The sequence below is a fragment of the Pogona vitticeps genome, chromosome 10 (assembly GCF_051106095.1).
Source record: "Pogona vitticeps strain Pit_001003342236 chromosome 10, PviZW2.1, whole genome shotgun sequence".
NCBI lineage: Eukaryota > Metazoa > Chordata > Lepidosauria > Squamata > Agamidae > Pogona > Pogona vitticeps.
In genome coordinates, this window is record NC_135792.1 from 4282410 (window position 1) to 4353806 (window position 71397).

Below are 71397 nucleotides of genomic sequence, written 5' to 3' on the forward strand. Positions count from 1 at the left end.
GTTGGGAGCGATTCCCTGACAGACGGACGGGGCTCTTTAAGGAGATGGGTCCCATCAAAAATGACCCTTTCCGGTGCACTGCCTTTTCTGCTGTCTAGCTGCACCCTGAATCCTAAATTGCCAAAGAGAGCAGGAGAGGGCAGGGTTGGCCAGATGCCTGGAGGATGATGTCATCATCATCATTATGTGCGGGCAAGTCAGTTCTGACCCTTTTCAAGTGACCCTTTTCAGAGATTTCCAGGGAGAGAGGACTCAGAAGTGGTTTAAAAATCCCCTTCTTCTGAAGGCATTATGGGATGGCACAGCTTGCCCATGGCCGCCCAGGCTGGCTTTTATGCCGGGAGACTCAGTGGGGAAATCAAACTCCCAGCGTCTGGTTTCGCAGTCAGAGACCTTAACCACTGAGCCATCCAGCCATCTTGGAGGATGATATACCCCACTATTATTTCTCAGCACAAAGGAAACAGCCCGTCCCTATTCTTTACCCCCCCACCCGGCAAACTAGTATTGGAGGTATACTGCAGCTGAACATGGATGTTCCATTTAACTATAGGGTGCATAACCCCATCCCTCACCAGCGGGTTTGGCCTCCTTTTAACCTACGGAGCATCAAAACATTGGGTCTTAACATAACTCAGGGTGAAACCGTGGCAATAAGAGCCAACAAGACTGGGTGTGAATCACTGAGCCTCCCCCCCCCTTATTACCCTGTATAATATCTGTGATATTTCCTCAGCCGGCACGGCCATCGGTCTCAAAGCCTGAGAAATATAGCCCATCATTTCCGGAGAACACCAGACTTGGGCATATTTCAGCTAAAAGATAGACCACGATGTTGCCATTGCAGACACCACTAGTAATCCATGCCGCGAACAAAGGCGTGGAAAGCCAGAAACCGCAGTAGTGTAACTACTGACACACTCACAAGTCAAGCCTTAAGCGCCTACTCACCTCGTAGTATCCTAGCAATTGTTTTCGTGGTGACCGAGTTAAGATCTCTGGAACGGGTCTGAGTTCTCGGCTTCTTTTTGCTCAAAATAACAGCAGCAATGGGTTTAGCTTTACTCAGACTGGCTGATTTGTCCAACTTCTCTCTTTTTTAAAAACTCCAACAGAGAAGGAAGCTCATGGCGCACTTCCTGGTTCAGTTTATTTGCATGAGAAGCTTTTTGTTGAAACCAGAATTTGGGCTTCCGTAATCCGGAGGGCTGGCCCTCAGACTCTCTACCAGAGAGGGGAAGTATTTATTTTTACATGCTATGGGGCACAGGAGAGTGGCATTCCCCCACCCCCAGCGTGGGGAAATATATATATATATTTAAAATTAGTTCCCAGAATCTCCATGCTAGCTGAAGGGGACTGGAACACTTTTCTTAGAAAAACAAACCAAATAAAGAAAATTATTTTAAAACTTAAGTCTGTTGGGCAAAACTGGGAAATATTACTCTGTGGAAAAGCGGTATTTCCAGGCTTTCTATAGCAGTATCATAAGAAAGCAAGACTGTCTGGAAAAAACAATAAGGCTGGGAAAGGTGGAAAGCAGCAGGAAAGGAGGAAGACCAAATAGGAAATGGACTGACTCACTAACTTTCTAAAGGAAGCCACAGGCTTGAATTTATAAGCGCTCAGCAGGGCAGATAAGGACAGGTGGTTTTGGAAAGCACTCTTTCCTAAGGTCACCCTAAGTCAGAGATACTTGATGGCGCATAACAACAGGGTAGCACTGAAAATGCCAACACGCAGGCTAATTATGCTTTTGTGAGGAAGAAAACATTATGTCTGGAAGTTGGCAAGACTTCATGACAATCTAAGGAAGCCATTTGGGGTCAAACAGGTTCTCTCTTGGGAAGCTTATCTCAAATTCGCCAATAAATTCGATAACCAAGAAGGGGTATTTCCAGACGGAAGTTCCCAAGGTACAAAGTTCTCTCCTTCTTGACTGTTCGAAGACAATGGAAATGAAGTTTCTCTCCACCCTCACAAAAAAACACAACCTCTTCCCTCTGCTCAGCAATTCGGAGGCTCAGCGCCAGATCGCCATTCCAATAAGCTCCACAGATCAAGGAACAGCTGGCTCTTCAATAAATACAATCTCCCAACTGCTTGCTGTCAACAGCCATAAAAAAAGAAGACGCACATCCCCATTGATGTCAACTGGTTAAAATACAGGGGATCTAAAAGGCGGCCAAATGATGACCAACTTATTGTTGACATTCCAGAAACTTCTGCTTTTATCTCCTGGCGTTTCTATAAAAAACACAAGCTCTGATGTATTGGGCGGGAGTATTTCTTAGCTACATGTCCCACCTTAGCACTGGCTGTTTGGTTTTGCCTGTATTTTGTGTGTGGGGGGACACGTTATTTTGAATGGAGAAGCCATCGGAGTACGAGGTCCTTGTTCATTTTTGAGTGTTCAGAACAATTGGTTTCGATATCCCCAGAAACTATTTGAAAGGCTCCTCCCTCCCTCCCTCCCTCCCTCCCTCCCTCCCTCCCTTCCTTCCTTCCTTCCTTCCTTCCTTCCTTCCTTCCTTCCAGATAGAGAGATAGAGAAACAGAGAGACAGACAGACAGACAGACAGACAGACTTTATTCCCAGCTTTATTGTCTTTTCCAGAGAATCTTGCCTTCTCAAGATGTGCCCAAAGTAGGACAATTTCAGCATTTTTGTCTCCAGAGATAGTTCAGGCATGATTTGCTGTAGGACTCACTTGTCCGGGGTATCTGCAAAGCTCTCCTCCAGCACTGTATGTATGTATGTATGTATGTATGTATGTATGTATGTATGTATGTATGTATGTATGTATGTATGTATGTATGTATGTATGTATGTATGTATGTATGTATTTATTTATTTATTTATTTATTTATTTATTTATTTATTTATTTATTTATTTATTTATTATACTCCGCCGATCTAGTCGTTGGCTACTCTGGGCGGCTTACAACAAGTAGAATAAAACAGTTAAAATTTAACAACAGTTTACAGCAATAAGCAATCATTCAAGATGGATGGAAAAAAGAAAAAATAGATCAAGTGGTGTTTGGAGGGAAAGCCTGCCTAAATAGCCAGGTTTTCGGTTGGCTTTTAAAAATACCCAGTGAAGGGACCATACGGATCTCTAAGGGGAGGTTATTCCAAGGATGAGGAGCCACTACTGAGAAGACCCAGTTTCTTGTTTTTTCCTTTCGGGCCTCCTTCAGTGTTAGGCTCCTCAGGCGCATCTCCTGACTAGATCAAGTGATACGGGCAGATCTAGGTGGGAGGAGGCGTTCTGCCAGTATTTCAAACAAATCATTTTCTTCTCCTGTCAAGCTTTCTTTCGTGTCCTGGAAATACAACAGTGTGGGTGAGTCACCATATACAGTGGTGCATCGCATAGCGACGATAATCCGTGCAGCAAAAATCGCTGCAAAGCTATTTCGTCGCTATGCGATATTAAAAAGCCCATAGGAATGCATTGAAACCCCTTCAATGCGTTCCTATGGGCTTCAGACTCACCTTTAAGCGAAAATCCTCCATACGGCGGCCATTTTCGCTGCCCAGTAAGCGAGGAATCCATCCCAGAAAACAGCGGGCAGCCATTTTTTTTACCCGTCGGCCATTTTGGAACCGCCAATCAGCTGTTAAAAAATCATCACTTTGCGATGATCGGTACGCGAAACAGGGTACCGATCATCGCAAAGCAATTTTTCCCCATAAGGGAACATTGCAAAGCGATCGCAAAAGCGATCGCAAAAAGTTAATCGCTATGCGATTTCATCGTTAAATGGGCCGCCCGTTAAGCGAGGCACCACTATATCAACATAGACACATACAACTCCAGAGTATATCCAATATACTTCATCCCCTTTCCCCACATTCTTTTAATCTTCTCTTTCTCCCGCTCTGAATTCACAGCTAAAATTTTAACTCAACTGTCAAGAATCAATCCTTGTAAATCAAGGAAACAAATACTCTGAACGAAGGACGTTTCCCCGACTTCTCTAGGGATGACCAACAGGCTGGTATCTCATTCACGACTTGGCCAATTGATCAGTTCTCTGAGATCTTCTTACGTGGACAGGATGTGCGGCTGCGGCTGACAGAGCCAGAAAGGGTGAACCACAAATACGAATGGATAAAGGGGATTTAGGGAACCTTCATTGAGCAGATCTCTTTTTTTTCTGGGTTTCCCCACCATTCATCCCGGATCTCTGAATTCTGGATTGTGCATGTCAGAAGCAGGTTCTTTCAACACTTGCTAGAGAGGGGTGACCATGGGGTTTCCAGCCCCACCGCTTGGCCTGAATCCATGTGGAAGGTTCCAATTTGGGAAAGCCAGCCCCAAGGAGCCCTTGAACAAATGCCAGAGTGAAGATACCTCCATAGGAACATCCCTTTGACTTGATTCTTCCTTGCCCTGTTGTCTTGTCTTCCTGGGAATCGCCACCCTCTTATTCTCCTCCAGACGGTTCAGGAGGGCTCTTTTCTTCTATGCCTGCTCCACCTTCTTTTTCACGAGGCTCTTTCTTCTCCATCTCTGGATTGGCTGGGTTTTTGGCTGTCCCATGGGCTTCATGAGCATCGCTTGGCAGAACGCTGTATCCCTTCTCTGTGTTACTTGGAAGCTTGATCAGCAGATCGCCAGGGCCTGCGTCATCTGCTAGGCACACCTCGGAGGCACTGTTGTGGAGGTCACCATCCTCCTTCACTGTATGGATCATGGCCGTGACCTCGAGGATGTCTTCATCCCTCACATCCGGAATTTGGTCCGATAGGATGTCGTGTACTATTACTGGCTGCCGACGCTGACGTTTCCACTTAGAAAAGGCCAACGTTTCTTCCACTGAGCTGCAGACAAACCAAATTTACCATCAGAGCAGGGCTAGAACAAGATATTTTGCTGCCCGAGGCACAAGGCAAGTTGGCCCCCTATCCCTTTCCCCGAGAGATGGATTCGTGAGTCAAAAATGTCCATTCTGCACAAAGTATATTTCCTGCTATTATGATACTTTCCCTCTTGACACGTAATTCCTTCAAAGCTCCATCAGACTGGCAAAGGAAGCCCCTGTTTACCTCCTCATCGCCAATCACAAAACAAGAGCAATCTGATTGGTAAGACGACGAGTGAGTCAAGCTCTGGCTCATTGAAACAGACGTCTTTTACCTCTCAATAAGCTCTGCTAATGATTTATGGGGACATGGGAGAAGGCCTTCTCTGTGGCTGCTCCCAGACTCTGGAACACAGATGTAAATCTACATTTCTGGATTTTTTCCCTTTTCTTTTATTTATTTATTTATTTATTTATTGGACTTATATACCGCCCCATAGCGCTACAAGCACTCTCCGGGCGGTTTAGAATTTTAATTATACAGGCCACACATTGCCCCCCCCAGCAAGCTGGGTACTCATTTTACCGACCTCGGAAGGATGGAAGGCTGAGTCAACCTTGAGCCGGCTACCTGGGATTTGAACCCCAGGTCGTGAGCACAGTTTTAGCTGCAGTACAGCGTTTTAACCACTGCGCCACGAGGCTCCTTTACCATGGTATGCCTAGTGTTCGCTATTATCCATGACATTCAGGATCTCCAGGGGGACTTGGAACCAATCCTCTGTAGATGTAGGGGTCCTACTGTACTCAGGTACATAGTAGGTGTGATAGACAGATACCATTTTGTTTAAACATTAACATAATTTCAAGGTATAAGGATGTGTTCTTTCCCCATGTTACCATTTCTGAAACGAGGCAAACGCTCAATGAGTTGAAGAGTTTGCTGTCTTTTCCATTGGGAAGTCATTCTGCTTGCCCAACTATCCTCCCTTAATCAGCTTCAGGTGCCTTCTAAAGCAAGCATGGGTTTGATTTTCTCCTCCTGCTTCTCTATGGATGCTCAAGGGTCCCCTCACCCTAACACAGTGGTCCCCAACCTTGGGCCTCCAGATGTTCGACTACAACTCCCAGAAGCCTTCACCACTATCTCTGCTGGCCAGGATTTCTGGGAGTTGAAGTCCAAGAACATCTGGAGGCCCAAGGTTGGGGACCACTGCCCTAACAGACCTTAAGTCTTAGATCAGAAACCCCGGGTACCTTCTCCTTCGCCTTAAGCAGCAAAAGCAACAGAAGAGGATCTCCTGAAAGACCCTCCAGCACCTTGAAGTCCTCTTCATCTGCTTTGAATATTCGCGCCCACAGTCTCGTGCGAACAGGCGATGAGCCCCAAACTCTTCCAAGCTGTCTTCACTCGTACCCATCGCTCACAAAACCAACAAAAACCTTCTGATGTCCAGATGACCCCCCCAAACCAGCCCTGCAGAATTCTCATGAGTCGATGCCAAGGCTCTCTGATGACCATGCTATCCCGGTCACTGTGTGTGGCCATTGTGACACCTCTCGGCCAATCCTTGACCCCCCCATCCCTCCAGATGATTTGCATACTAGCACTCCATTGGCTGAGATGCATCAAGCAGAGCTCTAGGGCAATGGTCCTCTACCTTGGGCCTCCAGATGTTCTTGGACTTCAACGCCCAGAAATCCTGGCCAGCAGAGGTGGTGGTGAAGGCTTCTGGGAGTTGTAGTCCATTAACATCTGGAGGCCCAAGGTTGAGGGGAGGAAGGGAAAGGATCAAGCCATGTTGTTGTTTGCAACCCATGACATTTGGGAAGAAAGTAGCAAGAACATGGCTAATTGGTGTTTGCATTTGGGAACATTTTCCCAATAGGCTTTTTTTAATGTCATTTCCTCATCAGTCCTGCAGTTGGTAGCACATGGCAATCATCATTAAGATTTACTGCGAGAGCCCTCAAGGTACATTTTGCACATTCAGAAATTTTATATGGATGACCCACATGGCCCATAGAGTCCCTTCCAGTTCTAGGATGATGATGATATGATGAGGGACAGCTGAGTGGTTTAGGTCTCTGACTGCAGAGCCAGAGGTTGGCAGTTTGATTCCCCACTGGGCCTCCTTGACAAGGACCGGACTCGGGTCCCTTCCAGCTCTGCAGCTCTAAGATGATGATGATGATGATGATGATGATGATGATGATGATGATGATGATGATGATGGACAGCTGAGTGGTTTAGGTCTCTGGCTGTGGAGACAGAGGTTGTGAGATCAATTCTCCACTGGGTCTCCTTGACAGGGGCTGGACTGGATGACCCACAGGGCCCCTTCCAGCTCCGCAATTCTGAGATGACTAATAATAATGACGATTTATTATTATAATTATTAAATAATCCCAATAATGTTTGACTATGCACGAGGGCTCTCTGCTTTCTGCTTTGATTGACTCGTATTTCCCCCTCGACCAATTAAACTTCTCCATTTCCCTTTTTCTCCGCCCATTCCCCTAAAGTCCAATATGCACCTTAATGGGCGGGGCCAAGGGCCATTCAGCGAATCAAACCAGCTCCTGGGCTCCCGTCCTGGAAGCGGAGAAGGCCCGCCTTCCTTTTCCCACCCAATGAGAAGGCAGAGGCCCTCCAGATTAGCCAATAGGGCGCCAGTGAGAAAAACACTCCCCGCAATGGGCTTGCACCTTCAACCCAGCTTGCTGCCGTGGTGGAAATTCCCTCCGTCCCGGCACCGCTAGGAGAGAAAGGCGGGCTTTACTGCCGGCGCGGACCCAATAGGGAGGCGAAAGGCGCCTCGGCGCGGCACGCGATTGGCTCTTCTGCCCTCAGGGGGAGGCGGGACGACGAGAGCGAGGGCACGGAGCGGCCGAGGTAGGTTGCGCCCTGCTGAGGGAGGGAAAAGAGGAGGCGGCCGCCGCCGGTGCTCTCTCGGGGTGACCGTTGGCGCCGCTCCGTCCCCCGTCGGGAGCCTGAGGGAAGGCCTCGGCCGGCAAGGGAAGGGAAGGGAAGGGTCGCCGCTGCTTCTGCCGCCGCCGTCGGGCTGGCTGAGCGGGGGAGCCGGTGAGTGTGAGGCGGCCGGAGCGCCGGGTGGCCCCCCTTTCCTCGCCTGAGGTACCTCCCGTGGGGGGTGGGTGGGAGACGCGGGCCCCCCTTCCCTCTCTCCCGAAGGCCGGGAGCCTCGTTCTCCGCCGCCTCTTCCGCTTCTTGGTAGTCAAACCCGGTTCCGTTATATCAGGACCCCCGGTATCCGCGCAGGCTGGGCTCCTTCCCCCCGCGGATGCCGAGAAACGCGGAAGCGGGGGACTCGGCCTCTGGTCTCCCCCCCCCCCCCCGTTCTGGTGGTCAAGGCACCCCCTCAAGCGGGGTTTCTGGGGTTTCCAGTTCTGTCCCAGAAGCTGATACGTGAATCCGCGGATAGGGGGGAACCCTACTGTATATTGCATTGTTTTCGTTTCCCCTCTTATTATAATCAGATCTGCCTTGCTGGTACAATGATAGGCCTAGTTTTGGTGGGGTGGCCAAAAAACCTGCCTTCTGCATGGTGATTTAAATCATGATTTAATTACTTTTTTTTAACAAACCCTAGATTGTTATTTTTATCTTATTTATCTGATATAGACTTTTTATTTTAATTTTGGGATTCACATGATCTTTTAAAGGAATGTATTAGGGGTATGCATGAAACAGGGCCTTTCCATAAGGGCTGCAGTTAAACTCAGACATCTCTAATTAATCCGTTTTCTATTTTATTTGCACAAGCTAGGATGTTAAGAGAACTTTAAGATGTGGCTTAAGAGCTTAACCTGCTTCTCAGTCTGGTAACCATAGTTTCCTTGTCTGAGTGAAATGCAAAACTGTGGTTGGTTGAAAAATGGAAAGAGATGTTTGATAGCTGTGTGGATCTTTTACAACTGGAGCAATAAAAGGACTTGTGGCAGCTTTAAGGCCAACAGGTTTTATTGGGCATGACATATTTGTTAAAACTTATGCCAAATAAAATGTGTTCCTCTTATAGCTACCACACTCCTCTTTGTTGTTGTGGATAGCTTTGAAGGTTCTTGAGGGTTTCATTTGTTGATAAGGATTATTGTGCATCCCTCTGCATGATAACGCTATATGTGTTTGTCGAAATGCATCGAGTTGTTAAGAAGAGTGTTCAGAGTTTGGGCTGAAAGACAGTGAAGGCAGATGAGAAAAAAAAATACATGAGATGGGAAAGGAGAACCACATATGTTCTTTGAGAACCATGGAGGAAATTGAGGATATAGATTCAGTAGAACAAATAGTACTCTGTGAAAGGTTAGTCCGCAACAACTCATTAAAGAGTGGTCGTAACTGACTAGATAAGCGGGATATAAATTCAATAAATAAATAAATAAAATAAACTTCAAAGTGAAAGGAGATGATATGTGGCTATTAATGCATATTGGACATGGTGGCGCTGCGGGCTAAACCACAGAAGCCTCTGCGCTGCAAGGTCGGAAGACTAGCAGTCGTAAGATCGAATCCACGTGACGGAAGGAGTTCCCATCACTTGTCCCAGCTGCTGCCAACCTAGCAGTTCGAAAGCATGTAAATGAGAGTAGATAAATAGGTACCATCTTGGTGGGAAGGTAAAGCGGCATTCCCTAGTCACGCTGGCCACGTGACCACGGAAACTGTCTTCAGACAAGTGCTGGCTCTACGGCTTGGAAACGGGGATGAGCACCACACCCTAGAGTTGGACACGACTGGACTAAAAATCTCAAGGGAATCTTTACATTTAACTATTAACGTATAGTTTATACTCCAGAAATGTCTGCAGAAGTAAGTTTTCATCAGTGTCATAACATTAAAATTATCTGATGAATTTTTAGGGAGACAAAACCTAATATAGTACTATTGTCTTTGCTGGGGGGGGGGGCTAATTTCTGTGCCTCCATCTTTTCTCTCTCTCCTAAGTTGCCCTATTGTTGTTGTTTTACTTCTCCGCTTATCATAGTTGATTTTTCCTGATGTACGTTGAAATTCCTGCCAAAATAAAAAAAGAAAGAAAATATGAGAACCCAATATATTAAATCAAGATTGGCCACTCATTTCTCAATAGCAAGAAATACAGCTCCCTGAAACAATAAGAGAACACTGCAGTTGCATTTTCCCTCATCAGCACATCCAGTAATTGTATTCATACAAAACAGTAGTTTGAATGCCAGTGTTTTACAAGGACAGGTTTTAAGAAAACATTTATGCATTATTCTGTTTCTGTTTGCTGAAAATCATAGTTAGAACATATAGGAGATAGTCAAACTCTTGTTTATCCACAGTATCTAGTACAGAATACCTTCCTCAGCAGCATGTAACATCAGGCCCAGGTTTATAATACAGTATTTATTTAACAAAACCTCCACTTCAGTCTTGACATTCACCTCTGTGTATCTCTATGGCTTAGGTTTTCAATCATGCTGGCTAGTTTTTTTCTCTACATACACTGAATAGGTCATAGAAAGTGGAGGGAAATTGAGAAGCAGCTTTTGGTCCATTTGCAGCCAAATAAACATGGGTACAAAATTGTATATGCTTGTGTCTTTTTACTTGAATTGGAAACAAACTCTATTGAAATAATAAATAGATATGTAGAACAGATTTCAAGCTATTGGCAAGCCTTGTCATCTCCAGTCCGAGAGGATCCTGTCTCAACTCAACTGGGCTGTCAAGGTTTTGTTGGCCTTTCCAGCCACCAGAAGTGCTATATTTGATTTATTTTCTGATGTGCTTTTTTGGGAAACATGTCCTCATGAAGACTAGCATTGGACTGAATCATAATATAGCCATGGCATTCATTTCTGTTGGGCTATTTCTAGAAATGTTTAACCTGCTTGCTGTTTTTGCCATACATTTGTGGTGTTCTTGTGTATCAGAAATTATACATGTACTGCTCTGAACATTCCTTATAGTGAGCTATAGTGGGCTCTGGGATAATAGTTTCCTAGTTCTCACTCTCTTTTCGGTAAGACATGACATATTCAGTATCAACTTCCAATTTTGCTTTATAGTAGCCGGTCAGAAATACCTGTTGTAAACAAAGTTGTAGTTGTGGAAATGAGGGAAAAAAAAGGATAAGTCAGTTTTATTGTGAAGGGAAAAAATTATGCAAGATTTTTTTGAAGCTAACTAAAAATGTTTTCATTCTTGCTAGCTCAGTCCTGTCATAAGTCTATAAAAATCATTGATGATGTTTGCTTTCAAAAGTGGCTGCTTTTCTTATGCTTTACTCCTATAATGGGGTCCTTCATCTCCCAGTGATGCCATCTTTTATTTTTATGCACCAGGTCATCTGTTCTGAATTTAGCTCACTAGGATATGGACGAAGAATTATTAACTCATTATCAGAGTTCTGGCTTTGTTGTGGAATCTTCTATTTGCAGTTATTCTTCTGGCTGCTTGGTTGCCCTGAAGATTCCTCGTTGAGTCCGTATAAAGTTTGAGCGACAATGAGTTCTTGGAGTCAAGAAAAAGGTAATTCTCCTTTTTGGGAAGAGCGTACATTTTATTTACTTCTCCAAGAATGCAGCATTATAGACAAACAGACTCAAAAGCTGTTGAAAGTACCAAAGGGGAGCATCGGTCAGTTTGTTCAAGACCGCTCTTCCGGAGGACACGCCAGGAGCAACCCTGCATCCAAAAGCAAAAAGATGCAAATCGGAATCAAGATTTTGGAGCAGCCTCACGCGGTCTTGTTTGTGGACGACAAAGATGTTGTTGAAATTGACGAGAAACGAGCAGAGTTGCTGTTGGCTATTACCAATTGTGAGGAAAGATACAGTATATTTAAAAGCAAGGGCAGGCTGAGTAAGGGCCTCCACATTGAAGTCGGGTCACCAGTGAAAGTTCAGCTGAGATCAGGAGAAGAAAAATATCCTGGCGTTGTCCGCTTCAGAGGACCTCTGATACAAGAGAGATCGCTGTCTGGGATTTATTTTGGAGTGGAGCTTCTGGTAAGTGTTGTTAGTTTCCATTTATTTACTATATTTGTATCCAGTTTCTCCTCTGAGGGTTACAAGGTTATCCATGTGGCTTCCATACCATTTTATCCTTGTAACTGATGTGTGTAATAGGTTGGGTTGAGGGTAGGAGTGACTGGAGATAAGGAAGGGTTCCTTTTTTTGAATTACAACTCCTGGAATGCCCCATATTTTGGAGGTTTGAAAAACAGCCCCCCCCCCCAACATGTCTGGGAGTGACTGGCTTAAAATTAACCAGTGAGCTTAATTGCTAACCAAAAATTTGTGCAGTATGAAAATTCCTCTTGTGACAGTACCTAACGCATGATGTATTTCTTCTGCCAACCTAGGAAGAAGGTCGTGGGCAGGGTTTTACTGATGGACAGTACCAAGGCAAACAGCTGTTCAGATGTGACGAGGACTGTGGAGTGTTTGTTGCACTAGACAAGCTAGAGCTGATGGAAGATGATGACAATGAACTGGAGAATGACTATGCAGCTCCCATTGACTCAATGCAGGTAGACCTTCCGCCTTTGGAGCTCAACTCCAGGGTTTCTGTGAAGATAGGGAAGAATATAGAGTATGGGACAGTTATATTCTGTGATGTCTTACCAGGAAACGAGAGTTTAGGATACGTTGTTGGAGTGGACATGGTAAGAAATTCACCTGATTCTTGTACCTTCTTGCATGTGTGTTTAAAATAGAAGTACATGCAATATTGGTGGGGTGGAATATTCGCAGCCTACCTGTGATTCTTTTTGCCATCTACAGTTTACCACCCAGCAGCTTTGTTTAGCATCAGGTAAATATATATTGGGGGGGGGGCGGTCAGAAGAAGCCATTTGCAGGATTGGTCCAGGTGAGGGAGAGTCTTCTCCGGGCACTCAGGCCATGATAAATTAAAACTTCAAGAGGTTTTATTTTGTGTTTGCCTGCAAATGATTAACACAGACACCCTTGGTCAGATAGGCGAGTCAGTGTGCTGGGCAGGTTTGTGGTCTTTGTAAACATCTATTAAAACTTGCTTGAAGCACCCAGGCAAAATATCTGTGTTAATGCCTTGTGATGCCCAGTCTACTTTGCTAAATAATGTTCTGGGGTTGGTATTACTGGCTTTTTTTCATGGCGGCTCCATAAAGGAGTCCTTACCAGTATTTGCCTGCTGTAACAATACAAGGCTATTTTTTAGATGAATTTGTATGCTAGCTGTAAGGTATAATTTTCAAAAGTGCTTCAGTATTATAGGATAGTTCCTTATCTTCCCAGTACTTGTGTTCTGAAATTAGAAGGGGCTTATGAGGCTTTGAAATTTTTTTAAAAAAATGAAGTGGAGTTGTTAACTCTTAGAATATTACTAAGCATTCAGCATGGCAAAAAGTCCCCCACTGTTTTGCACTTTGAAGTATAAATAGATGTATTTGTTTACTTTTGATATGTAGTAAGGAAGCAGGCATGTCTTCTGAGTATTGGAGGCTGCCTCTTAATATCAGAGCGGTAAAAGCGATCTCAGGCAAGCATGAAAGCCATTTATGTATCTGCTGTGAATGGCTTTAGTTGTGGACTTTCTGTGTTGCTGATAAACTTTGCTTGGCTTTTCCCCAAGACATGGGAGAGTACTTCTGTATTTATTTTGTTATTATTATTATTATTTTAAAAAAATTAATGTGGCAGTCATCCATGTCTGAATGTCTGTGGCACTCGTAGAGTGCATTCTGTTTCTCTGACAGAATGGTAATGTGACAAGCAGCATACATGAAATGCGGTTGCAAAGTAGCACGCCTTGGCATTTCTTGCGAGTGCTTGTACATTGTGTCTAGGATGCATGTGCTGCGGCCTTAACTGAACCTTGCAGATGTTTTTTTTTTTAAAGTCTTCCTGCTCTGCTCTTAGGCCAGCACCTAATAGTGTTTTAAAATGGTTTTTAGGATAATCCAATTGGAAATTGGGATGGAAGGTACAATGGACAGCAGCTCTGTAGTTTTGCAAGTGTGGAAAGCACACTCCTCTTGCATATCAATGATGTTATCCCAGGTATGTTTTTCATATTTTATGTGCGTGCATGTATGTGTGTGTATTTAAATCCCAATTTTTAGCATTCATATTTGTATCTTCTCCTTGTGGTACTATCGTTTACGGTTGGCTCTTTCATTTCAGTGTTCAACATATCTATTGGGACAAATTTTGACTAACCGAATGGTTTTTCGTTAACCCTCACCACCCCTGGTTTTCTGGACATGATGTTCAGAGACCTTGGGTTTCAGACCGCTTTGTATGCCTCTCTCTTCCTTCATGCCTCTCCCTGTGACCTGTCATAACAACACCATTTTGTCTTCTGGGATTGCTGTTCTTCTTGGATCTGCTCCGGTTTTTGAATACACCGGTTTAGGGCCTATAACCGCTATCAAACTGCACTTGGTTTCTTGGCTGAGAAACTGTGGTCCTGTAGCATGGCAGTGTCTTGGGTAGGGACTTTGACTTGCACTAGGTGAAAGAAAGCCTTTCTTTCCCTTTAGTAACATGTGACGGCTTAATTGCCACGCAGGCTGTGAACACTGAAGCCTCTGGTGAGAAGTGATACACAGTGCTTCAAAATATTTCCTACAGTATTTTCATAATAAGGAGGACTTTGTGCCTTGGATTGTTTTCGTACACTTTCTTCAAAAGGAATATGTTCTGGCGATGCCCACATATGCTCTGACAAAAGAGTTGGCATTCACGAGTGGTGTTCAGCTCTCCAGGCAATCTGTTCTTTTTTTCTCTCTTAGTACAGTGTCTTCCCCCCCCCCCTTCCTCCCTATTCAAAAGCTCTAACAGTACAAGTTGCCTATACACTGCAGGCGTGACTGGAGTACAGAAGCTTTCCTTGTGCCAGGGGATTCGTCTGATTGCACGGAGAGACAAAGTACCCTTCTTAAACAATGGGAAGTTGGGGCGAGTGACACTGCAATGAAGAGGGGCACAGAAAACTCTGGGTTTCTTTGTGGACCCTGACCTTAGTTTTGAGCAAAAAAGCGTTGTAGAATCCTAGAATCATGAAGTTGGAAGGGGCCTGTAAGGCCACTGAGTCCAACCCCGTGGTCCAGCAGGGGGTTGGTCAAAGCAGATCTGAGAGATAGTGGTCCAGTTTTTCTCTTGAATGACTCCAGTGTTGGAGCACTCACCACTTCCTAAGGTTATTGGTTCCATTGTCATACTGCTCTAACAGTTAAGAAGTTTTTCCTAATACTGTACTGAGTCTAAATCTGGTTCCCTGTAGCTTGAGCCTGTTATTACCTATCTTGCACTCTGGGATGACTGAGAACAGATCATGTCCCTCCTCTGTATGACTACCTCTCAAGAATTTGAAGAGTGCTATCCTGTCTTCCCTCAGCAATCTTTTCTCAAGGTTAAACATTCCCAGTTATTTCAGTTTTTACTCCTTGGGCTTGGTTCCACTCCCCTGTTCATTCCCTGAACTTGCTGTAGTTTGTTGGCATCCTTCTTAAAATGTGGTCTCCAGAACTGGACACAGTATTCTAGGTGAGGCTTAGCCATGGCTTGGTTGCCAAGAGAATTGGAACACTTGGAAGCAGACATGGATGTGCCATGGATGCCGGTGAGAATGAAATTTAAATGGGTGAGTAGCTTTCCCCTCAAAGTTCTGGAAGGAGTAGTGGAGCAGAGCAGAAGAAAGGTTAGAAATGCAACTGGCACCATTATTTCTGGGCTGAGATGCAAAAAAGGAACCAGGTTGAGGCACTGATGTGCTTAAGAACCTTTAATGGTTCATACAAGCTGGTTTGAGCATTCTGTTCTCAAAATTGTCCAGGCTGATTCCTCTGGAAAGCCCACAAACAGGGAATGAATGTTGTCACATCTTTGAATACATGCTCCTGAGCACCTGCTATTGAAAGCCCCTGCCTGAAATACTGGAGGTGAAATATTGCCCACTAGATAGTGGAAAGACTGGAGTAGAAGTTGTCATGCTTATAATCCATAGAGAACAGAAGAAGAAGATGGTAACTTAAAAGCCCCCTTCTCCCCACCCCCACCCCCAAATCTCCATGGACTTCAAAACATATTTTGTGATGAAGTGAGCTCTAATTGTTAGGCTGATCTGGAGCTTGTAAGAACCCGAGGCAATGCACTGCTCTTGCTTTTTTAATATCATGTGCTAGTATATTTTCCTTGAAAGATCAGTGTTTTCAAAAGATGCTTTTTGGCTGGCAGGCTAGAGATAAGCTAATGTACTCCGGCAAAAGTAACTGAAGTGCGTTAATAGAGTTGTTCCCAAGGGGCAACTTGGTTAAAATGTAATTGAACAGCTATATTCTGATTATAAAAACATAGAGACTCATTTTCATTTGAACACTTTTAAAGGATATCTTGCATGCTTAAAAATCCTTAGATGTTACTGCTATGTATGTGAAAACATGCTGTTTTGGTGAGAAGTCTGATTTAGTGGAAAGTTGAAAAAAACAATACTTTTTTTTATTAAAATTACTGCTTACTATGCATGTCTAGCTTTCTTTCCCCATCCTCTGATCTGTTTTTTCCTTTCTTTCCTGTAATCATATCTTTAGCAAAAAAAGGAAAATAATTTTTGGGGGAAATAGAAAGGAGGCTATCTGGGGTTATGTGTGTGGTTTTTTTTTTCAAAAGTTGTTAATATTTTCATTATTAGAAAAATTAAATAAAAGGCAGAGGCTGAAAAGTCTGATAAATATTTGTGCCTCCCCAAACCATGCCGGAAATGAGAATAAACCTGAAGGCAGCAGTAGCTTTGTTGCTGTATCAATAGCTTCTCACTAGCCGCAATTACTGTCTTTTACGACTGTGTTTTGCCATGCAGTTTATTGTGAAGAAAGAAAATGCTAATCCAAACATTCAGTTTATGGATCTTTACTGTAAAAATAAATCCAGCAGAACTGCCTTTAGTAGCAAATAAAATGGTAAAAAGATGGGACAAAATGGTGATGTATTTCAGTAATGGAGGGCGATAGTCTGAGAGGGAGACTGTGCTACACATTTCCTAAGCTATCTGGACAGTCACAGCTTTTGTCAGCTGCATGCAGTGTATGATCACTTTCCGTGTAAAGGAAGTGATGATTAAAAAAGGCGCGGGACTACCATGTTCCTTTTCCTCATGTGTTCCACTTCATTCTATCTTGAATGTCCTGATGAGGATGAAGGCACCATGTTACCCAATGTGGTTCCTACCTTGCAGTTACTTAGAAGTCCTGACACAGGTTACTTCCCATTGTGTGTGACTCCCCTTTTTTTAAATGGAAATGTTTCTGGAATTGAGAGCGGTTTTGTGCTGTCGTCTCCTTGAGAGTTTTGTTGAGTTCTGTGTCTGTCTATTGCAACTGGAGATACGCTGACCTGCTGAAGAATATACTGCTTCTATCTTGGAGCGGCGCCTCTTTTGTATTAAGTTGGGGCATTGGCGCTCATACATTGAAACACTATATTGTGAACTCTATATTTTAAAAATTCCTTAAAATAAAATAAATTAACAGCTCTGCTCTGTTCTTAGAGGCTGTATCTCAGGACAGGAGACCTCCAAAACTTGCCTTTACTGCTCGAAGTGGCTGCGATAAAGGGTTCGGTCACAATAAGCCAAAGTCAACAGGTACTTCTTTCTAGTTATTTTCGTAAGCGTCATGTGCTGAAGGATGGGAACTTAATAAATAAATATCCCAGAAATGAATAGGAATGTTGGATGCTCTTTGTAGCTCATGGATTCAGAAAAAACCGGGTGCCTGCCTTCATCAGTTGGCAATAGGGCAGCCGGCTTCCTCAATCACTAGCTGCTATGGTTCAGTATGGCTGCTCTACTCTGAAACGACAATGGTGCTTTTAAGGTGCTACACTGAATATGGCATCTGGTTTGGGTGTTCTGTTCATTCAGTGTTCTGATCAGTATATGAAGCCTTGAAACAATACAGTCTCTGGGCTCCAGAAGCTGTTGTCCTAATAAATTTGTTAGGTTTTTTTTTTTAAATAGTGCTACAGAATAATTGTTCTCGCTACAAGAGATGGAACTTAGTTATCTTTCTGGAACTTATTCACACCTAGAGTAGCAAACAATATTAGTCAAATATCTGCTTCAGATATATCCCTTTTAATCAAGAAGCTCTCAACTTTGTTCATCCAGAGTCTGGGGAGTTAAGTTCCCAGAAGCCCCATCTAGTATGGCCAGTGCTCAAGGATTCAGGGGATTTGAAGTACAAAATAGAGGACGAGAGATTGAGAATTACTCTTATAATTTAATAATTCCCCCCCTTTTTTCGTGATCCTGAAATGTGTTGAGGGCTTAGAGCCCTACTGGAGGAAATGTCAGAGCTATAGTTCAGTAATGTACATAGTTTCCCTTCTTGGAAAATATTGCTTGTGTTGAAAATCCAAGCAGGGAACACAGCTTTGTTGGATGGTTCATCTGCAGGAGATCATGCCATGTTGAAAAGAATTGGACCAGTTCCGTAGGTCTTCTGCTGTTACTTTATGATTTTTAGCTTTCCCCATCATGGTGTAATAGACTGTTTGGAGAAGACCACTTTGGAGAAAGCTGCTTTTCAAGGTCCATGAAGCTTCTTTTCAGTTAATATTGACGGTGTTTTTCCTTATGGACACTGTATATATATATATATTTCTCTTTATGCCATGCCTTGCCTTAGGTGCACTGCCTGATCCCGGAAGCAGAAGCAGATCAGAGTTTTTCTACACCTTAAATGGCTCTTCAGTAGATTCTCAACCACAGATGAAGTCCAAAAACACATGGTATATTGATGAAGGTAATGAGAGGGAATCCTTCATGAAATTTGTAGCACTGACTTATAACTATGGAAAGAGAGAGAGAGAGAGAGAGAGTGCATTCAAATCTGTTCAGGTCATTCCCAGCTATTCCTTATGGAGAAAAAAACCGTGATTTACTAGCAGCTTTTTTGAAAGTGGGTAGTGATTCTGCATTACAAGCTGAAATCCTGCTCATAGCATAAGCCCGAACGTAACTTTATTTATGTTCTTGCCTTGAGCGGCAGCAATTCTTTAGGGTGTGCCTGCATCAACCCAGGGGAATTGCTACAGTGGCTGTTTGTTTATGAGAAAGGAACGTTATGCTTGTGCTTACACTCCAAACAGGATGTCAGCCATAATGTTGCAAACACTAGCTATTCTAGTTTTTTTTAAAAAAAGTCTTTAAAGCATTAATTGAGTTGAGCTGGGCATTGTCCCACATAAGCTACTTACTTGGCTCTAGCTTAGGGGCATTATTTTACTGTCTCCTTTGAACAGCTGACCCCTGTACCCTCTTTCAAGCAGCTTTTGAAAATTGCCCACAGTTGCAGTAGCAATTGGTTATGGTGGCTGTGAGGGAGAAGGGAAGTCTAAGGCCCCCCCTAGGCTTAAAGAGTTAGTTTCCTGGTTACTGGCCAATGTTTATTGGCTAACTGAAAGCATGTTACTTGGCACATTTTGTGGAGTACCCTGAACTCTTCACTCCTAATGGATAAGCCCTCAGGCAATATTCTCTGAAGGTTTGAGCCCATTCTGCCAGTTAGACTAAAAAGATAGGAGGCAAGAGGAATATAAATAGTATCTTACTGCTGCAGCCGCTTGTGATTTCATGTACTGATCCTTGACTCATGGTTTATTTGCATGTCTTAAAGTAACAAGCTGGCAATGTTGTCCTCTGTCTACAGGACCTCTCAGTGGTTTTGCTAGCAGTCACTGGGTGGGTGAAGGGCACAGAGCTGCTTCCTTGGCACTAAACCTTGGCTCTCAAGATTTCCGTGTTTCAGATTTTTAAAAACCAGAAAGGAATTCTTTTCTGCTAAGCAGAGCCCACCGGCTACAGGCAGCCTGCAGGCAGAAGATTCTAGGTGCAGGAACAGAGTTACCTGTATGGTCATAAGCCTCTGCGTTCCTTCAGATATCCTGCATGAACTGAACAAACTGCACGGATTTCTTCTTTCCCTGGGAAAAAAACAAAATAAAAACAGACAGTTCGGTAGTGTGCTAGAAATGTGGATTGTTAAGGATTAGCAATAACTGTTTTAGAGATGCATGCCTACCTCAATGAGGTACCCCAACAATCAAAGTTATTGTCAGAAGCCGACTGTTCTAGTAATGATGATGATTGCAGATTAGCTTGTTGCTGAATTTCCATGGCTCTTCTCAACTTCACCAGGCAAAGTTGGGTGAGGATTTTATGGCCTTTATCCTTCTCCATAGTCTGCCAGTTTTATTAAAATGTAGATCTATACGGTGTCAGTAGAATATATCAACTTCAAGGGTAAGAGTATAAAAAGCATGCATGGCAGCACAATTCTGGGTATGTTTAGTTGGAAGATTGTATTCATGGATATTTTCCTCGAAGGTATGTGTATTTCAGTGTGGTGTAGTGGATAGATAGAATGACAGGCTAGGACCTGCGTTTCCTTGACCTACCATGGAAGCTTCCTGGAGATCTGCAACTGGTAAAACCTACTCCTTTAATATCTCAACATGAGAGCTCTATTAGTGTCACTATAGGTCAGTTCCAGCTTGAGAACAGGTAAGACGTGTACATAGAGCCAATGGGATGCAGAGGTGAACGCACACTGGACTAGAACTGGATTCGTAGGTCCAAATCTCTTCTTTGCTGTGAAAGTGACAAAGGGGCTTTGAGCCACTCGCCAGCTCTCAGCCCATCTTAATAGGGTTGTTGTGAAGACAAGGGGAGACCCATGTCCTTGAAATCATCACAGCAAACGAGATGAAAATAAAAATGGCAGCCCAAATCTCCTTCTCCCAAAGCTTCTCTCCTTTAAGCTTTCGATGCTGACTTTAGAAAAACGCTTGCCCCTGATTAATTCATCTTGCCTGCTTTCTTTTGAACAAGTGCCAGTCTGCTTTTTTTAAAGTAGGTCATTCTTTCATAATAGAATTTGGTCCAGGAGAGTGAGATTCCAAGCATATTTTATTTCTTTTGTGTAGAATGCACACTGTATTCATACCAAAACGTTAATAAATATTGTTCTGTTTCCCCTCTTTTGCTTGTTCCCCACCCGGCCCCCTACTTTTTGACAACGACAGTGGCCGAGGACTCTGCGAAATCGCTGAATGACTCCTCTTCCGGATTTGGCCATTCTTCGCCACCGCTGCAGCCACCCCCAGCCAATACTTTGTCTGCGGAAAATAGATTCCACTCCCTGCCTTTCAGTCTGACAAAGATGTCCAGCAATAACAGTGGGATCGGACACAGCCCACTGTCTTTGTCGGTTCAGTCAGTGATTGGGGAGGGGAATGCCGGGCCGACCCAAGAGAGCCCACCCTCGGCGGCCACACCTGTCAACACGCATGGGCTTGAAGCTGGTTCCTTGGCGGAAGTGAAAGAGAACCCACCTTTCTATGGAGTCATCCGGTGGATTGGGCAGCCTCCCGGGGTCAATGAAGTGTTAGCAGGACTTGAACTGGTAATTTTAACCTCAGACTGTGTGTTGCCCCATCCCTCAGTACTACCTATTTACTTTGCTGTCATGTATAAAGCTCCTACAGAGAGTTCAGTTTTTAGAAGCATCAAATCCTCAGGTCTTAAGGGTTGCCTGTTATCTGCCAAGCTCTTCGGATCTCTTTGTGAGTTGCAAATTAGCATGGTTTGTTTTGTGATTGGTTACCAGGAGGGTAGAAAGAGGCTTCATCTGCATTCCGATTGTTCATTCACAAAGTTTGCAGGAGACTGTTTTGGCTGAAACATGTGCTCCTAATGATGCATCAAGTGCAGTGTCAGTTTTGATGGTCAGTATTGAAATAAAGGTTCAGTGTGCCATTTGTCTTATCAAGGCTACCTGCATCAGTCAGGATAGAACTTGGGTCAGGAGTAGAGTCCTGACTGCAGGACTGCAGTTTAATGACTGTGTCACAAGGCTCTTGCTTAGCCCTAACCCGGGATGTCCAATCTTCATGAAGACTATCATGTCCAAGATGGAGCCTTTATTCTTCAGTTTTATAATACTAACAATAACTGTGATAATCTTGATACTTGGCAAATGATCCCAGAATTCTGGCTGGAGAAATTCCTGCAGAATGTGAACGTTTCATGCCTGCTCCTGATCTGTCTTTCGGGGGAAATTTTGGCCATTGTCATGTCTTTTCCTTGAGAAACTTCTGATAAGCTTCTGAAGGAACACGGAGTCGCCCGGAATACTGTTTGAACACAACCAACACCGAATACTAGTGGAAGTGTTGCATTGTTTCTGCTTCGCTGCTGTCTGTTTTGTGTGTGGGTGGATAGAAAGTCTTGGAATGGTCACATGACCCATCAGCATTTGTAGGATTGCAACCCGTCCCTTTTTTTTAAAGAAAGAAGCACTGTTGGGTGTTTTCAAACTGGGTGTTGAGCTCCCAAGGTGCTAGTCCTGTTTATTAATTTTTTTGTTGCGACAGCTCAAGGCCTCGGTCCCCTTTTTTTGCAGGAAGATGAATGTGCAGGCTGTACTGATGGAACATTTAAAGGAACTCGCTACTTCACTTGTGCACCCAAGAAGGCCCTGTTTGTTAAGCTGAAGAGCTGCAGGCCAGATTCCAGATTTGCTTCACTTCAGCCTGTGTCCAACCAGATCGAACGCTGCAACTCCTTAGGTAGTGTTCCTCTCTGTCCTTCTCTGCTGATCCCCACCCCAAAAAGTCATTTCTCTCCAATGCTTAATGATTTTATAGTCGACATGGAACAAATTGGATACATTTCCAATGACAGAAACGTTTCAAAAAAGCAATTCAATAAAGTAGACTTTTAATCAGTGGAAAAGGGAGTTGTCGAGATGTTGGTTTTCTTAAGGATCTTCTTTTGAAACATAAAGTATATATGAAGTTTAGTGTTAAATTATAATTAACATTTGGCACACACGTATATCAAAGAGGAAAGGATAAAGTATCTATCCTTTCCTCTTTGATATGACAGTCCCATCTAAGCACTGTTTATTCCTCCTAGCGGTTGATTTAAATCAAATTGAATTAAATCATAGTTTTTAAAAAATCATTTTTAATGCTTTACATTTTAAAATTCAATATGATTTTTAAAAAGCATTGATTTTTATGCACCCTGTCTTAGAAGCATTGGACATGTGCTTTTTCTGACCCTTATTATTATTATTAAGCTTTCGGAGGTTACCTGAGTGAAGTGGTTGAGGAAAACACTCCTCCAAAAATGGAAAAAGAAGGCTTAGAAACAATGATTGGAAAAAAGAAAGGAATTCAGGGTCACTACAACTCCTGCTACTTGGACTCCACCTTATTCTGGTAAGGATCTAGCACTCTGTTAGAAACTCCAGCATGATGGTAGAAATGTCATGAGTGCACCCAAAAATTGGACAAATAATTCATATGGAGACTTGGTGGCGTGGCGGTGATCTAACAGCCGCACGTGTTACCATTTGGTTTCTATGTGGTTCTTAAAACTGTTTAGGCACTTTCTATGTTGTTAATAATGTACCTGTATAGGGTGCTGTTTTTGTGCTCCTCCCAAAAAACCTATACGGGCTGTAAAAGTGTGCAAATGACTTGGATTCCATCAACTTCCTTGTGTTCCCTCTGGATCTTGAGGGCTTGTCTACTCAAAGGAAGGAGAGTGAGATCGTGGCTGAGAAAGTGTCGGGGGCGATTCTAGGGAGAAGTTTCTGAAGGAATCGATAGAAGCTGCCCTGCCAGGGCCTCCACCGAATGAGCAGTTCATGCCCATCGCTAGTCTTCCAAAACAACAGCAACAAAACAAGAAAAGGACACAACGGGGGGAAAAAAGGAAAGCCAGAACACCATTTAAAAACCTAACAGTAACAGCAATGCAAGAGAACCACCCCGTGTCCTTGCCTGTTCATTACCTGGCTGTGACTCACAGGGCCAAATCATTTTCTAGGGTAAAAATAGCCTTTCTTTCCGCATTGCTTCATTCAGAGAAGGAACTAGAGACACACATGTTTTCTACTTGCTTACAGTCATGATTTAGTCTTGCAACGAGCTCTTCTTTGTGGTTAGTTAATTTTTTTTTTTAAAAAGCTCTCTGCTCTGCTACAAGGTTTTCCGTAAAGACAATAACAACCAGAGACTGGGGGAAGCTACTTTTTGGGGGGCTACCAACTCCCAGAAGCCCATAGCCAACAAGGCCATTTCTCCAGGCCCGTATGAGAATCGTTTGACTACTGTTAGGTACCCTCCACTAATTCTGGCCTTTTTCCCAAAGTTGCACAGTCTGCTTCCAATTCTGAAGTATTGGAATAAAGTTGGGCTGTCTTTCTATCTTAACTTGGGTTTTCCTTTTTAAGGGCACCTTTCCCTCTCACTCTTTGTTTCTCCCCCTTTGATATTTGGTACAGTTTACACTGTATAAACAAGGCACACCCAATGAAACGTGCTACGTATCATGTCCTGTAGTATGCAAGTAAGGTTTGCGATTGGCAAGGGCTTACTCTGCCAAAATTCACATTTTGTTGCTGGTTGATATTAAGGACTAATTCCTGCCTTGCCCACAGAAGCTGCAGTCATCATTCTCTCCACAGCCATCTCAGCCTTAAAGTTTCTTCTCTCTCTCTCTCTCTTTTTTTTTTGCTGTGTTTCCAGATTGACATTAATGTCTCCCTTCTTTCAGCCTATTTGCCTTCAGCTCTGTTTTGGACACGGTCTTGCTGAGACCGAAAGAGAAAAATGATGTAGAATATTATAGCGAAACGCAAGAGCTCCTGCGGACGGAGATAGTAAATCCCCTCAGAATGTAAGTATAACCAGCGGAGAGATCAATTGATTTTTCAAGTCGCCGTAATTGCTTTACTCCTTCAAGTTTACAGTGGCTTCCTGTTTGTAATGGTTGGTTTGGAGATCTGGGTGTGTTCTTGGCTTATGCAGGGAGAACCTAGGCATATGAATTCTGATATGCTCTCTGGAATGTGCTTTATGATCCTCTATAAAGCCTATAAGTTAGATTGTTGCGGCTTGTGTTCCTGTGTTTTCAGCAGGCGAGCCAGTGATAGAAAGGATTCATTAAAGATAAAAATAAAATAAAATCAGAAAACACATTGTGGTGCTCTGTGTAATTTGTCCGGCTTTAAAACTTCCACAGCTCCCACTTGACCGTTTTAGCCGTTTTCTATCTAGTTCGTCTTACGGTATCTTTTAAAAATGTAACTCCAGTCTCATCACTGGATATGTCAACCAGATGTGGCATTCCTAAGACTGTTTACTTGATAGAGAAGGGCCGTGTGGAGACAAAAGGAACTTCCTGTTTTTGGACTTAGTAGAGGTGCTGGTAGAAGGTCATGTACCTTCAGAACATGGTAGTCTTTTTTTAGAGACGTTTGTGCTCAACAAAGATGCATTGGTCTGAATCAAAAGAACTGAGACACTGTTGTGTGAAACATGGTGCTTGACATTCAAGAACCTGTTCAAACATCAGTGCATTTTCTTCCTCCATATATGCTTCCCAGTAGCATCTGAAAGAGGAGAAAATCACATGAGACCAACTTTGTAATTGCGTCTGCTACTGGTGTGATATCTCCCTTCAGTTTCCGTATTTCTTAGGGTCGTGTGTGTGTGTGTGTGTGCGTGCACATGTACACCATGGGCATCCCCATCTGCTCAGCTTGCTGATTTTTATATTCTAGATACGGCTATGTATGTGCAACGAAAATAATGAAGCTGAGGAAAATACTGGAAAAAGTTGAAGCAGCATCGGGATTCACCTCTGAAGAAAAAGGTCAGTTGAGTTCTATATCGTTGGCAGTGAAAAAGAAATGTCATCATTTATTTATTATTTATTTTAAAATATTTTACCCCACCTTTCTCCTTGAAAGGACCCATTTTAGAATTGCAGTACTGCAGGGGAACCCTATGGTTACGGCTGTGTGTACTTGCATGTTGGAGACTGTGCCTGAAACAGGCATATTGATATAATTTCTTCTTTGAATAACAAAATCTACTTGCAGCTAGAATTGCCGGTTATTGGAGGTCTCTGGTTTATAGCTTTGACGTTAGGCTTAATTCAACTGCTGGCTGTAGAGGTGACCCAGTGAACCGGTTGCTAGTTAGTCAACTCGTGGGCTAATTCTGTTGATTCACCAAATTTATTCTATTTGGGATTATCATTTGGATTTAGGATTGTTAGAATTGTGTGTTTATGTTTTAGTCCCCACCTCTATTTTTGTTATCTCTACTTTTTAAGATTGGGTTTCTGCTAATTTGTAGTGATCATTGGTCAGAATTATTTTGTGTAAAAACGCATAAGCTATTTAACATATGCATAAAATGCATCTCGATCTAACTTTTGTGGGTTTTCGTTTTCAACAGATCCGGAAGAATTTTTAAATATTTTGTTCCATCATATATTAAGAGTGGAGCCACTATTAAAAATAAGGTAAAATAATTGTCTGCTTCTGCAGTAGACCTCTTGAACTGGAAAAAGTAACTTTCCAACTTGTAGCTGCTGAAGTCTGTTCCAGTGTGGTTGTTTTTAAAATGTGCACAGCTAAACAGTGAGTTTAGAAGTACTGTATGGAAGCCAGCGTTCTTAGTATCTCCTTGCTGTGTAGTCTTAAGTATTAGGGGCTGCCTGAAAGTTACAGATGCACAGGTAAGGCAGTAGCTAATTGTACTAAACATCTTTGAACATTATGACTGGCTTGAATGGTGTTAGTTTCTCTGACAACAGTTTAGTTTTTTGCCAGAGCATTGTTTCGCAAATGAATTTCTTCAGTTGTCTTGCAAGCTTCTTGATTCCTGCTCTGCAATTATAACTTTACAATATAAAATTCTTAACCTCAGTGCCTCCAATAACAGCTAAATATTCCCTTTTGGCCAGCATTAACCCCAACCTCTGTTTAGCACAGTCTGTTTTTAAAATGCTCTTTTTTCTTAGATCAGCAGGTCAAAAGGTCCAGGACTGCTACTTCTATCAGATTTTTATGGATAAGAATGAAAAAGTTGGCGTTCCTACAATCCAGCAATTATTGGAATGGTCTTTCATCAATAGCAACTTGAAATTTGCTGAGGTTTGGAGCCTGTTTTTCCTTTCACCGTTTTCATCAGTTTTGACTCAGCACTGGATTAAGCTGGATGCATGTGAAACCACAACTGGATCTGGGATTTGACTGAAAGGCAAAACGTTTTCTCGTTCTCTCTCACTAGGCTCCCTCCTGCCTCATCATTCAGATGCCCCGTTTTGGGAAAGACTTTAAAATGTTCAACAAAATCTTTCCTTCGCTAGAATTAAATATCACGGATCTGTTGGAAGACAGTGAGTATACAGCGTTCTTGAGGGTGGTTTGGAAGGAGAAGTCCCCGAATCTTTTGAAAGAATTGGATTTTGCCCAGCTGTGTTGGGCTATTTTACAAACAAAATGATTGCCTGCTATCTATTGTTGAATGTGGACTTTCTGCGAACTGTGACAATCATGTCCTCTTTAGGCATACTCAGGAAGTAGTTTAATCTAACACACAATTGTAGGAGGACCGCATTAGTGGTTGACTGGAGATAGGCAGGTAGGGTCCAGCTTTCCATGCAGGCAGTGATCTAGCCTTCTCCCCTTGCCAGGAGAATTGTAGCACATTTAAAAACAAAACAGGACCCATTTTTCCATCAAGGGTTAGTGATTTGGAAAAAGGTTTCTTTTTTATACAAACAGGGCAAGAATTCCGGTCCTGCCTCTTTGCCTGCTGCTGGCTTCACACACAGAAGGATACTCCAAAGAGGAAACTTTCAGACTCCATCAGTGGTTCTTATCCTTGGGTCACCCCAGCTGTTCTTGAACTACAACTCCCAGAAGCCCTGGCCAGTACAGCTCGTGACGGAGGCTTCGGGGAACTGCAGCCAAGAACATTTGAGATACCTAAGATTGGGAACCGCTGTACTATTACACAATGTGAGGGAGCCCTGAAAAGCTAAACTCCCCAATTGTGTGGGAAGGCGAGTTGTTCTGCTTGCAGTTCGGGAGGAGGAGAATAGGCATTGCCTGCAGAGTACACTTAGATCTGTTTCACTTACTCGTTTTTAAAAATGAAATAATGTGCTACAAATAAGTTTTTCCCCCAAGGAGGAGGGAGTCAGGGATTGCGCCTAGTTTTATGTCATTGTGTGATTATTTTTGTCCTTTGGATATGACAGGATAGTTTTGTTATTAAAAGAATCATATTGTTAAGTGTGTCTTCTTAATTATTGTGTCCTGGTTACTACTAGTGAGAAGTAGCTCTGAGTTCTGTTCTGGAGGGAATACCTCTTTTCAGTGTGCAAAGTCTTGATAAGAAATACATTCCTCTCCCAAAATACAGCCCCTCGGCAGTGCCGTATATGTGGAGGACTTGCCATGTATGAATGTCGCGAGTGCTATGAAGACACAGAAATCTCTGCTGGCAAAATCAAGCAGTTTTGCAAAACCTGCAACACCCAGGTGGGTTTGTCTTTTGGAATGCAGTTGGTGTTGCGTCCCATCTCACTGCAGCTCAGGAATGAGGATCTTTTCTTTAGGGTAGCTGTAGCGTGCTGCTTGTAGACTTATGCAGACTGCACGCTGCCCTCCACCCCACCTGAGAGCTGGGCACTCAATTTACCAGCCTCAGAAGGATGGAAGGCTGAGTCATCCTCCAGCCAGCTCCTTGGGATTGAACCCAGGTGGTAAGCAGAGTTTTGGCTGCAGTACTGCAGTTTAACCGCTGCACCACAAGGCTGTCCCGTGGGAGTTGAAGTGGGAACTGGGTGGCTTCAGAAAAATAGCAAGGACTCCTCTCATCTCATCAAAAGCTTATTCTAACAGAGGCGCTTCCTTCACTTGTAGGTTCATCTCCATCCGAAAAGGCAGAGCCATAAATTCAACCCTGTGTCGCTTCCAAAAGATCTACCGGATTGGGATTGGAGGCATGGCTGTATACCTTGTCAGAAGATGGAGTTGTTTGCCGTTTTGTGTATAGAGACGAGCCACTATGTGGCGTTTGTTAAATATGGAAAGGGGGATTCAGCTTGGCTCTTCTTTGACAGCATGGCGGACCGGGATGGTAGGTCTTCCCACTGGACTCTTCACCACCTCTGATTTTTCATGGTGCTTTGACAAACCTTAACACATTGTTTAGCGCTTAACTGGTCCTGTGTCTTTTCTGTTATCCGTCTGTTACATTATGTTTGTAAGAGTAGTTCAGGAGACCCAGTGTGGTGTAGTGGGTAGAGTGATGGACTAAGACTCAAGCAACCTGGGTTCAAGCCTCACTGGGGGTGCGGAACTGGTAGAACCACTCTTTAAATATCTCACTTGAAAGCCTTATTTGGGTCGTTATAAGTCAGTTCTGACTTGATGGCACCCAACAGCAACAAAGAGGACGTTGACAGAGCAACAAAAATATATGACTGTAAATAACATACAGTCAAATACGGTTTAGGGGCTGGAGGGATTTGAGTTTGTAACCCCACCGACCCAAAATGCCAGCTGTATGTTCTTGGACTGGGCTGACTTGCACCAAGCCTGTCCCATGAGGTCCATCTGGGCATAAGTAGAAAGAATAAATGAGGTTGGACAGAGTGTAAGAGAAGAGGGTCTACACTTAAAAGAAGCCTTGCCTTTTGAGCCCAGTTTATTGAGGTCAAATATGTGCCCTAAAAAGGTTCTCCTTCAAGCCAAGAAATTGTCTTTTTAATTTCATGGCTAGAAAAGTGACATCTGATCATGCATGCATGCGTAAGAGAGGCAGCAAAGAACCCTATCAGTGCAGGTGATCCAGTGCATCTCTTTGGAACAATCTATCTTGGTGAGAGCCAGGTTGTTCAGTACGGAAAGGGCAGGTTCGCCATCATGACTGTGTTGTTTTCAAAGAATGATGCACTGCTTTCCCCCCTCTGCAGAAACGTAATTTCCTTTGAGATCACCCGACCACCGTTGCTGTGGGCGTGTTGCTGGGTCATGGAGCCTGTTCCCATTTTGGTAGCCCCTCTCTGTTTGGTCCCCTTTCGTTTGCACCAGAACCCAGACCCAAAAGTGGAAACTGTTGCTTGCAAAGATGAAGATAGTTGGAAGGGATTGTGTCCATTCTGAAAGGCACAGTCAGGAAGATAGTGGAGACCGATGCCTAAACCCAGCTAGAGATGACCCATTGAATCAGTAGGATTTTTTTGTCAAGCTTATCCAGTGGGACTAGCAATTGTGATTCATGCCCAGGCTGGCATGAAGTTTAATTAACGCTTGTAACCCTTGGTTGCATGCTAATGGGAGGGCTATAGTCCAAGGAACACATAGTTAAGGGTGTCTTCTTTTTCTTTGGTTAATTTTTTTCCCTATCTTTCTTCCTCCACCCCCCCCCCCAAAGGAGGCCAGAATGGCTTTAACATCCCTCAAGTGACGCCATGCCCAGAAGTCGGCGAATATCTGAAAATGTCCCTTGAGGAGCTACATTCACTGGACTCGAGAAGAATTCAAGGCTGTGCACGGAGACTTCTCTGTGACGCTTACATGTGCATGTATCAGAGCCCAACCATGAGCTTGTACAAGTGAAGAGTTGTGTTCTCGGAAGTGAGGAGGTGCTTCCCAGTGACTAGACCGAGACCCCCTCCCGGCCCCCAAGGAAGGCTCAGGGGGGCTCTCAGACATTTGGGCATGCATCTGTTGCCGGCGATGGATGCTTCGGAGAGGGTGGAAACCCGATGTCGACGGTGAAAAGAAGTGGCTGTTTTAAAGAAGGAAACAAATAACAACCCTACAATGCGGTGTTCTGTTGCTAAAGTACTAAATAAGCATTTTGCACTCTAGGAAGTGTTTGTGTGTGTTTAAGAAATGAAGCTGTTAAAACGTTTAGTTTGCATTTCAGGTGAGCTTGTGCACATGAAAGAAAACTTGAGGTGTTTTCAGAATCGCCACGTTGAATGTTCTGCCTAGACCTCATCCAGGGAACCACAAAGCCTAGGAATTAGGTGACAGCGTGTGCGTGTGCGTGCGTATGTTTATCTGGCACTGTACAGGTTGTGCAGTCCGAACACTGAATGATGATGACCCGTGTCTTGGTTTCAGTTTGCTTCTTTTAGACTCAGTTCAAGTTATATTGCAAAAGGAACAAAGCATTTGCTGTGTGTTGCGTGTGTGTGTGTGTGTAAAGGCAGGAACTGTCTGATGGTGCCACTGTGTTCCCATGGACCAAGAATGCTCAGTGCTTCTCTTTGATGAAAAAGGATCCTTTTAGGAAACAGTTGTGGATTCAGCTGGTATAACAGCTGCGGGCTGGTTTTGGAATGGTTCTCCTACATAGATGTGTCCCATTGTATTGCGCCATCTACACGATTTTCCTCAAGTCCCCTCCATGTACTGGATAGAGTTTGCAATCGCCTCCTGTGGCAGCCCTCGTAAATCGTTCCACAACGTGACCTGTGGCTGCAAAATAGGGCCTGTGCTGTATCTTTGAGCTTGGCTTTGCGACACGCGGCTGGTCTCAAGAACAGAGAGAGATGCTTTCTCAAGTCCCACCCGTGTGTTTGGAAACTCCTTCATGGGTTGTCTGCATGCTTGCTTTTTATGGGTTTGTCAGATCAGATATTCCACACACATCCCTCCCCAGAGGCTGCCAAGCCACTCTGAGGTTCTGGCTCCTGTCTCCTGCTTGTGAAGAATGCAAAGACTACTGTATAGCTTGTGTTGGTGTGTAATGACATGACAAGGGGTCATTTGCATTCAAGAACATTGGTAGGAACGTTGACCAAGAGTTCTTGTTTGAAAATGGTATTTTTCTATCTTCTGTTAGAGAGCTAGTGTGTGCCTGTGTGTATCTCCATAGGCATTTATGAAGAGCAAGCCTCGGGCACACAGGGATTTTAATCTAGATCAGTCCTGCATTTCCTCTTATCAGAGTAGTCTGCTGTTGTGGCTTCTTGATGAAATTATCATCCTGGCAGTAAAAAGCCAGTCTTCCCCAACCTGGTGTGTCCAGATGTGATAGAAAGGTGAATCCAAGAATCCATCAGCTCATCTATGGAGAACATCAGGTTGCGGAAGGCTGGTGGAGCTATAGCCTCTTGTGCTCATTCTGTATCTATGTGTGATGTGTTCAGATGCGGCTCATCTGCAGCGTGGATTTGACAACCTTGTGCAAAGTTGAGTTCTAGAGTCCACATTCTACATACCTCAAAGCAGTTGGCGTAGACTAGATCCTACATACCCCTGCATGTAATATTAACATGTTTTGAAGATGTGCAGTGGCAACCTTAACATTGTGTTGTAGCTTTTTTTGTTGTTTTTTTTGGCCTCAGGGAATATCACTGAAATGAGATCCATGATCCAAAAACAGAAGCTGAGTGGTTGAATTTTATTTTATTTTTGCTTTTGGAAGGTCGCTTACAAATGTTACCCATCCTAAAGCGGAAAGAAATGGATCAGTGTGTGATTAATTCATTTGACTTGCTGCTTCATACATATGGAAAGAAAATGGTGTTTTTAAGAGTGTTTGTGATGTGTTGAATATTTTTATAAACGCTATAAGTCCATATCACTTCCTTGCAGTGAAGCAGAAGAAATCTGTAGTTGCCTTAAGTATCTTTCCAAAATAAGAGAGGTTAAATACACAATTCATGTGAACAAAATGTAGCCGTGGTAAGGACAGATTGCAACTGCTTTTGTTATTATTTTTAAGTGGCTGGCCGGGTGGCTGATCTGGATATTCTTGAAATCAGCTTTTTGTAAAAAAACTCATGAGAACAGTGACCGGAGGACTCTTTGAGTTGTTTTGATGAGTATGGACTGAAGTGCCGGCTTGCATCTGATATACCTAGTATGCTAAGTTTCCACACCGGCCGGATATTCAGGGAGTAGTCTCCCCAGATTAGACCTACTGAAAAAAAAATTGCTGAATGGTGAGTCAGCAGTCCATGTAAGTCTCATGGATTCAATGGTTCTGTCTGTTCTAGGTGAAACTTCCATAGTTGTGTGTGTGTGTTCAAATTTTTCTGGTGTGTGGGCCAGAATCATTGCAGTCATATAAGTCTTACCCAACATCCTCTACCCTACAGTTGCTTAAGGGGAAGTAGTTTTTCAAGATTTTGTGTGAAGATCTCAGATGGAGAAATGATGGACAGTGAGAAAGCTTAGGTAGAGGAGAAAGCCTGTATTCGGTCTTGATTTGGGATAGGTAGAAGAGGGACACAGAGGTATAGGGATTGCTGGAAGAAGTAGGGTAAGATTTGCTGGGAGTATTTGGGTATTTCTACATAAGTTTATTTTAAAATTGAATGATGCCCTGCTCCATTTCCTCTTTTTTGTAACCTATGTTTTAAAAAAACATCTCAACGGTTCACAAAAGTTTGCATTACTTTACAGCCTCTGTGTGTGCTTCCCTGTGTTTCCTCACACAGACTCTATGAAACATCTTGTAAAACTACCATTCTCTTGAGATAAATTTATTTTAAAGAAAAAGCGCCCCAAGGTGGCTAGCAGGAAGGCTTAAAAAAAAACCCAAAACAAATGAACACAAACCTATTTCTTTACTGTGTAAAAATACTTGAAAGAAATTTGTTGCAGTAAGTGAAGGAAGAGAAGTCGAGGCTTAAAGAATGTGCATGACCCTGTTCTGACTCCTGAATCCAGAGGATCAAAATTGCGTAAGAATAAAAGATCATGGGTAGATGGGAGAACATTTGGAGAACAATGTGTTTGTGAAGTTAGGTGGCTGGTTTGCGGAAAAGGACAAAATCAGTTTTTTTCCTGAGGTCCTCCTGCTTGGTCCTTGTAAGGAGAACATTTGCTCCACTTCAGTTGAAAGCCAAAGAGGGCTATTCAGTTATTCAGTTTGCCTCCTCTACCTCTTGAGCTTGTTAACGTGCCTCTCTGGAGCCCAGTGGTTCATAAAACGTTGCTGATGGTCATCTTTTTCTCTCCTCTGTTCCTCTGATCTGTTGCCCTAAAAATGGGCAACGTCCCAGTTCTCTTAGAGTTGGGGCCAGCTGTCCCAGTGGATCTAGTGGGTAGGAAGAAAGGGTCATGAGACTGGGCACACTCAACTGGGGTCCCCTGGGGGACACTTAGGTTTTTTGGTGGCCCTGTTTCCCATGCTTCTCCAGCAACCTTGCAGATCCACAGAATGTACTATTTCTAACCCAGACAAACTTCTAGTGGGTTACCAACCCTTCCCTCCATCGCATGGTCTCCCCTGGCCTAAAGTAAAAACCACCTTTGGCCCAAGCTTGCCAATAGCAACAGATACTGGCCACCAGCTGTTGGCAAGGGTTGATTTATAAGTCCGTGCTAGACGTGTCGGAGGTCAGCCTCACATAACATGGCATCTTCATCTGTAGAAAGCACTGTGTTGTCTAATTCCTAAATTTCAACGCAATGTAGAATTTGAGTCATAGCCAGACAAGGCAAAGGTCATATTTAGTGGTGTCATGGAACAGACGAGGGACCAGAATTTGCAAATCTAGAATGTCTGGGGTTTTTTTTTGGGGGGGGGATGTTTATGAGCAGAGTCTTTAGACAAGTCTTTGTTTCAAATGTTAGCAGGGGAATTGCAACCTCCAAAACATGAGCATGTTTTATTATTCAAGACTTTGGTGTGTGAGAAAATCTAGAAAAATAACATGTTTGTAACTATACTAATTGAATGCCCTTTTTTGGAAAAAAAGAAAGACAACTTGGTTACTTTTGGAAAAGTGGACTCCTATTTACTTTTACAGAGATATGGAGGAATACTGAATGGCTTCTGTTGGAAAGAGTTGCATTTTAGTTGGCTTGTGAGCTTTATTTTGGGGATGTTTTTCGAAATGCAGCGGCCATTTCCCCATGTTCAGATTGTTACGTGTTTTCACAGTTTTTAATCAGTGAAGTTGCATGTGTTTTGGGCCATCAGAGAAGACTTCAACACCGAGGTCCTCCTTACGTCCGTTTTATCTTTCTTCCCTTCCTCTCGGTATTCCTCATTTTGCACCCTGTGCTTTTGACAACTTGATACTATGCTCTGAAAGTTTTTGTGTGTTGCGTTACACAGTGAACATTCAACAGTTGCTGCATATAAGGGAGAGAGGATTCAAGAGAGGTGAAATCACTTCATTTTGGGTCATATTTCACTTGTTAGCAGACTTGGAGAACTAGGGTTAGGTTTTTGGGGCTGAGATGGCCACTGTGTAGAACTTGACTAAAGATGGGTGTGAAGGCTTCTTTAAATCGTTGACCTTGGCTGCCTCTTTAAAGGTTTGAATTTTATTTATTCTGCCATTGTAAGAAAGTGTGTTTTGCATTGTCTTGCACAAGCCTGGGTATTTTTTTTTTTGTTAAAAATAAACATCCTGTGGTCGAGTCCGGTTGTCTCCTTAATGGATCGTCTCCACCACAACATTTGGGAAATGTTTGGGTTGCTGTAACTTGAAGCCTTAATTTCCCACAGAAGAAGAAGAAAAAAAGACTGTATCATATCTTATTTCTGTATTGATATTTATTAAACTTATCCTTTTTTTAACGGCTATCTCGTTTTTGGGGGTACTTGAAGGTCATCTGATCTTTTGAAGTGAAAGCGACCAATAATGGGTGAAGAGTATGTTCTTTTGTGTTAATCTTTTCCAGTTTAAACTTGGTACAGAAGTTGGTGTGTACGAAAATAAAGGAAATACCGTATTTTTTGCTCCATAAGACACACCTTTCCATAAGACGCACCAATTTTTTAGGAGAAGAAAACAGGAAAATATAATCTGTTTTCTTCGCTCCATAAGACGCACTTTCCACCCCCCTGTTTTGTGGGGGAAAGTGCGTCTTATGGTGCGAAAAATGTGGTAGTGTCTTTGTAGGGGCCGGCTGTAGCTAATAATGTCTCCCTGGAGGACGAGGCCTGGGTCTTTCCACTTTGTGCACACGCACACACAAAAAAACCTCCAGTGAAGTAGGTATCTGCCCTCTCCCTGCAAGTGTCTCCTAGGGTTTTAGAGGGAGGAGGGCAGGAGAAGACGTTTGCTGGCATGCATCAGCATCACATTGGATGTAGGCTGCCAAGGCTATTACTGCATTGTTTATGGTGTCTTGTGAAAAGGGCCACCTTGTGAAGCATTTGAGCTTTGTCTACCACAATCTGAGCAGCACCGTGTGCAGCTCAGATGGCCAAAGTTACCTCCACGTGTCAACTTGACATTAAGAGTCTCAGTCCAACTCCACACTAGGTTTCCTACGTCAAATACTCCCTAAATATGGATTTCCCAGAAACCACTGTAGACTTTTATTAGAGAAGATAACACAAAACAAAATTGCACCCAAAAGTCTCAGATCATATAAACGCCTCCAGGATAAGGGGGTCCCATTGCTGAGCCATTACATTCTGTGTTCAAAAAGTTGCAGGGGAGAGCTTGGGTGGCCCTCTTAGAACAGAACTTCCAGACTTCCTCCTGGGAGTTTATAAAGCCAAACATAACATAATTCATCTCACAGATAGGATGTATAGGAAAGGAACCAGTCAAAGAATAGGGGGCAGTCTTAAGTCCTGGTCTTTCATCATGTGTAAGAGAGACCTTTTCTCTGGGATGCCACGTTGCTTTGCATGAATGCTATGGGTGTTCTCAGAGCTGACAACATACCTCCCGATAAGGATCAGTTTTCTAGGAATTGTGTAAGGAAGCATACTGTTCCGCTTGTTAAGTCCTTCTGGACTGAAATACCTGTATTGTTGGAGAAATGTGTACTGTGCTTAGGTGTGTGTACATATAAAGCATATGTATAAATATCCCCCCCCCGGGAATTGTCCCATCCATTCAAAGTACCAACTTCCTCCAGATTCTCTCCTTAAAAAAACACACAAATATACAAATCATTGTCCTGTGTATTCTGTTGGGACCTCCAGATGTAGATCTTCCAGATGTTCCAATTCCAGCATCTCGCCAGCAAGTTTAGGTTGAAAAATATGCATCAAGTGCCATCTTGTGGTAGAAACACACAACTGCTGACTGAGCCTTTTTTTTAAAATAGCCTGCAGCGCACTGAAAGCGTTTGGAAAGCAGCTATTTTCCTTTACAGTGGACCCTCGATTTACAGACGGCTCGACTTACAGACTTTTCGAGTTACAGACTTCTCTGGCTGCAAAATTTAGGTTCGACTTGCAGCCGGAGAATCGACCTACAGACCAGAAAAAAACCAAAATGGAACAAAAACGGCCGGTTACGGGATTAATCGGTTTTCAATGCATTGTAGGTCAATGGAGACTCGACCTGCAGCCACCGTTCCAATACGGATTAATTCCGTAAGTAGAGGGTCCACTGTAGTTCATTAGTGCACAGTGTTTCAAAGATTTTAGTCACCTTGTTTGCTATTTGCAACTGTTCACCAAGAGACAAGCATGGGAAAATCCCAGAAGCGGACTCCTTGTTTCATCACTCTTAACGTGTGCCAATGGTCAGGGCTGTTTTTCAGCAAGCTCTCCAGGTACCTATTTCTTAGAACCAGAAATGCCTAGAAGAGATGGCCGTGAGCACCGTATCCTATAGACCAGTGATCCTCAACCTTGGGCCTCCAGATGTTCTTGGACTACAGCTCCCAGAAGCCTTCACCACCACCTCTGCTGGCCAGGATTTCTGGGAGTTGAAGTCCAAGAACATCTGGAGGCCCAAGGTTGGGGACCACTGCTATAGACCATCTCGACGGATGACATGAGTGCCACTGTTTTTTATGTAAAGCTTGGCATCCTTTTTCCTGCTAGCAGTGCAGACTATCGTGTGCATCAGGCCATTTCCGGACAGTCTTGATCCATGGATACAGAAGCACAATATCCTGCATTCATCAACCTGAGAGTTGTTTTATTTGTTTGTTTATTTTGAAGAATTGGATCATTACAGGCGTGTAGCCTCATTAAACAGTGGTGGTGCAGAAATAACAGGTTCGTGTATTCATTTGTCATCTGCCTTTTATACCCTTTTCTAGGTTTCCAGGCAGGAGTGGAAAAATACACCGAGCACTCATTATATCTGTACTTCATGGCTGGGTCAGCATTGGGAAGACTTCCTCTTCACATTTTGACTTGTCAATGCAAACTATATGAAGGGAAGACAGTGTTAGTAATGGTTTTTTATTTTTCTTATTTTTGTTTCATTTTTTTTCCTGCAGAAGAAAGAATTTGAAATCCTTAACTGACTTGAAGCCTGATTCTTGAATATAGTTCAAGACATCAAAAGGAGTTTTGTCCCCTCCAACTGGCCTATTTTAAAGAACTGAGAATTTTCAAAAGGAGGCTCAATGCTTTCCTAGGACTTCTTCAAAGAGAGAGAAAAAAACAAGCAAATTTTTCTGAAGTCTTGCCAAGTAACAGCATTTGAGAGAGTTATAAACAGCAAATATCTTGGACTCCTGCTCTGTGTTTGAACTTAAGATGTTCCAGCAGGAAGGGAAGAGATGGATGTCTGTTGTCTGTCTCTCTGTTGAACTGCTGTTGACCAAATTCTGGCAAAGACCAGTGGTACTGAGACGGGTGTAAGTTCAGATAAGGTGTTGCAAAACCAGGGGCCAAACTGTACATTACAGATAGCCCATCACTGAAAACTGAAATCTATTCATGTCCCTGAAACTTGATTCAGACAGACCTTTGTGACCGAACAGTCATTGCAAATGAAGCCTGTGTTTACCTCTCAGTTAACCAATCATAACACAAAGACACCAGCTTTACAAACTTAGTTGTGAAAAGTGTTTGTAGTCACTATCGGATGTTTTCAGCACATAAAGAATACTTTCTAATAATGTGCTCTCTGTGACATATATTTTGGCCTTCACCGAATGGTTCTGAGCAAGACACCTGTTCAAAACTCGCGAGGACTTAAGTTTGTCTCATTTGCTCTCATCAGACAAACACATAAATGTTCAAATGGAGACTGTCCACCCAGAAGCAAACCTACAAAAGGAAATCCTCCTACCCATGCTCCCCAGTAAATTGGCACTAAGAGGATCTATGTAGTTCAGGACCAGGATATTTGAGAGACTGAATTCTCCCTGATTTTTATATTTCAGAGAGTGGCCTCCGCTCTTCCGCAGTTTTGCGAGGCTCATTTAGCCACAGAGCGGAAGAGGGCCAACTCTGTTCTGGCGCTCTCCGTGAGCAGTTGTATTCCCGCTAAGATCAGCCAGACTCCAGAGCCTCATCCAGGCACTGGAAAATATGGAGAATACTCATGTGTAAAGGAGAAGCATTCTAGTCCAATGCCATCAGTCCCCAGACCCCTGGAGGGCGATGGGCCTGAAGAGGAACAACCTACAGAAGACCTCCATGTGAACCGGAGTCCTGGAACCTCAGATGTGACTCAAGGGGCAGAACCCTACAGCCCTCCCTTCTCACCTTCCCTGTTTAGGGGAAGCCAGTGACCCCAAAGTTGGAACGGCAGGGCCAGAGCACTCCCCTGTCTAGGTGGCTAGTTTACTATCTAACACCTAATGGAGGTCCACATTTGGATATTTCTGCAGTTGACTGAAGACTTGTCAGGGAAAGGGCTGTGTAAATAGACGTTTCCCAAATCTTCACCACCAGCTACCTTGCCTTTCCATGAATTGTTTTAAGTGGAATTTATTCTTCTCTCGTTTGACTCTTTTCAGCCCTTGGGGTTACCGTGTTTGCTCCTTGCAAACCATATAAAGATTTTTCTAAATGGGTAAGTAGCCTAGATGTCCTTTTGAAACCGGTAGATAATTTTAAAAACAGAGGATGCATACTGACACTGGTCTCCGGTGGTGTTGGTGCTGAGGATGAATTGGGTTGCAGATGATGAGAAAGACAGTGTTCAGTCCAAAGAGACTGGTCCCCGTGAGAGGGAGGCATCTGATTGGGTTGCCAACAAGCAAAACGTTCAATTCGAGGCAACCACGGACCTGAAAAATGGTGATTCATGATGGACCGTGGTCAGCGATGAGCCACAAACCAACTACAAACCCAAAGTGGTTTGTGCTAAAAATTGGGCGTTCTGTTTTATTTCGGCAAGACTGGTTGCATGAATCGAACCATGGACCAGCCCAGTTAATATTTGTTTTCTCAGTTTCTGCCCAACTCTACGTTTAATCATTCACTTGCCCTCCTTCGCTCATAGAGCCTGCAGCCCCCACCCGGTGCTTACTGGTTTTGTTAGCAAAACTACGTGTTTTCAAAGGAAAACACAGGGAAGTTGCACATGGCCATGTAATTATTAGTAGCAGAAGGAAAGCCTCCTTAAAATAAGGTGGTTTCTTACATTTTGCTAGACCTTTTGCTGAGACCTCAGCATTCCTTCAGATCCCTTCCAGCCCCGGAAGTGTTTACACCCGACGTTAGCCTGGCTTACAGAGACTCCACATATTTTTTGGCCAAAAATTCCATCTGGAAGGTAATTAAATGTTAGTAAATTAAGGCGGCAGGAACTATATAAACATAGATTTATAAGGGCAACCAACTGTCTCCAAATGAGCTAACAGATGGCCAGTCTTATCTTGCCCAAATATGCTTCTTGATGCTGTTGATCAATGCGGTATGTGATGTAACTGATTTGTGCCCCTTTTTCCCGAACCAGGAAAAGTCAAGAAAATCTTCTTCCTTGGCTTTTTATTGCTTAGATGGTCCGTTGGTAGTTATATCCCTTGGGCAGGCAGTAGCTCCTTGGTGGAGCACATGAAGTTCCCATCAGCGAGGGCCAGTCTCCAACATCATCAGGAGACTGGCAATGCTGGTCATACTGGGCTGGTATAAGGCATTTTCCTGCATGCTATAGGTAAAGGTACCCCTTGACAATTTTTGTCCAGTCGTGTTCGACTCTAGGGGGCGGTGCTCATCCCCGTTTCCAAGCCATAGAGCCAGCGTTTGTCCGAAGACAATCTTCCGTGGTCACATGGCCAGTGCGACTTAGACAAGGAACGCTGTTACCTTCCCACCGAGGTGGTCCCTATTTATCTACTTGCATTTGCATGCTTTCGAGCCGCTAGGTTGGCGGAAGCTGGGACAAGCGACGGGCGCTCACTCCGTCACGTGGATTCGATCTTACAGCTGAAGATCTACAGACCTTACAGTACAGAGGCTTCTGCGGTTTAATCCACAGCACCACCACTTATTTTTTAAAATCAATGTGGTGGTGTTACTATCCCTACAGTAACATGTCTTTTGCTTCAAGAGTAGCATTATTAGGAATATATTTTCATTCCCACCCGCCACCAAAAGGTATATTTAGGAAATTATGTAGAAGAACCACATCCAAACCCACAGGGGCCAGAATCCCGTTTGATGCTGTGTAAGGTGATGCCCAGGCAACAAGCATTGATCAAGTTAGTTGTGCAGTTGGCCACACCGTTTCCAGTGTGCTCAGTTGCACAATGCACTTGTGAAAGTACTTTGCAAATAGCCATTCTGCCATGTCGCTATTACAACTATTGCTAGCCAAATGCCAAGATACGCAAGTGTCACTAACACTATTCAGTTTGATTTTAGCTGTGGTGTTTTAAAGTAATGAGTACAGCAGATCCCCCCATATCTGTGGGATCGGTATCTGCAGTTTCACTTATCTGCAGTTTATCACAAAGGTACAAAGGTACATACAATATACCTTTGCAGCCTTTGTCCCACCCTTTTGTATGTAAGTATAAGGTTTTTTGTATCCACGGCTTCAGGTATCCACGGTAGGTCATGGAACCAATCTCCCATGGAAATTGGGGTCCTACTTGTAAACATCACTCATTAGAAATAGAAATAATGACATTACTGATGACTGTGTCATTTTGCTAGAATAACATTGGCAAGCCCTTGTTTCCAGTGTTCCAGGTCTCATTCCTTATAAAGCATTGATTTGAAGCTCTGGATAGGAATTTTCCCCCCAGCTTTGCCTGATGATTGTCAGGATTAAAGCTGGAACTTCTCAATAGCTCCGTGGTTTAGGCATTTGGCAGTGGAGGCAGAGGTTGGGAGTTTAATTTCCCCACTACACCATCTTGACGGGGGCTGGACCCCATCTATAGGGTCCTTTCCAGCTCTGCCGTTCTGGGGATGGTGATGAAAGCTGCAAATGGCTGGAAACAAAACATGAGCCCCACTTTTCCCTACGTTGTCCAGTTCAACCCTGAAGCCCACGGTATAAAAGACAATGTAGCCGTGTTTTGGATTCAGTACATAATTATAATGGATTCTCCATGCTGTTTTGATCTGGAGCCCATGGAAGCCAGTTGCAAAGGTAATCCTGCACCCAGCCCTCAAGTTACAATGAACCGGTGGTGCATAATGCAGTATTTCAGTCTATAATGAGATGGGTAGCATGGCAGCAATAGCAGCTATTAATAAATGCAGAGATGCCTGCCCAAAGGTGAACAGACTCGTCTTCCCCGCATCTTCCTATCAAGCCAGGTGATGATCTCTCAGTGATGGCAAAACCGAGCAGCTGTTCTATGTGCAAATGAAAGAACGTAGGGTTTCTCCTACCTCTACTATACGGCTTCAGGCTGTGTTATCACAGTCACAGAATCAGCTGTTCCACCGCTTTCCCCCCCAAATCTCTAAAAATGTTTCTAAAAAAGAAAACCAAGAGACAAATCCCTGTTCAAAGCTCAAGAATCATGCTGGGGGCTGGCCAAGGTCCCATCTGGTCAAACACACTGTTGCTTATAATGGCCAACCAGATACTATGAGAACCTCATGTGCTGTGTATAAGCACACCGGTTTCACCTCCCTATACCTCTTTCTTCTACTCAGAAGCATGCTTTCTCTGATACCACTGATAATGCAAAAGCAGGAGGACTAGTAACCACAAACTCCTTTTTAAAAAAAAATCAAAGATTCAGCATAATATAGTAGTTGGAGTATAGGGCAGGGACTCTGGACTGAGCAGGATTTAAATTCCCAGTCCACTGGGGAGTTCACTAGATGATTTTGGACTAGTTGTACCCACTCAGCCAGACCTTACCTCGCAAGGCAGTCATGGAGGCAGTCATGGATAAAATCCAGATAGTGCACCTTGCCTTGACCGAGGACAGGTGATCAGGACATAGACTCAGATGCTGAGAAACCAATGGAGAAGAAAACTGGAGGGATTCAGCCCTGAACCAGTCAGGTCCAACTGTCCTGGCTCTCATGCTTTCATACCAGTGATAGCTTGTTGCTGTTTAGTTGTTAAGGCATGTCCAATTCTTTGTGACCCCATGGACCAGAGCACACCAGGCCCTCCTGCCTTCCACTGCCTCCTGGAGTTGGGTCAAATTAATGTTGGTCTTTTTGATGACCCTGTCCAACCATCTCGTCCTCTGTCATCTCCTTCTCTTGCCTTCACACTTTCCCAACATCAGGGTCTTTTCCAGGCAGTCTTCTCTTCTCATGAGATGGCCAAAGTATTGGAGCCTCAGCTCCAGGATCTGTCCTTCCAGTGAGCACTCAGGGTTGATTTCCTTCAGAACGGAGAGGTTTGTTCTCCTTACATTCCAGGGGACTCTCAAGAGGCTCCTCCAGCACCACAATTCAAAAGCATCCATTCTTTGGCGGTCAGCTTTCTTTATGGTCCAGGTCTCACTTCCATACATTGCTAGTGGAAAAACCATAGCTTTGACTATGCGGACCTTTGTGGTAGCTTGGACACACCTCTAAAGTCTGACCCCAGTGTAGAGCCTCCACTTCCAGGAATACCACAGCCCTGGTAGATAGTACATCAACCCCTGCTTCAAGGCAGGGAGTTGTCATTAGAATCCTTTTTTAATGGTGAGGCCAGAAGCAGATGGTCCTGAATCAGCAGTGTTAATGGGGGCCGTCCACCTCCTGCTCTTCCAAGAACAAGTTGCTTACTGGGAACTCTCCTTGGTCCTGTAAGGTTTGGCTGTCTGATGGGCTACAAAAGACGACAAGCTTCTTGGAGGAAAGGTAGACTAGAGATGGAACAAAGCAAAGCAAATAAATAAATGTAGTTACAGGGATGCAGAATAATTAGGGCCATTTGCGTTCATAGATTTGTTAAAAACTTGTTGTCCTTCAGTGCTTCATAAAAGGCCAATGATTCATTTGGCTGTTACAGATTGCAGTGATGGTAAGGTAAGAATTTCCCAGTGTGGTGTAGTGGAGAAAATGACAGGCTGGGACTGTGGAGAACAGGGTTCAAATCCCTGCTCTGCCATGTCAACCCACTGGGGGAGGGGAACTGGTAAAACCACTGCTTAATTATCTCACTTACTTTGAAAGCCCTATAAGGGTCACTATAAGTTGGTTCTGACTTGATGGCACAGGACACAACGCAGGTGATGGGAAAGGTGAATACTGATAGAAACTCAAATTTTGCTAGTGGTTCTTTCAGGACACTGAAGGGAGCCTTCAGATTTGGACTTAAGGATGTCAAACTATTCTTAACATTGAAATTCTACCTGGTGATGTCTTATTGATTAAGGTTTTGAGAATTCATAGTGTTAATGTCTAAGTACAACTTCAGCTTTGTTTAGGACTCTGAAAAATTTTTATAGACTTGTTGAGCCCTGTCCTCCTCAGCTGTATCACCAGCAGAACGATGTGGATCTCCAGTAGATGCTTCCACTGTTGATGGTCAAATATAATCCTTTTTCAATGTTCTCCGTGAACTTTCTCCATGGGGAGGGATGGGATACAACATTCTGGAAACAGAAAATGATTGTGGGAAACAAATCAAGCTAAAATCTTATTCCCTGGCTGCCTATCTTCCACATGGGAGAAGTGCAGTGGTGCCTTGACTTACGAACTTAATCCGTTCCGGAATGGTGTTTGTAAGTCAAAACATTCGTAAGTCAAATTAGCATTTCCCATTGAAATGCATGGGGACGGGATTAATCTGTTCCAGCATTTAAAAAATCTGGGAGGCAGAGCCTGGCTGGGAAGTGAGCAGTAGGGACGGACCCTGCGCCAGGAGGCAGACCCTGGCCGGGAGGCCATTTGAATTTCCCAGGCTCCTGCCTCCCAGTGCGGGGTCCGTCCCCACTGCTCGCTTCCCAGCCAGGCTCTGGAGGCAGGAGACCGGGAAATTCAAATACCCTCCCAGTTGGGCTCTAGCTTCCAGCGGGGGCTCCCGGCGTTCGTAGGTCAACGCTCCATTCGCAAGTCAAAGCAAAATTTTGCGAACGGAGTTGTTCGTAAGTCAAAATGTTCGTAGGTCAGGGCGTTCGTAAGTCAAGGCTCCACTGTATCCTTGTTTTTCTGAAGCATCTAAAAGTGGTACCCAGCTTCATTTGCAGATGGAAGGGACACAACACAATTTATGCTGCCACGAGAAGCTTGGCCACTTAATGCTGCCGCGTGTGACTCAAGCTGTGGTGGTATATGCAATCTGAGGGCAGCAGCTACGTAAAGAACTCAGACCTGAACAGAGGCAAAACCCCTCGCAGTGCGGGCTGAAAGAACTCGTTGATAAATAGATGCCTGCCTGCTTCTTGAGCTTCTTCGTGCTCACTTGCGAAGTCGAAGCCTGTTTTCATTAGGTCATGTTACCCCCTCTGTGTCATTTTATCCCAAGGTGCTGTATATCATCCCAACTTGGAGATGGAGGTGCTTGTAAGTCAAACATGAATGAGCTTGTAATGGTCCATCTGCTTTGATTTTATTTAGTGATCCCTCAAGGGCTCGGAGGTGGAGTGAGAATAACAATGCCCGGCCCATCTGCTGTTCGTAGGATTCTGCTCCAGTTTGAATTATCACATGCTCTGAGTGGCTGGCATATGCCGCCACATAAAGCCACATGGAAGCACTGCTTTCCTGCTGTTGTGTTGACATCCTTTTCGGCTGGCCATTAACTTCAGTTCAATAACCAGGGTGGCTCCAGGAAGGAGGGGAATTAGCCCTGAAAGTCGATTATTGTTTTGCAGAACTGCAACGGGAAATAGCGGAGGTAAGAAGGATGTGAGCTTTCAGGACCTCACAATTGGCTTGTTGTCTCAAATCGACAACATTGAACACACCAAGGACTGAAACCCCTAGGTCATTGGGTTCATCCAGCTGCAGGTGTGATGTATGCGGCATCTTTAAGGGAGTCTTACCATCAAGAAGTGTTTCAACAGCCCCTCTTGGTCTAAATCCCAACTAGAGTTGACCTGATGAACTAATTGTGAAGTGCTAATTATCCAGAGTTCTGTAACTAGCTGAGGCTTTGGATGGGGTTGGGGCCATGATTATTGTCATATGTGCCATCTAATAGCTTCTGACCTATGGTGCCCCGTGAATGAACGAGGTCCAAAATGTCTTGACCTCAACAGCCCTCTTGTAGACTCAAGCCTGTGGTTTCTTTTAGGGAGTCAGTCTGTCTCATATTGGATTTTCCTCTTTTCCTGCTGCCTTCAATTGTTCAGTTTTATGGGCTGCTGACTTCTCCCCAACACTTCCACATGTTTGGCTCATGCGTCAATGGGCAGGCGAATCCCACAAGATATTCCCAGCCCTCCCTCCACATGTCCAGTGGCCCCATCTTCGTTCTCCATTTGCTGAGCCCAGGAGGTGGTTTAACACAAGTGTGGTTTTCATGTGCTTAAGCCTGTGCTCATGATCGTGAACTACGGGGAACTCACAGTTTTCCCCTGCTGAGTAACTGCAGCTCTTACCTCATATTTCTGCTCATGCCTCTACTTCTGACACCCTCTTCCTCCTTATATTCCTCATTTAATCAGGAACATTTTAAGATCTTTAATTCTGGAATCTGACCATACACGTTGCCTTGGTTCTTACGTCATTCCCAGATTTTTCAATGTCTGTGTTAACAATGTGTGTGGCCACAGCACTAAAGCACCGCAGCGTTGCCCAGTGTCTTACCAGCGGATGATGGGTGCTTGTGAACATTCCTTTTTGTGGTGCTGTTTCGTCAATGTATTCAAAGCTGTGCATGCTCATCAGTGAAACACTGTGAAATAAGAAGTTAGCATAATTCCCGGAAAGACTGCTGGTTAGGGCTTTCAAATTTCTGTTTTATCTAATTGGCCATTCTGCTAACGCAAGGCCTTATTGTGGCTACCCTTCTACATTATTGGAGGCAGTGCAAGAAGGCAACGACCAGCGTAAGAGGCTTGTTGGCGAACACACCACCCGACCTGCACTAGCAGAGATTTTCCCTTTGCTTAGCATCAAATTGGATCTAAGCCAGCTGTGCCTGTGGGTAGAAATGTCTGTATCACCGCCTGATGCCAGATGGAGAGGGAATGAATTGATGACTGAGCACATGTGAAAGTGACTTGGATCAGCAGCACAAGGTCTTCCACCTTTCCTTGGTGGGTTGTTTGCAAGTAAAAGGATGATGTTAATGCACAGCCAAGCAGGGTTAGAAGACTTTCTTGCAGTCTCTTTCAGTCCTCTAGCTCTGAAAATTGCAACAGGTACCATCAAGGGCATCGTGAAAGTCTCTCTCTTTCTCTCACACACCGACACACACACACACACACACTTCATTTTGAAATAAACAGCTTGTTGTTGTTTAGTCCTTTAGTTGTGTCCGACTCTTTGTGACCCCATGGACCAGAGCACACCAGGCCCTCCTGTCTTCCACTGCCTCCCAGAGTTGGGTCAAATTCATGTTGGTCGCTTTGATGACCCTGTCCAACCATCTCGTCTTCTGTCATCCCCTTCTCCTCTTGCCTTCACCCTTTCCCAACATCAGGGTCTTTTCCAGGGAGTCTTCTCTTCTCATGAGATGGCCAAAGTACTGGAGCCTCAGCTTCAGGATCTGTCCTTCCAGTGAGCACTCAGGGTTGATTTCCTCCAGAATGGATAGGTTTCTTCTCCTTGCAGTCCAGGGGACTCTCAAGAGTCTCCTCCAGCACCACAATACAAAAGCATCAATTCTTCGGCGGTCAGCCTTCTTTATGGTCCAGCTCTCACTTCCATACATCACTACTGGAAAAACCATCGCTTTGACTATGCGGACCTTTGTCGGCAAGGTGATGTCTCTGCTTTTTAAGATGCTGTTGAGGTTTGTTATCACTTTCCTCCCAAGAAATAAACAGCTCCTTGTTTCATAATCTCAGTGACAAGCCATGTGCCAGCTACGAAACGGGCATGTTTCAGCTTCTCTGGGCATGTAAGGACGGACGGCTCTCGACACCAACTGCCAAGATGTTGAACTCTTAAATATGACTTCTGCTTGCATCTCTACTGTAATACAATAGAGATGGGCTCATGTTTGACATGTTGTAATTTGAGAGGTTTATGTGCCTTATTATGTCCCAAGACCCATGAGTACCAGCTGTCTTTTGAGGGAGATTCTTTGTAGGGCTTCAGATCTCCTGGCTAGCATATGAATTGTTGATTAGATTCTCTTTGATTCTGTTGCGCACCATGAATAATAGGGCAAGAACTGCTGTCAGCATTTTGACTTTAACTATAACTGTTACAATTAATTATGGGTTTAATTAGCATAGATGCCTGGCAGCAGAGAATATAACACTTTATAGTTAACAGATGACCCTCCAGCTGTACCGCAAAGTATGATACCGGGCCCTGGGATAGCAAGAATGCGTTATTAATAAATGGCTTCCATTGTTTGACATCCTTATTTATACAAATTAGCAGGCAGTACATAATCAACTTAAACTGTATAATTTATAATAATTGATTTCATTTTGACTGACCACCACTCAGTCTCGGGAAGAAAAATGGCCCTATTAGGATAAGTTTAATCCTAAACATAGCTAATGAATCCTATTACTTTAAGGTCATATTTGAAGCTTTTGTTAATTGTCAGAACCATTTTAAATTGATTAGAGTTAAATTAAATCAATGTAATGTTTAGAAAAAACAATATTTCTAATGGATGAGGCCAGGCTGACCTCGAATAAACATATTTATCAACCGATTTCAGCGAATGAGAAGGCTAACAGCTGGCTCATAATTCACAATTGTCTATAATATGGGAAATGTCACTATCTTGGCAATTAATTATGTCAGGTTATAAATCTGTTGCTTACCGTTAACCATTTGCCAGTTGGGGAAAGGTTGATGGAGCAAATGGATGATGCGTTATGACCCACCCCTTGCCCAAACTTTACTTAAGAGAAATTAAAAAACATTTTTTTTTAAAAAAATGAAAGAAATACTCATATATCACAATCTATTTTCTAATCCCCCCGCAAGCCAGTAAGAATTAGGAGACTGAATGGGCTCACTGTCAAAATATGTATTATGATGGCCCATAGGTCATCAGGGCCAGCGCTACTGTTAGGCAAATTTAAGTGTTACTTACTTGGTGGTTTAGGTCTCTGGCTGTGAAGCCAGAGGTTCAGAGTTCAATTCCCCCACTATGCCTCCTGCAGGTAGAGCCAGCCTAGGTGGCCTTGGGCAAGCTGCACAGTCCAAGGGCGCCCCCTAGAGGAAGGGAATAGGAAGCCACTTTCGAAAATTCTCTATGCAGAAGACTGTGTAAAGGGTTACTGTAAGTCACAATTGACTTGGCGGCGCATGATTTTTTTGACATTATTTACTACCTCGCCTAGCAGGGCGTGGAGGAGTGGCAAAGACCTGGAGCAGAATGCTTGCTCCCAGACTCTGGAACTCCCTGCCACTGGAGGCCAGACTGGACCCCATCTCAACTGTCCTTCCAAAGGCAGGCAAAGACCTCTCCCTTCAGGTGGCCTTTTTCTCAGTCCCTGGCTGCCAACAAGTGGGGTGGCTGCTTGCTCCTCATCCTTTTGTAATATTGTTTCTTTTAATATAGTACTGTAATGGGCCCTTCTTGAACAGAAAGGGTGTGTGTGTGTGTGTGTGTGTGTGTGAACAATATCAGGAAATTTCACACCGTATTATACGCAGTTATAGAGTTCAGAAATATCATTAGAGCTACAAAAATGGCAATATTAGGAACAGCATATATACTATGTTGATATTTAACAGATACTAAAGTTTTTAGTTAAAACTCGTAACTGTTGCATAATATCAGCCAATCATTTTTACAACTTTGATTGACTGTGCCTGGTATTTTTGAATCACCATCATCATCATCATCATCATCATCTCACTTGCAGATCAAACACACTTCAGTGGTGCCCACAGTCATTGGGGCTTTGGGAACAATATCAAGAAATTTCACATGGTATTATAAGCAATTGCAGATCTCAGAAATAACATCATCGGAGCTACAAAAACAGCAATACAGTATTAGGAAGAGCATGCATACTGTTCTGAGATTTAACAAATATTTAGGTGTTTTTTTTCCTGTTGTATTATACCAGTCAATCTTTTTATAACTTTGACACCAACAATTTATTAGGAACGCCAAAACAACGCAAAATGTTGATGGGAATGAATTATTTAAAAAGTAACTCTCCTAGCTGTGGCCTATGTCTGAGAAAAGCAAGTGTGCATAAAAAACGTCAGAGGACTGCCGCCTAATTTTTTTGTTTAATGAATAAAAGTTTGCTTTTCTTCTCCAAGGGAAAATTGCTGCCCTCAACTGCTTTTCAAAACATAATAACTTTACCTGCATGCCACTGACTCAGACGTGGGCCGGCCTCTCTGAATTATTACCGTGAGATGAAACATTTCTTTAAACAAAAAACAAAAAAACCCAAACAACCAGTCCTTTAATATCTCCCCATCTCTGTTATTAGATGGACAAATGAATTTCGCTTTGAACATAACACGAGGCATTGTCTGAAAATTGCCGGTATGAACCGAAGCTGGCAGGTATTTTCGGGCTCTCCTCGTCACTGATTGTCATTTATTACATGTTGTACCTTTATCTGTCAAACGTCGTGGCGCGCGATATTGATTTGTGTCTGCTCGGCGAGCAAAGGTCACTTTGATCAACATGCTACAAAGCCAGAAAAGGTACGGCTCTTACATTTCATTACCTGAGGGGAGGGTGGCGGTGGGCGGAAAGGCTAGAGGCCCAAAATAAATAAGAATATGTTTGAGAATCGAACACTTTAATATCACAGTATGGAGCAGCTATAATTAAGAAAAGCACCACTCGGCTTGAGGCGGGCGAGGTGAGGGAGGAGGAGGAGTGGGTGGAAATCAGGATTGTTGGACAGGATCGCCCCGTTCGCGTGAGTGCATCGATCTTCTAGAAGGGGCAGGCGTTAGTGACAAATAAAAATAATTTCTCTCTCTTTTTTGGAGGAGAGCCTTTAAAAACACAAACCGCAATGCTGAGCAACGCTTTGAAAGGCATTCCATACTGAAGGATTCCAGAAACCAGTAAGGATCCCCTTCGTGGCTGGGCTGCAGAAAATGGTGTTTGTGGTGCTCTGTTAGCAAACCTTTTATAAATAAATTAAAAATGAAGAGTTGCATCCAGAATTATTACTTGTATGGCTAATGGGAGAATTAATGACTGGGCAGGAAGCAAGAGGGTGCATATATTATGTAGTGGGATCAGCCATTTTAATGAAGCTTGGCACGTAACTGGCATGCAATCCCATCTCTTTATCCTAACAACGTCTTTCGTACTGAGCCTGCTCTACTGTTGGGCAGAGTGAAGCAGCCACAGCATTTATTTATTTATTTATTTATTTATTTATTTATTCATTCATTCATTCATTCATTCATTCATTCATTCATTCATTCATTTGTTATGCCGCCCACTCTACCCAAAGGTCTCTGGGAGGCTTACAACCATTAAAGTACAATAAAAATACAACAACAAAAGAATAAAACAATTAAAAATTATTCATTCATGCATGCATGCATGCATGCATTCATTCATTCATTCATTCATTCATTCGATTTATATCCCACCCCCCTAGACAGCATCTACTCAGGGCGGCTTACAAAATCATAAAATATCATGAAATAACAATAAAACATCACAATCATACTCAAAAAAAACAATCATAATTATAAAGCATTTGAACATTGAAAATACAATTAAAACCTGTTGACCAGGTCTCCAGTTTATTATGCTCTGAGATTCAGATTTGGGGATCCGCAGGCAGCGCTTTGGAGCCGAAATCTCAGAGTATGAGGCGCTGCCAGCCTGGCAACGCTTGAGTCTAAGGTTCTTTCTTGTGGGTTCATGATGCACCATTTTGGCATGCTCAGAGGCACCCTTGTATTTTTTCACTCTCTTGCATGAGGGTAGAGATACTCCTCCTGGAATTTAGATACTCACATTTCCATTCCTTATAAGGTCTGTCACACCTGGTTTTGCAGTCATGGCTGCGATGTCACAGGTCACTCCCTGTGACATCACAAAGGGACCCTGTAATATTTCAAGGACTCAGATTTCAAGGAAAGGTTTGGAACCCTCCGACTATTCTACTCGGAGCTGGCTGGCTACGGTTGGAAGTAGAGAAGGAGACTGCCATTTCCAGAGCTACATAAGATGCCTTTCAACCACTGGGCTACCCTGCTCCCACAAGACAGCTGCCGGGCCATCTCCGTTGCCAAAATAAGATGCATCTATGGGCGCTATTAATTTGCACATCTCATGTGTCTAAATGGGAGAAATGCTATTTCCTAATCATCAAAGCCAATCGCAATGCTTATGTCCCTACTAGAAAATGATACTCAGTAAAGTAACTTAGTTCCTGCTCAGTATGCTCCTTTTGGAATGTAACTTTATGAAACCTTCATTACCCCCCAAAAGTAACCATGTTGCATAGAGAGAATGATGTTGAGTGCCATTTGTTACTTCCGGCCTCTGCTTGCTATCTGTAAAGCAGACAGACTCCAATTCTCATCGGTGAATGAGTGAAGTTTGTTAGTTTCCTGCAGGCATAATTTTGAAATGGTGTTCGAAGGCATTTTAGAAGTATTCGGACAGCCACGTGTTGAGTTATACGGCATTCTCGCCAGTTGCTTTTTTCAAGGCAGTGGAAAGCAACAGGTAAGAGGGCACATTATTCACCATCCTGTCCCACCAGTGATGGCAACGATGCAGGTGACGTTTTCCAGATGTTGTCAGAAGCAAAAGGCCTGGCTTGCTTTTTTTTTTTTAGAAGTCACCGAGGATCATCTTTAGAAGATTCCGTTTCTCCGGCAGACGTTCTGATCCCAGTGCTGGAGGTGAACTGGGTCAAATCTGCAACGTGTGGATGTGGTTTACGGATTTGACTGTCCCGGTTTCCCTCCCCTCTGGAAAAACGTGTGATTTCATAAGCAGAACCCCCCCCCCACATCAAGCTTGTATTAAACAAATTGCACAGCTGACTAGCTTTTCTTAAAAACTGGACACTCACCAAAAGGAAGTTTGGCAGTAAAGACAATTATGCTTTCTTCTTTTTAACAATGGCCTGCCTGACTGGCACATTTGAGATGCACGCGGATTTTTTTCCCTCCCCCCCTCCTCCTTTGTTCCTCTCTTGGCCCCTTTGAGCTGATAAACACGAACAATAGGAAACAGCTGGGACAGGGGAAAACAGGCTTGAGTTTTGGATTTCCAATTCCTGTAAGAAATATGTATGCCAGATCACATCATCTGCTTTTTTTTGGGGGGGGGGGAGTCAACCACAAGCTGGCTTGTGGAGCGAGTGGGGGGGGGGGACGTGGAAGCAAAGAAATACGATCCATATTTTTTTTTTTACAAAATCAAACATTACATATTTATTAATGTGCAGCTGTCCCTTTGTTGCGTGCGGGAGTCACGCGCTCCATACCCACTGGATGCGGCTGAGTTCCGTCCATCAGGCAAGCCATCTCAAGGACTGTGGCTCCTTTTATGAGCTGTTAAGATAATCAGGAGCGTCCTTTTTCCTGGTCCTGCTACCTTCAAAGGTGCATTTTGGTGGGGGACGCCGGAGAGGGCCTTCTCTGTGGCTGCTCCTTTAGACTCTGGAACTCCCTCCCACTGGAGGCCAGGCTGGCCCCATCTTGGCTGTCCTTCCGCAAGCAGACAAATACCTTTCTCTTTGGGTAGCCTTTTTCTCAGCCCCTGGATGCCTCTGAGGAGGGTGGCTGATGCTTTCTCTTAGTGGCAGGTCGCCTGAGTGGAGCTTTTAAATGGATGGTTGGGCCTCACTGCTTTGAATTTATTTTTGCTTACCCTTTCTTAGAGTGCCATTTCTTTGACTTGTTAAAAATATTTGTATCTGTGTCTGTGTGTTCTACGCCATCAAGTCAGAGCCGACTTCTAGCACCCTAAGAGGGCTTTCAAGGTGAGATATTTAAGGATTACTTTTACCAGTTCTATTACCCCGATGAATTTCCATGGGGGAGCAGCGATTCAAACCCTGTTCTTCAGGGTTTGAATCGCCAAAGGTTCATCTGAGTCCCTCACCCTATCCACTACACCACACTAATATTTATATCCTTACTGTTTTTAGCTTCAGACGTTGTCTTTTAATGATATCAACCACCGTGGGTCATTTTTAAGGAGAAAGGCAGGATCAAAATCATTTAAATAAATAAACAAATGACTGAAGAAGCAAATGTTGCTCTGGAGCCAAGATTCTATCCGAGAGATGCTCTGCGTTGAAGCCAATCGATCACCCTATGGCAAATTTGCTCAATCTGTATTATTTTATCCATGCGATGTAGGGCCCCCTCAGAAATCCACCTTTCCCCACAAATGACTCTCCTGTTTTCTGCATCCACGTGACGCGCTGGTGGTACAGTAACCACAGCCACATCTCCCCACCTCCCTCACACATATCCAAATCCAGGTGAGTCCTACGGGATGCGGTCCACACTTTTCAGAGAAGGAGCAACAAGCGAGCAGGGGAGACTTGAGCGACAACCGTCGGCGAAATTTAATCTCGGCCCGTTTATTCAGACGCAACTTTCCAGCGGCGCGTTTTTGCCTGAAGTCGCCAAAGGTTCATCTGTTCATTAGTTCTGGGGTTTGGCCTTGTCAATTTCCATTGACTGTTGACTAAAAGGTTCACTTTATCATCATTTGTCGGCCGCAGAGACGGGCCTTTTATTCAGCCTTGATTCCTCTTGGGCGGCAGCTGTCATAACTTCATTGGCTTTATTAGGAGGAGAGTCCTGTTTCGCCGGCCCGCTCGGTAATAGCCTAATAGGCTTTGTTCGCCTTTTTAATATTGGTTATGCTTTGCAGAGAGCCGTCGACGTGGAAGAAGGAAAGGGAGGAAAAGGCAAAAGGCATCGCTGCTCTCTGGGTTTTAAGTGGTGGGGCAGGAAGGGAGTTTTGATCATCTTCTGCCTATTGCTTTCTACTTCCAGAGCATCCTAACTGTTCTGGCCTGTTTTTCACCTATTGAGTTTCCTTGTGATCTCAAAGTCTGTCTTGGAGAAGGGGAAAAAGAGCCTGAGAAGCAGAGGTTGGCTTTGTAACTCAGTGGGTTGGAAGTCTGAATTCTCATCCCGGGAAACGAGCCAGGTGAGGTCAACCGGAGTGAGTGTGGTTGATGGGGGTGATGTGTCGTGCCAGCCATGTGGCCTCGGGCAAGATCCACGAGGGGCCCAGAGCACCATCCTAAGGAAGAGGTCCTCAACCACATCTGGGTGCTTCTTACCTAGAAAACCCTGGGAGGGGTTGCCATTACTCAGAATGGACTCGACAGCACCTAATTAGTTCGTAGGGTTGGAAGGAGCAAGAGTTGGTACATGGCATGGAGGAGGCGGGGAAGCCAGGGCACGGTCTCCACGTGGCCACCCAACAGAGGAGGCAGAGTTTGGAACTGTGAAACACCTGTTGGGCCAATGGTCAAACTGGCATGAGCCGCCAAAGTGGCAGTTCATGCCCATCTCTAGTGGCCGGCCTTCCAGCCGATTTTCATGGCTTTAGGTGTGGTCCAGAATAGTTATTATTTATTTCTCTTAGTAAATATTTCTGGGTGTGTCCAGAATATTTATTATATCATTTATTTGTCATCTTATACAAGGGAGAAAGGCAGCTCATGGTACTAAAAAGAACAGAATTAAAAACACAGTAAGAGAGGCATTAAAAAACTCCAATTAAATGGTAAAACCGATTAAAAGACGTTGAATCATTAAAAATAGGTAAAACATTACAAACTGGCTTGGCTGAAAAAAATGGCTTCTAGGGACTGAGTCAGGATGGTTGAAAGCCTGACCGAAAAGGTGCGTTTTCAACCGTTGGTGGAAAGACAAAAGGGAGGGGAGAGCTTTCTATATCTTGGGAGCTGCCACAGAGAAGGCCCTTCTCTTGTTTCCCCATCAGCCATGCCTGGGTTGGCAGCAGGACCAAGAGGAGGGCTTCCTCTGATGATCTCAAGCCCTGAGAGGGCTCCTATGGGGAGATACGGTCCATCAGGAGGTAGCCCAGAGTCAAGTGATGCATCTTAGAAACACAGGAAGAGATCTTACCTTGAGTCAGACCTTGATCTCTCTCGCTCAGCAGTACCAAATCTGGCTGGCAGCAGCTGTTCGAGGTTTCAAGCAGAAGTTTGTCTAAGCTACTGGACATGTGGGGAGCCTTCCCTAGCAGAGCACCTAATGTGCCCTGGTGGTTTTCCAGGCATGAAAATAACCAATCCTGATTCTGCTTCACTTCGGAAATGAGATGATCTCCGTCTTTGCTACAGTCTTTCTGTTAGGGTCACCCCCCTTGATCCTGCCTCCTGGCATCGTCTTCCATCTTACCATTTAGCATTGAGTTCTAGTTTTTCCCAAGACCTCTAGTTCTCACATTCTTGCCCCTCTCAGCCTGTGGCTCGTGGCTCAGCCTTCGGACACCAGACAACTTCCCGTGCGTCCAGCGTGTGAAGGAACATGAGGCTGTGTGCTTTTGGCTTACATAAACCATCACAAACCCTGCAAATTGTGCATTACTGTAAAAAGAGATTATGACTTCCCCTGCCAGTATATTTTATCCCATGTGAAAACATCTGCAGACTTCATACAGGCAAGTCCACAGGCTTCGCTTTGAGCAGCCCTACCCCTGAGACAGACTCCACACTTATAATCTTTATTTTTTAAAAGATGCTTGCTGCTATATAACACACCCCTGTAGCTGGGATAGGTACATCAGGAGACAGCCCTGAACAGGAGACACTTCAGAATAAATATATAAAAAATATATATATTGGTCTATACGGAATCCTCTTTTCAGGGAAGGAGGGAAAACTTTTACCGGCAGACGAGGTGTTAGAAAAATACTGTCTGTTAAAATAAGGTTGTGGTCTGAAGAGAAACCCACAGTAAAGACATTGTCTACGACTGGTTCCATATAATCAAGGAGAATGACTCAGTAAGGAAGCGGTGAGAAATTCTTTGCAGTTCCATTTTAATGCAGGATTAGCCAGTGTGTGCTTTGTGAGCCAAGCAGGACCAGCTGCTTGGGGGTTTGGACCTCTGCAAACTTGCAGCTGGACTCTCAAGGCAAACGAACATTTTTTTTTTGTAAAAATGGAAAATGAAAGGAGAATGCATAAGAAATATTGTGCAGATTTGAAAAGTGCACAGAATATGTTTGCGTCGATGGCAGGGCATAAAAATGCATCCATTTGGAGAATGTATATATATAAATGGTCAGAAAAAAGAGCAAGAAGACAAGGATGAGCTTTGTCACCAGGTTTTTAAAACTGGACTTTAGATCACACTTGAGCAATTGTGAGGAGTTACAGCTGTTGTTATGTGCTGTCTAGTCGGTTCTGATTCATGAATACAGAGAATGATCTCTAAAATTTCCTGTCTTCAGCTGCCCTTCCCAGTTCTTGTAATTCAAATATATGGCTTCCTTTAGGGAGCCAATCCATCTCGCATTTGGTTTTCCTCTTTTCCTGCTGCTCTCAGCCTTTCCCAGCATTATTGTCTTTCCCAGAGAATCCTGCCTTTTCACGATGTGCCCAAAGTATGACAGCTTCAGATTCAACAGTTTTGCCCCCCAGGCTTAGTTTGCTCTAGAACCGGCTTGTTTGTCTTGCTGGTCGGTGTAACTTGGAGTCCAAGTATAACTTGCACAAGCACATCAGTTCAAGTTAAGAAGTTGGCGTTCCATCCTATGCTCCCATGAACCATAAAACTCCAATCCAACCACCCCAACCAATACACGAATTCACCTTATAAATAGATCACAGCTTGCTGCCATGTTGGATAGCCAAAGATAAAAACATTTCAGAATCATGACTTCTAGGCGCTCCTGGTTTCACCCTCTCTCTTTTTGCATCTTGTTGTGAGAGAAGGGGGTCTGTGTGTCCCACTTGGAAGGCGTTGGGGTGGAAAGTTGCTCTCCAGACCTGCCAACTTTGCCTGCCCTGTGTTGGAGGTGGAGAGTGTGAGGGGAGGTGTTGGGGAAGAAAGCTGAGTTTGTCACCGTGAAGGCTGGTCAATATCATGCAGGGGGGGTCTATGTGTGTTATAGACAGGGAGCTCTCCATGGTGCTGAATCTCGTTAAGATCTGGCTCAGCACTTTGGACAGCGATTGGAAAGCTTAGAACAGATCTTGGACTGGATTCACCGTCCTCATGAAATGGGAGCCATTGCTCACCTTCACTGATCTGCCATCGCACTTGCCCAACGTTTCTGAAACCAGCTTGCTTCCTCAAGTGTTTTGGATGATGCTGGCCTGCTGTTGGGGTCAAAGGAAAGTTCAAGCACCACTCTGGATGATGCCTGCCCATGAAATGGATGAGAGTGCCATGTCCTGTTTTGATCCTGGGCAGACCTGTTGCCATCACCACTATTTGTGCCTAAGACACGTTGCCAAAACGAGAGAGGATACAGATTGGCATAAAATTAGATATGCTGATTTGTAGGGGCTGTGTCTGGCATGCAAAATCAAATTTCTTTTCTGATTTGAAACAAAATTACAGTGCCTCTCATTTGAATGGAGGAGACAGAGACCTGGAGACCTGCAACTCTGCCAAGTCTGGTCCAGGTGATGTCCAGCATGGATGAGCAACTTCAAGATCCTTGATCTTCCTCCATAAGATTGTTTATCTTTCAATCAGTCTTGAACTAGACATGAAGGGCACCTTTGAAAGTAGGATGGCCCTCCACCAGTCCTGCAAATAACGGTGTTTCCACCTTTGTGGGATGCAATATAAACATTTGGGAAGGAAGCCATAAGCTGGTGCTTAGATGGCCAGCAAAAGGACAACATGACCTGAATGAAAAAAAAAATAACTGACCCTAAATAGGATTCCTAGATTGGATGGATAGATGGACTAGGACTCTGGAGAACAGGGTTCGAATCCTTGTTCAGCCATGGAAACTGATTCGGGGTCTGGAATTGATAAAAACCACTCCTTAAATATCTCACTTACCTTGAAAGCCCTATTAGGGTGGCTATAGGTCGGCACAAAACTCACACCAAAGAGCTACAGCCGAAATCCTTTAAACGTGCATTTGTTGAGTCCCTTGGGAAAAAAACACTTGCACAAACTTCTTCCTACTGTGTATGTGTAGAACAACCCATGGCTGCTCATGAGTTGTCACTCATTTTCAAGGTTATACAGATAGGAATATGGCATTTATCCCTAATCAGCATACTGTTTACATTGAGGATGCAAAGACGGTCTGTTTTGCTTTAGCCTGAATGACGATAAGGTCTAACGCCTGCAGGGATTTTTTTGTGTTTCTGCTTGTATTTATCATATGATTTCTTAAGCTAAGGATGAATATGTAAATCCCTCCCCACCCGCCCTCTGATCGCTACCTTGCCTCCCACGTAAGTGGATGTCCGCACTTGCGCTGCGGCAATCCTGAGTCCCAAAATTGATTAATATTTGTTTTCAAAATGACATGGCGGTGATGTATGGATCCTTTTACAACTTAAATTAATACTTTCAAGAGATGAATGGTCTCTACAGAGGATGTGAAAGTTCACGTTGGGGAAATTTGCATATTTATATTACAGCCAACTGATAATAATTGTCGAAACAGAGTGTAATGTGGTTCGTTTTTCATTTTAATCGGGGTTGTACTCAAACGCGGGGACCTTATTAACTTCCCGCAACTAATACAGCACTATCAGCCCCAGGAAAACAGGTTTGCCTTGCATTTATGAATTTCAAAGCTGGTTTCCGTCAGTGTTATGACCCTTGGGTCGGTCACCGGCCTCTGCGCTTGTAGCTTGCGTGCACCACTAGAAACGACAAGTTATGGAAATCTAGCAAAGGGACGCTGGGGCCCAAAGGACTGGAAGCAATTCGTGCACCATTGATCTTCCAGGCCGGCTTCAGATTTGAGGGATTCTGTGAACACCAATGCAATGAAATGCCCTTCCTTATTTTGCTCCCCTGTTCATAGGTGGCGAATCTGGGCAGGATCCTATTGGAAATTTGGGAGAAGATCCGATGTGTTTCTGAGCTATACGATGGTGCATCCGTGAGATGGCTGTATTGTTCAGTGCTTTATGTATCAGCTTGTGGAGCTAGCAGTTGGGAGTTTGATTTCCCTCTGCACCTCCAGAGAGCAGAGCCAGTTGGCGTGGCCTTTGGCAAGCTGTGCAGTCTCAGAAGGACCCCCAGAAGAAGGGAATGGCCAGTCACTTCTGAGTACTCTGTACCTGGAAAACTCTGAAATGGGTTACCATAAATCAGAATTCACATGATTATTATTGATTATGGTGGTACCAAATGTTCTGGGCACAGATCTGGGAACTGACAACACTGTACAGAAAAAAAATATGTATATACTGTTTTGGTCTAGTAACTTCTGTAAGGAAGAAGAAAACATGAGTCGCTACTCCAGGAAAGTAACTTCAATCCTATTAATATTGCTTTTGAAATAGAACTGTAATGCCTGCATTGCCCCTGAAGTAACTAGTTACTTAATTCTATAATTCTTGATCCATCTAAGGATCAACATATAGACACATAGACACCCACCCCCACACTCCTCTGGATTGGGAGGGAAGGATTTGAGGGAGTCATTTTTGTAGTCCCCTTGCTATGCTTTGGATGGGATTTTTGAGCCTGTCTGCATCTGGATGAACCTCCATGGTTCCATCGAGCTAGTCTTGTGGTGCTACCCTTGTTTATGAGCTGGATACATCATAATGGGCTCAAGCTTCAGGAAACCAGATTTAGGCTGAACCTATCAGGAAAAAAACTATTAGAGCAGTGCGGCAATGGGACCATGACCTCAGGAGGTGGTGAGTGCTCCAATGTTGGAGGCATTCAAGAGAAAATTGGACCACCATCTGTCAGATGTACTTTGACGTGGATTCCTGCCTTGACCAGGGGGTTGGATTCCATGGAGGCCCCTTCCAACTCCATAATTCTATGATTCTGCATCCATCTAGAAAGTCAGAGTGGGTCCAGAAGTGTTAGGGAAATAATGGTTGAGAAAGAGCTAGACATGAAGCGAGAGATAGCTGTAATATTGATGCTGGGGAAGCCAGGCTGTTTTCTCTTTCCTCTCGAAGATCGCTTCATTGCGATACACGGGAGAGCATCTGTGTGCTCCGACCTCCTTTCCTATCTCTGCCAAATCAATCAATACCTACACTTAGAAAGCCTGTTATGGCATGTCATGCATCATAGATTTTGATCATATCAATCATAATTGAGTCCGATGTAATCCATCTGACTTTTGCTGTGCTGGGGTCAGCAGGGGGTGGCATGCCTCACTTCACATCAATTACTACACAGAGTAAGGAGGCTGGTGAGCAATTCCCTTTGATAGTTTCCAGCGATAAATAATTGTATAGCGCCGGTAGTTAAGCTGGCTCTTGGGCACAATACAGTATCATGAATTTTCATTTACTTTCTGTTGGAAGCTGTTAGCCTTCATCGCTTGAAATGGGCCAGTTTTATGGCTCTGAATCAATCGGCGATGTAAAGATATTTTATTTTCATGTGTATCCTTCCTGTCATCCTTGCATTCCAGGTCAAACTGACCTATAAAACAACTAGGAGCATCTCCAGAGGAAGATGATGGGGAACATGTGCCTGGTAAAGAGAAGGCAGCCAAGGTTCTGGGCTAGCAACTGGGGAAAAAAAGCATGTTTTTATTAACAATAGAATACAAAGCAAATGTCTTGAAATATTCACATGGAGTGGAGGTGATTTTTTTGAAAAATCAGGGAACATTGCTGCTGATTGTTGGTTTGAGGAGTTCAGACCCAGCAAAGAACGGATCAGAATAGAATTGTCGGTTTCGAAGTGGTTCTCAAAGAGTTATTTAATCCAAACCTGGGCTAATGCACAAAACCCACAGTCAAATCATCCTTTGCACATGTCCATCCAAACTCTGCTTAACAACCTTCAATGTAGGAAAGTCCATTATCTCCCCAGGGAAGCCACTCCATTGGGAACCAGCTCTGACCCTCAGGAAGACTTTCCTCACATGTAGGTGCCATGATTTATTTCTTTTCTTTTGGATCTGTCACTCCGCGTCTTTCTCTCTTGACCCAAAGGGAACAAAACTTCTACTTGGTCTTCTGCATGGCAGAGTTTCAGGCATTTGAAGATAGCTGTCATCTCACTAAATATTTTGGCTTTTTAAACTACAGATCCTAAAATTCTGTATTCTGTTCCCACGTGACATGCAGACATTTGCATATGGCTCACCTGAGAGAGCGGGGCATGGTGGCGGTGCGAGTTAAACCGCAGAAGCCTCTGTGCTGTAAGGTCTGTAGATCTTCAGCTGTAAGATCGTATCCACGTGACAGAGTGAGCTCCCCCCGCTTGTCCCAGCTCCCGCCAACCTAGCGGTTTGAAAGCATGCAAATGTGAGTAGATACTTAGGGACCACCTCGGTGGGAAGGTCATGGTGTTCCGTGTCTAGTCGCGCTGGCCACGTGACCATGGAAGATTGTCTTTGGACAAAACACTGGCTCTATGGCTTGGAGACGGGGATGAGCACTGCCCCCTAGAGTTGAACACGACTGGACAAAAATTGTCAAGGGGAACCTTTACCTTTACCACCTGAGAGAAAGGTCTAAGTTGGAAGCTCTGCCTAACGTCCTCCAACTAGCAGTGGGATAGTTTCCTTTTTGAACTGGAAGTTAGGCCTAGCAGGGCCACAAAGCTTCCAACTTAGGTCTTTCTCCCTAATGAGCCACATTCAGTTGACTGGAGGTGCCACCATACCATCCTGAATCCAGACTATATATAGCCCTCTGCCACCCTGAACACACCTGCTTGTATATAATTTTGGAAGCTAAATAGGGCTGGGTACCGTCAACAGTTGAGTGGGAGACTACTGAAGAATGCAAAGGACTTCCACGCAGAGCAAGAAAGAAACCTTGGAGAGTCCTGGCTGCCAGTCAGAGCTGGTCTACATGGCAAGGAATAGCCAATTAGATCACTGGTTAAGAATTCTCATTGACCTGAAATGGACCATTCATGTTCCCAAGACTGGGATCATCATTAGGATTGTGGAAGCTGGTCCATTTGGGCAGAGGGAGTTCTACCCCATCCCACAAGTATTCCCATCCAGGTGAAACTCGTAGTCTCACACTTGAGTGTAAGTATCTGTGTGTGCGAGAAGAAGGCTGGGGAGGGGACGGAATGGGCATTGGCCAAGACTGAAGGCCTCTCAAGTCAACCTTGGAAACCAGGCCCAAAGGGAAGCAGAAGACTTCAAACTTGACCACATGGTTTGAAAGACCTTCCTTCACCTCCACATGGTAGTTCAATATGGAGGAGCCCAAGAACAAGTTTGTAATGTGACCCATAGTTTGCCTGTTGACCCCAAGGGTTGGTCTAGACCACTGGTTCTTAACCTTTGTTACTCAGATGTTTTTGGACTGCAACTCCCAAAAGCTTTCACCATCAGCTCTGCTGGCTGGGGTTTCTGGGAGTTGCAGTTCAAAAACACCTGAGTAACAAAGGTTAAGAATCACTGGTCTAGACCTCACTCTAGGCTTGACTTCTCGCTGTGGACCTCCTCTTTCCTAACTACCATGTTCCTTGCAGTTTCAATACCTCTTGTGTTCATCTGTTGAATAAGTCATAGCGGATGGCCGGTTTGAATATTTGTCTCTTGGAGGCCGGGTGCTGTCCTTCTCCATATTCATCAGGAATGTATTCCCCCACCACCACCTTGCTTCTCCATCTTGCAAACTGTCATAAGGAACAAAAAATTAATCACGTTTCCTCCCCCGCCCCTTTAAGATGCAACAAAAGCCTCCCGAACTGTGGTCTCTTTGGATAATAGTTAACATTGTCGCTAGTAATCAATTTATTTCGCTGGTAAGGACAGTAGCCTTGCGACGAGTCAAAGACCTTTGCAGAACGCTACATCTGTGCCTGTTATTTAAGAATAAGCAGGCACAAAAGGCCGGAATACATTAGACAACAAAAAATATGTCAGCTTGCAGAATGGAGCCATTGTTATCTCCGCCACCGAGGGCTTTGAGACATGGCATATCACGCTGGATGTTCTTTCCCTGCTTGCCAGACTCGGTAATAAAGTATTTGGTGGAAATGCTGTAATTGATACCCAGAAGACAGGGGGTATTAGTTGCTCCTTTTATGGCCCCTCCCCTCTCCCTCCTCCCCCGTTGAGGCCAACCGTGTCTGAGTTGGAACGCTACTTCTATCAATACCAAGAACCTCAAAGGGGAGGGATCAATAGAATTCTCCTCTAATGCCATGGCTTTAACGACAGAGGCTTTGATGCGCCGCGAGATCAATGCTCCTTCGCCGACAATGGGGTTTGAAAAAAAACAACAACTCCTGGATTGTCTCGGGAAGGAAATCTCCCCCAAAAGGGGTTGGCACCAACTTTGCTTTTAGAGAGCTGTGGGGGACCCAATTTGGGTCTACAAATCTCACCTGGGCAGGTTCCTCCATTACTTCGTCTGTTTGCGTAATCGAGAAAATGGGTGGCTAAATGGGCAGACATTCCAATTTTACCATGGGGCCAGAAGTATGGGAGGGCCCCCATATCCACAGAATCAACATCCACTGATTCACTTATCCGCAGTCTGAAAATATTACAAATATTAAAAGAAAAGTCCTAGAAATATATATTTCTGAAGGCAAAATTACCATGCTGTGTAGAGTGTTCACTGTTAATATAGTGTTGCTATAAATCCACCTTGCCGACAAAGGTGTGCATAGTCAAAGCTATGGTTTTTCCAGTAGTGATGTATGGAAGTGAGAGCTGGACCATAAAGAAGGCTGACCGCCCAAGAATAGATGCTTTTGAATTGTGGTGCTGGAGGAGGCTCTTGAGAGTCCCCTAGACTGCAAGGAGAACAAACCTATCCATTTTTAAGGAAATCAACCCTGAGTGCTCCCTGGAAGGACAGATCCTGAAGCTGAGACTCCAATACTTTGGCCATCTCATGAGAAGAGAAGACTACCTGGAAAAGACTCTGATGTTGGGAAAGTGTGAAGGCAAGAGGAGAAGGGGATGACAGAGGATGAGATGGTTGGACAGGGTCATCGAAGCGACCAGCATAAATTTGATCCAACTCCAGGAGGCAGTGGAAGACAAGAGGGCCTGGAATGCTTTGGTCCATGGGGTCATGAGGAGTCGGACAGGGCTAAACAACAACAACACAAATCTACATTTTTCAGCATCCCTGGGGTGGCTTGGAATCGATTCCCCATGGATACAGGGGTCCTCCTGTAATGCTATGACTGTGTCCTGCTGGAGATGTATAGGTATAGCTGCCCAACTTAATGTACAGATAGGCGTCTTGGGGTTCCTTGTCGCTTCTCTGTCCTAATGGGATTTCTCAACTTCTCCATCTCTTAGACATCTGGTTTGCCATTTTCGTTCAGCTTTCTTAGCACGTTCTGTCACGTTGCTGTCCCCCTTTCCTTTCTAATTAGTTTTCTACAGCTGGAATCATCGCTGAAGTTGAAAATCTAACCGAAGTTGGGCGGCGCATGTTTGCGATGCATCTCACTATTGCCCTTGTCAGGTTGAAATAGCATCACTGCCTACTGCAACATGTTGGGGTTCTTTGAGGTCTAGGTGGAACCAGTGAAGGAGGAGAGTGGAGAGGCACAAACATTGATGGGTCCAATTTTTCACTGTCAAAAGCAAGTGTTTTGTTTTGCTTTGCTTCTAAAGCAGGCGCATTAAAAGTGGAGTGTTTGCAATTAAGATGCAGCCTTCAGAGCTGGTGTGCGGAAAACTCTTTTTATATCGAGAGTAAGCTCACATAGATCTGTGATCAGTCTTGCTGATCACTGAAAAGTAGTGGAAAACTTTGCATGGATCTGGATGGAAACATGTCTACCTCTAATTAAAAGGTTTAAAAGTAGGAGGTCAAAAAAAGAGGACGGGAACGCTGTATCTTCAACATAGTATGGTGTACTAGTTTTAACTTCTTCCTTTTCACATGTGCAGGAAAATTGCCTTCCTTCCTTCCTTCGTGCCAGACAGCTTTTCACATCATATGAGAGATGTTTTCATTTGCTTAACATACAGGAGGGCAATCAAAAGCCCAAAAGTTGTATCCAAAACTTTCCCCACGTCTGATGTTAGGTCTTGGAAGTCATGCACTTCTGCTGTGCAGCAAATGCAGAGAAAATTGTGAACCGATCAACAGGAAATAAACAGACTGCTCCTGCAGACTAAAGAGAGGGAAAGGAACACTCAGCAGAGAGGCGGGGCTCTCTTTGAATTCAGAGGCATGAGGGAATGATTGGCTAGTGCCGGATAGATTGACTGTCACCCCAGGCCAGAAAAATCCTCCCAGTCATTCAAACCATAAGCATCATGCAAGTTTGTAAAAACAGCTTGCATGTTTTTACATGCAAGTTTGTAAAAACATGATCACTCTCTGACAATATCAGGAATCCAACAGGGTCTGAAAAACTCAATGATCACTTAGGTGCAGGGAAACATGGGCCATGAATTTCATGGGGACACTCACTGTCCATATTAAAGACTCCAGCATCCTCAGGAAATTTCATTTCCCAGGCCCCTTAATGTTGCAGTTGCAGCATTCAAAACGGCAGAGAAGGCGGCTCAGGTTGTACAGTAGGACCCCCCATATCAGTGGGGGAATGGTTCAAAGCCCCCAAGTGGATGCTGAAAAATGTTGATCATAGAAAACTCTATATTAATAGTGAACACTATACATAGCATGGTCTCTGGCTTTCTCTGGAGGCCAGCTCTGGAAATGGCTTCATGGAAATAAATTTTTCTAGCAAACGCTGTACATAGCATGGCGTCTGGTAGCTCCCTTTAGTGGTCAGTTCTAGTAACCTCATGGCTAGAAATATATATATTTCAAGGATTTTTCTTTTAATATTTTGGATATTTTCAAACCGTGGATTGTGAACCCATGGATACTGATCCTGCTTATAAGGGGGCCCCACTGTCTTCAAAACTGAAGAAGACTTCTATAGGAGAATTCAGCTTTCTTCCCAGTGGAAGTGAGCATTACAACATAGACAAACGTGTGCTCCAAATTCAAAAGATTCTCAGTTTTCAGATGTGCATAATGTCAGCTCTCCGCAAGCCATTTCATTTCAGGTGCTATTAAAACCCAGTCACAATTTTTATCCAGTTTTGCCCACACAGGCATGCGGTTTAATTGACTTTGCTCACCTGTCCGTGTTTGTGCCTGGGCATCTGTGGTTGTCAAATCTTTTGTAACGCACCAGCAGGCACACTTTGCCAGTGAAGAAAGCACCCAAAAAGCAAGTTATGAAGGAGCACAATAATCTTTTCTCATTAAGTGAACAAATGACCTCCTATGTTTTTGTTAAAACCAGGGGCCTGGAAAATACGCTGATAACTAATGTGCCATAAAAGTTATCTGTCCATTTTTTTTTAAAAAAATTGAAACTCAGCTCATGTTCCCCTCTGCTCCCTCATGCCCCCCAAACACACTTTCCTTAATAAAGGGCTGAAAGCAAGGTGGAGAGACTGTTGGGTTAGATTGTTCGGTTTGCTTGCAACACTTCAAGGCTGCTGTGAGTTTGCTGCCACCAGTTTCAAACCGGAGTGTTGCAGAGCAGAACCCTTTTTGTCTCGCTGGGGGTGAATGAATTGATGAAGTCAAGATTTATGGCCTCGTCCAGCATGGTGGTAAACAGAAATAAAGAAGATGAAGGCTGTGTATGGGTTCCCCAGGTCAGCGTGGAGGCCATTTCAGGGCTTTGGAATGGATGTTGTTGACTTCCAGAGAGCTGCTGGGTAGCAACACTTAGTCCCATCATGCAATTTGGGTGCAGGGCCTGATGCGGCCAGGATCAGGCAACTCAGAATCATCCCCTCTCTGATCTCAGACCAGAACCAGTAGGGAATGGGATACTGTTGACCTGGAAAATTTATACTACAGTGGTGCCTTGCTTAACGACGTTAATTCATTCTAGCGAAATCACTGTAGAGTGAAAACGTCGTAAAGCGAAAATAAAAAAGCTATTGAAACACATTGAAAACCGTTCAGTGCATTCCAATGGGCTAAAAACTCACCGTCCAGCAAAGATCCTCCATACGGCGACCATTTTCGGTGCCTGTATAGCGAGGAATCCGTCCCTAAGCACAGCGGGGAGCCATTTTAAGCACTCAGTGGCCATTTTGAAAACCCGATGATCAGCTGTTTTTGATTGTCACAAAGTGAAAATTGGTTCCCGAAGCAGGGAACCGATCATCGCTAAGCGAAATTCCCCCATTTGGACCATCGTTTTGCGATCGCAATTGCGATCACAAAAACATCATTGTGAAGCGGATTTGTCATAATGCAGGGTAATCATTAAGCAGGGCACGACTATATAGACCAGTGATTCTAAAAATTAGGGCTACTTGGGTTACAACCCTCAGAAACCCTAGGACACAGCCAATATCCATGGCTTCTGGGAGTAGTGGCCCAAGAACATCTGAAGTCCCACAGTCAGGAACTGTTATTCACATGAGGAGTGAAGCCCACTGAAAGCCCAGTAAGATCTACTTCCAAGCAGATGTTGGATTATACAGTTAGTAACTTGAATCCTCTGAGATCCTTCCTGATGTCTCCTGGCCTTTCAAAGTATTGCAGGTGGCAACCAGGTGCATGAATTTCTTAGTTGTCACTCCAAAACTATGTGTGGCTCCCTAATTACTTCAATGCATGCCTAGGACCACTCGTCCAACTTGGAATTTGTTGCTCTTCAAGCACCAAAGGAGAGATTATTTTTCTGATTTTTCCCCTAGGTTTTCAAAGACTTTTTCATACTGTAGGTTGGAGCTATGATGAATCAAAACTGGCCTTTCCCCCTTTCTGAGCATGTTGATCTCCATTCTCCTTTCCTCCTTCTGCATAGACTCTTTCTTTCCATCTGGAAATGCTGTGGGTACCGTGAGCGTCGTAGCCAAGCTGACTAGGGTCAGGAGAGAGGGCGCTGAAATCAACGCCAAGGTCACGTCCAGCCTTCTTTGCCTTCAGGCAATCCCAGACAGAATGCTCGGACAAATCGGAGGCAGACGGGAGGGGAGCGGTATCGCCAACAATGGAGGTCAAGGCAGGGAGCATGTCTGAAACAGCCCTGGGAGCAGGGGTCACTCTTGATGAAAAGCAAAACAAGAAATTTCCTTAAGAAATGGACAGAAGATGTAGATCTGTAGCTAAGCAGTTGCAAGGTTCATCCCCGTGCTTCTCCTTTTTCACTGCCTGGGTGTTGCTCATTTAGACGCTAATTCTTGTCTTTCTCTAGCTGGAGATCAATTAGCTACATTGCACAGTACAGCAGTTGGATCCCACTGCATGACTCTGTCCAGTGGAATCCTGGTGGTTTGCTGAGATACTTAATGTTTCGTGCTAGAGAGTTCCTATACAATTTCCTGAATTACAGAGGGTTCTAACTAGCCCACCAGACCACAAATCCAGGATTTCATAGGGCAGAGCCATGCAAGTTAAATAGATATCAGATTGCTACAGTTATGTAGGGCAGATCCACTAAGTATGGCCCTTTGTTTCTATTTCAACTCTAAATCCCAGAATTCTTCATTCTGGGGGTTCTACCTGCTATTGTTGTTTAGCCGTTAAGTTGTGTCCAACTCTTTGTGACCCCATGGACCAGAGCACGCCAGGCCCTCCTGTCTCCCACGGCCTCCCGGAGTTGGGTCAAATTCATATTGGTCACTTCGATGACCCTGTCCAACCATCTCGTCCTCTGTCGTCCCCTTCTCCTCTTGCCTTCATACTTTCCCAACATCAGCGTCTTTTCCAGGGAGTCTTCTCTTCTCATGAGATGGCCAAAGGACTGGAGCCTCAGCTTCAGGATCTGTCCTTCCAGGGAGCACTCAGGGTTGATTTCCGACCTGCTATACATCCCCCTAAATTGCGTACGCCTGGAGGACAGCTGGGTTCCCAACAGCCACCAGGGAGAACTTCCTTCTGCAACAAGAAACTAGTTTGGAGCTTGGCCTATTCTGGGCCACAAGGCCTTCCTCCAACTGAGGACAATTTAGGGATCTTTGTAGTGGGTAGGATGCCCAGAATGAAGAATTCTAGAATTTAGAGTCCAAACTAAAGGGGATGAATGAGCTTAAGGTCTGTTCCTCGAGGATGAAGATGCTGCCATGTTCACCCAATTGTATACCAGAGCTGGTGATGCTGTCTAGAGGCAGACAAGGTATGGATAATGCAAGGTGTGGGTGGGTTTTCCTTCGGCTTCTTCAGGTTGCCTTCAGGCTTGAAAGACCTCATGGACTGGAAGGAGGGGGGGAAACCAACATAGCAGTTCCTCAGACTTCAGAAGGCAAAACTAGAATAAGATGATATCCAAAATATTGTAGAAAATCGATTGAAACGGATTTTAAGGAACCTTTCCAACCTCTGCGTGGAATGAATAAATGAATGAGCAAATAACTGTAGGTGATGGGTTAAAATCTTCCACTGGGCTCCATCCTTTGACAATTGTTTTAAGTTAGCTGCAGGAAAGACACCCATGAAGGCTTCAGATGTAGTGTTGAGTTGAGTTGCCATCCCTAACCCAGTGTCACAGTGGAAGTGCAGAGCGTCCTGTCCTCTAGCTAACGTTTTCGGAGAGCGTGAAAAGAAAGTTAATTTTCTCGATGTCCCCTTCCAGAATCTCCCAGCTAGCTGCCAATTCTAGAACTGCTGTCCTAAAAATTAAGTTGCCAAGGAACAGCTCCTAGAATCCCCCAGTGCTCATGTGATTTGGGGGATGATGGGGACTGCAGTTACAAAAAAAAGAGAGAGGACTCTGCTTTTTTTTTTACTACTTCCCCAGCACTGTCATGCAGGTGCAGTATTTCATTCAATATGAGTTGACACATCTTGTTTCAGCAGTCTGATCTGATTATGTTTCCGATTTCCATTGAGGACCATTCCAAAGAATGCTTTCCCTGACATACAATCAAAATTATTGATTTTTTTCCCCGAGGCATAAGTGCAAAATGATTTTTTTTAAAAAAAATGGACAGGCCTCTGAATACAAACTCAATTGGCTAGTTAGGTATACTACAAGGGGTCTATTTTATATATTGTGTCAGGATGGAGATAAGGATGGTTTCCTCTGCATAATTATTGACCAGTTTATCTCTTTCAGCTGGCTGGATAGCTTAGTGGTTTAGGTCTCTGGCTGCAGGGCCGAAGGTTGGGAGTTCGATTTCCCCTCTGGGCCTTCCTGGGAGAAGAGCCAGCCTGGGTGGCCTTGGGCAAGCTGCACAATCCCAGGAATACCCCCCAGAAGAAGGAACCGGGAAACCACTTCTGAGTGTTTTCTACTAAAGACCTTGAAAGGAGGCATCGTAAGTCAGAACTGACTTAATGGAATGTGATGATGTTGTTGTTGTTGTTGATGATGATGATGATGCACATTAATAGAGAGAGAGAGATTACAAAGTTTGGGGAAACCACAAAGTTTGCAAAAGGTTTTTTTTAAAAAAGAGACAGGGAGTTGTTTAAAATGACAGATTTTTGTATACTGCTTTCTTTCTGCACACATACATAGGAACCGGCTGAACTGAACAACAACAAACAGTCCTGATCACCTGATATTCAGAAAGAG

The 71397-nt window shown here is 44.0% G+C and overlaps 2 protein-coding genes across 6 annotated transcripts in view; one reads left to right on the forward strand and one right to left on the reverse strand.

The window, feature by feature from the left end:
- The window catches only part of SNX20 (sorting nexin 20), a 5374-nt gene extending 4241 nt beyond the window's left edge, over positions 1–1133 (reverse strand). For 2 of the 3 annotated variants that reach the window (XM_072980611.2, XM_072980610.2), the window contains exon 1: positions 952–1132. The gene's annotated coding sequence lies outside the window, so the exon portion shown is untranslated. Of the gene's footprint in view, positions 1–951 lie in introns of all 3 variants that reach the window. The other variant, XM_078380452.1, reaches the window with a different exon arrangement.
- A 6455-nt stretch (positions 1134–7588) lies between these two features.
- On the forward strand, positions 7589–35229 carry CYLD (CYLD lysine 63 deubiquitinase). 3 transcript variants are annotated; one of them, XM_020807562.3, is made up of 17 exons: positions 7589–7711; positions 11149–11814; positions 12171–12473; positions 13746–13851; positions 17339–17434; positions 18480–18596; positions 20878–21257; positions 22257–22422; positions 22938–23079; positions 24422–24544; positions 25431–25522; positions 26113–26179; positions 26681–26813; positions 26950–27058; positions 28090–28208; positions 28593–28809; positions 30109–35229. In XM_020807562.3, exons 2-17 carry the CDS (start codon positions 11311–11313, stop codon positions 30291–30293), a joined length of 2859 nt encoding a protein of 952 aa, XP_020663221.1. In that variant the 5' UTR covers positions 7589–7711; positions 11149–11310; the 3' UTR covers positions 30294–35229. The 3 variants fall into 3 exon arrangements, with proteins under 3 accessions (XP_020663221.1, XP_078236579.1, XP_072836993.1); XM_078380453.1 differs by having other exon boundaries at positions 12171–12338; XM_072980892.2 differs by lacking the exon at positions 7589–7711 and adding an exon at positions 7768–7900.
- The last annotated feature ends 36168 nt before the right edge of the window (positions 35230–71397 follow it).

Bases quoted from the DNA above. Each gene is read 5' to 3' on its own strand.
- CYLD (XM_020807562.3), top strand. From the start codon at position 11,311: ATGAGTTCTTGGAGTCAAGAAAAAGGTAATTCTCCTTTTTGGGAAGAG. The intron at 25,523-26,112 runs GTCAGTTGAGTT...CGTTTTCAACAG, and splicing joins ATTCACCTCTGAAGAAAAAG to ATCCGGAAGAATTTTTAAAT. The intron at 26,180-26,680 runs GTAAAATAATTG...CTTTTTTCTTAG, and splicing joins GAGCCACTATTAAAAATAAG to ATCAGCAGGTCAAAAGGTCC.